This window comes from Procambarus clarkii, chromosome 80, assembly GCF_040958095.1.
Source record: "Procambarus clarkii isolate CNS0578487 chromosome 80, FALCON_Pclarkii_2.0, whole genome shotgun sequence".
Taxonomy (NCBI): Eukaryota; Metazoa; Arthropoda; class Malacostraca; order Decapoda; family Cambaridae; genus Procambarus; species Procambarus clarkii.
The window spans coordinates 10,435,934-10,508,022 of NC_091229.1; the positions used below are offsets into that span (position 1 = coordinate 10,435,934).

The 72,089-nt window shown below is 40.5% G+C and overlaps 2 protein-coding genes and 1 non-coding gene across 3 annotated transcripts; all 3 read right to left on the reverse strand.

Annotated features, from left to right (window-relative positions):
* Positions 1 to 18,002: 18,002 nt before the first annotated feature.
* On the reverse strand, positions 18,003 to 19,559 carry LOC138357831 (mucin-22-like). Its single transcript, XM_069315007.1, has 3 exons — positions 19,540 to 19,559; positions 18,703 to 18,842; positions 18,003 to 18,658 (listed from the first exon to the last, which is right to left on the reverse strand). The coding sequence occupies exons 1-3, from the start codon at positions 19,557 to 19,559 to the stop codon at positions 18,003 to 18,005; spliced, it is 816 nt and encodes a 271-aa protein (XP_069171108.1).
* Positions 19,560 to 24,708: 5,149 nt separating this feature from the next.
* Positions 24,709 to 27,565, reverse strand: LOC138357832 (circumsporozoite protein-like). Its single transcript, XM_069315008.1, has 2 exons — positions 27,475 to 27,565; positions 24,709 to 25,217 (listed from the first exon to the last, which is right to left on the reverse strand). Exons 1-2 carry the CDS (start codon positions 27,563 to 27,565, stop codon positions 24,709 to 24,711), a joined length of 600 nt encoding a protein of 199 aa, XP_069171109.1.
* An 8,483-nt stretch (positions 27,566 to 36,048) lies between these two features.
* Positions 36,049 to 36,121, reverse strand: TRNAA-AGC (transfer RNA alanine (anticodon AGC)). The gene has a single exon. It is a non-coding gene; the product is annotated as a tRNA-Ala (tRNA).
* Positions 36,122 to 72,089: the final 35,968 nt, after the last annotated feature.

Here is a 72,089-nt window from a genome sequence, read left to right on the forward strand (position 1 = left end):
TAGCCCGTAAGTGGTGGCCCTTTTCAGCCATTACCAGTATCAAGAGCTGATACTTGAGATCTGTGGAGGCGCGACTGCACCCTGCGTGACGGGAGATGTCTCCCGGACCAAGTGGTGACCAGATGGTGCGTGATGAGGAAATAGATGCAGGCAATAAATAGGCACGAGAGAGGTGAGAAGCAAGGTAAGGTGTAGTAGTAGGTATAAGAACTGCAGAGGGCCTATTGGCCCATACGAGGCAGCTCCTATTATAACCACTGAACGAGAAGGAGATAGTAATAGGAATAAGAAGAGGGTAGTAAGGGAACGTAAGAGAGAACAATGAACAGAAAAAAAGAGAGAAGAGAGAAAGAAAAGGAAAGAGAAATGTCAAGACTCACAAACCTTGAAACCCATTTCGGCTAATCATCAGCCGAACCCACACCCACATACAGACTGGCTAAACGACTCAACGGGTTGCTGACTCCGTACATACCTTGTGCTTTCAGCCTGAAGTCTCCCAAGGGATTTGTTGACCTACTGCGGGGAGTGCAGACCACGGGGATAAGAGCCTCGTTGGATGTAGAGTCCCTATTTGACTCTAAAAGCAGCACTGACTGTTTCATCATGACCAGCAGCAGCACCGACTGTTTCCTCACCAGCAGCAGCAGCAGCACCGTGTGTTTCATCACCAACAGCAGCTGCACTGGGTGTTACCACCACCAGCAACTGCACCGGGTGTTTCATCATCACCAGCAGCAGCACCGGTTGCTCCATCAACAGCAGCAGCAACACCGACTGTTTCATCACCAGCAGCAGTAGCACCGGGTGTTTCATCACCATAAGCAGCAGCACCGGGTGTTTTATCACCAACAGCATCAGCACCGACTGTTTCATCACCAGCAGGCGCAGCACCGACTGTTTCATCACCAGCAGCAGCAGCACAGACTGTTTAATCACCACCACCACCAACACCGACTGTTTCATCACCAGCAGCAGCAACACCGACTGTTTCATCAACAGCGGCAGCAACACCGACTCTTTCATCAACAGCAGCAGCTGCACCGGACGTTTCATCACCAGTATCAGCAGCACCACTGGGAGTTTCATCACCAACAGCAGCAGCAGCAGCACCGGGTGTTTCATCACCACAAGCAGCAGCACCGACTGTTTCATTAACAACAGCAGTTGAACTGACTGTTTCAACACCACCAGCAGCAGCACTGGGTGTTTCAACACCACCACTACCAGCACCGGTTATTTCATCAACAGTATCAGCAGCACCGACTGTTTCATCACCACCAGCAGCAGCACCGGCTTTATCATCACCACCAGCAGCAGCACCGGGTGTTTCATCACCACCACCAGCAGCAGCAGCAGCACTGACTGTTTCTTCACCAGCAGGCGCAGCACCGGGCCCTCTCGGGTCGCAACTGTTACGGCCCTCTCAGGTCGCAACTGAGTTCATACTCTGATGTTATTAGAGGAAGTCGTATCCGGCCCCAAGCCAGTAGTGGCTTTCAAGGGATGAGATCCGTGACGCAAGTAACTTAAAGGGGAAGGGAAATAAAGTTAAGAACTTAAGATTATAATTGTTCCCATCACCAATAAATAATATAAGATTACACAGGGGGAGGGGTATTAACACTGCACAAGGGAATTATTTACACAATTGTCTTCTCCTGAAGACTCTGGATCCAAACTCTCGGTGCCAAGTCCTCGGTGCTTTCGTGGTCTCTTGACGAATCTTTCGACCAAGCTGAGTCTACCCCAAACATACCTAAATCCGGGTCTGTCTTTACCTGGACATTACCATTGCCTTTCGTTACCTCTGACTTTGCTGTTCCGGCCGACACGTCCATGACCTTGGGAAGATTGCTGCTCCAACCTGTCACCAAGTCGTTGGCTAGTACCACGTCAATCCCAGCCACAGGGAGGGTATCAACTACTGCCAACACACATGTGCCACTGAAGTAAGGCGAGTCGAGATGTACCGGCACTAAGGGGGCGATGTACCGCGTCCTTGGAAACCCAACCAGGACAACCTTTGGTCTCCCAACCACACTCACTCCTTCGGGTAACGAGTTTCTCACGATCAGGGACTGGGCTGCTCCACTATCTCTGAGCACTACAACTGATCTTCCAGTGTGATCACTCGTTACATACCCGCTTGAAGTGTGAGGGGCGAACAAACTTGGTCCTTCCTGCGTAGTCGTCGACTGGCTTCCTGCTGGTGGTGTAACACAGCTCATCATCATCACCTCCCTACGTGCGCTACCACACAATTGTCTTCTCCTGAAGACTCTGGATCCAAACTCTCGGTGCCAAGTCCTCGGTGCTTTCGTGGTCTCTTGACGAATCTTTCGACCAAGCTGAGTCTACCCCAAACATACCTAAATCCAGGTCTGTCTTTACCTGGACATTACCACTGCCTGTCGTTACCTCTGACCTTGCTGTTCCGGCCGACTCGTCCATGACCTTGGGAAGATTGCTGCTCCAACCTGTCACCAAGTCGTTGGCTAGTACCACGTCAATCCCAGCCACAGAGAGGGTATCGACTACTGCCAACACACATGTGCCACTGAAGTAAGGCGAGTCGAGATGTACCGGCACTAAGGGGGCGATGTACCGCGTCCTTGGAAACCCAACCAGGACAACCTTTGGTCTCCCAACCACACTCGAGTTGTATCCGGCCCCAAGCCACTACTGGCTTGGGGCCGGATACAACTTCCTCTAATAACATCAGAGTACGAACTCAGTTGCGACCCGAGAGGGCCGTAACATAATTGGCATCCCCAGCGGGATCCGTCCCCTTGTTAAGTATGTTTGACAGGGGTGGTGAAGTGGCGTAATCCCTGTATATAATTCCCCCTGTGTGTGACGATTGGGATGTTATACGTCCTGTGCGGTGCTCAAGAGTGACTAAGTGCGATATTGTGCAGTGCGGTGCTCAGGGGGAGGGGTACACAGGGGTACACAGCATCTCCCCTTTGATTGTTTTAGACAAACAATCCTTGAAGTCCTCTAGCAGTATAAGCTGCTCGAGGTCTTCTTTGGTCTCCACCTTCCGAGAGGCACACCACTCCTGAAAAAGTCGCTCCTTGATTGTGGCGAATTCGGTAAAAGTGTGCTCTGAGGTCTTCTTCAGGTTCCTGAACTTCTGCCTGTACGCCTCAGGTACCAATTGGTACGCCATAAGCACCACTTTCTTCACCCTGTCGTAATCGCCAGAGTCGTCAAGGGATAACGTGGAGTAGGCGATTTGGGCCTTCCCAGTCAAGACTGACTGTATCATGATGGCCCAATTCTCCCTTGGCCACTCCAAAGAGGCAGCGACTTTCTCGAAGGCTGCAATGAACTTCGAAACTTCCCTCTCGTTGAATTTTGGGACCATTTTTATGTTCCTTACCGGATCGAAACTACTGCTTTCCGTGGTTGGCCTCCGACCACCGCCTAATCGTAATACTTCTAGTTCATGTAGTCTCTGTCTTTCCTTTTCTTCTCTCTCTCGCTGTTTCTCTTCCCTTTCTCGCTCTTCTCTCTCTCTTTCTCGTTCTTCTCTTTCTTTTTCTCGTTCTTCTCTTTCCCTCTCTCGTTCTAATTCTAGACGCCTCATTGCCAATTCTTTATCTTGTAATTCTCGTTCAATTCTCAGGTAATTCTCGCCAATTATGTTACGGCCCTCTCGGGTCGCAACTGGGTTCGTACTCTGATGTTACTAGAGGAAGGGTATCCGGCCCCAAGCCAGTAGTGGCTTTCAAGGGATGAGATCCGTGACGCAAGTAAAATAAAAGGGGAAGGGAAAGAAAGGCAAAAACTTAAGATTATAATTACTACCTTCACCAATAAACAATATATAAAAGTTACACAGGGGGAGGGGTATTAACACTTATTTACACTGTAGTCTTCTTCTGAAGACTCTGGATCCTTTCGGTGCTGAGTCCTCGGTGCTCTCGTGGTCTCTTGATGAATCCTTCGATCAAGCTGAGTCTACCCGAGACACAGGCCAGCCAAAACACAGTTCCACTGGGGCACCGCCGTGGAGGCCGTCAACCTCCAGTCCAGCAGGTCTGCTGGCAGGTTCCGGATCAGCAACGCTGGTCAGGCCACTCCACGAGCGATACTAGGGTAGCGCTCTAGTCAGGAGCCTCGTGTGATACCATAAATCACTCTCCTGTCCTCAATACCCCAGTGGTCAATCGTCCCTAGCAGTCGGTCCCAGGTACGACAATCCTTCTACTGCCACTTCACTGGCAGGGTAACACCACAGTGTTCCTCCGGGAGGCGACTCACAGCTGCTGCAGCAAAGCACAAGGTATGGGGACAGCTGCCTTGGGTAGACTCAGCTTGACCGAAGGATTCGTCAAGAGACCACGAGAGCACCGAGGACTCAGCACCGAAAGGATCCAGAGTCTTCAGAAGAAGACTACAGTGTAAATAATTGTTAATACCCCTCCCCCTGTGTAACTTTTATATATTATTTATTGGTGAAGGTAGTAATTATAATCTTAAGTTTTTGCCTTTCTTTCCCTTCCCCTTTTATTTTACTTGCGTCACGGATCTTATGTTACGGCCCTCTCAGGTCGCAACGGGATTCGTACTCTGATGTCGTTAGAGGAATTTGTATCCGGCCCCAAGCCAGTAGTGGCTTTCAAGGGATGAGATCCGTGACACAAAATAAAATAAAAGGGGAAGGGAAATATAGTTAAGAACTTAAGATTATAATTGTTCCCATCACCAATAAATAATATAAGATTACACAGGGGGAGGGGTATTAGCACTGCACAAGGGAATTATTTACACAATTGTCTTCTCCTGAAGACTCTGGATCCAAACTCTTGGTGCCAAGTCCTCGGTGCTTTCGTGGTCTCTTGACAAATCTTTCGACCAAGTAGAGTCTACCCCAAACACAGGCCAGCCAAGACACAGGTCCACTGGGGGCACCGCCGTGGAGGCCGTCAACCACAAGTCCAGCAGGTCTGCTGGCAGGTTCCGGATCAGCAACGCTGGTCATGCCACTCCACGAGCGATACTAGGGTAGCGCCCTAGTCAGGAGCCTCGTGTGATACCACAAATCACTCTCCTGTCCTCAATACCCCAGTGGATAATCGTCTCCAGCAGTCGGTCCCGGGTACGACGATCCTTCACTGCCGCTTCATAGGCAGGGTAACACCACAGTGTTCATCCGGGAGGCGACTCGCAGCTGCTACAGCAAAGCACTACGTATGGGGACAGCTGCCTTGGGTAGACTCTTCTGAACAGAGAGGACTGTCTTGCCAGATTGAAATAGCTGAGCAAACCGGAACTTGTTCTAGTGAGCGCCTACCTGGAGATAAAGATCCGTGCCAGTGATTCCCGTGTGGAGATCTTGTCCACGGTTCACCGGCATTTGAAGGCAGAGAAACAGGAAGGCGAGACTCCTAGTATAAAGGAAGGTGAGGAAATAGCTTCCACTGAACAGGAAGGTAAGAACAGTGAAGTCGAAAGTGATGAGAGTGAACTAAATATAAGTGTGCTCACTGTGAAGATGCGTGAACTAGAGATCCATCGTGAAATAGAATGGAAAAAGCTAAAAATCGCTAAAGAGAGAGAAGAGGAAGCGAGAAAGAGAGAAGACAAGAAATTAGAAATGGAAAGAGAGAGATTAGGAAAGGAATTAGAGATGAGACGTTTAGAATTAGAAGAAAGGAAAGCAGAAAGAGAAAGAGAAGAGAAACGAGAAAGAGAAAGAGAAGAGCGAGAGCGAGAAAGAGAAGAACGAGAAAAAGAACGAGAAAGGGAAGAGAAACAGCGAGAGAGAGAAGAAAAGGAAAGACAGAGACAACATGAACTAGAAGTATTACGATTAGGCGGTGGTCGGAGGCCAACAACGGAAACCAGTAGTTTCGATCCGGTAAGAAACATCAAAATGGTCCCCAAATTCCATGAGAAGGAAGTGTCAAAGTTCTTTGCAGCCTTCGAGAAAGTCGCTGCCTCTTTGGAGTGGCCAAGGGAGAATTGGGCCATCATGATACAGTCAGTCTTGACTGGAAAGGCCCAAATCGCCTACTCTACGTTATCCCTTGACGACTCCGGCGATTATGACAAGGTGAAGAAGGTCGTGCTCATGGCGTACCAATTGGTACCTGAGGCTTACAGGTAGAAATTCAGGAACCTGAAAAAGACCTCAGAGCACACTTTCACCGAATTCGCCACAATCAAGGAGCGACTTTTTCAGGAATGGTGTGCCTCTCGGAAGGTGGAGACCAAAGAAGACCTCGAGCAGCTTATACTGCTAGAGGACTTCAAGGATTGTTTGTCTGGAGACTTGAAGACGTACTTAGAGGAACAGCAGGTAGAGACCTTGAGTGCGGCAGCCACAATGGCTGAGGAATACATCCTGACTCATAGGCCGTCTGCTAAGTACGTCCCAAGGCATTACCAACGCCGGTTTGACAAACCTCAGGACGAAGAAGAGACTCCCGTCCCACGAAGCGCTAAGAAGACGCCCCCAAGTAGCCCTCGAAGGAAAAGTCCTAGCAGTCCGAAACACCGGAGTCCGAGGAGGAATGTGGTGTGCTGGACCTGTGGGCAGAAAGGGCATGTAGCTGCTATGTGCCGAGGCAGAAGAGGTGGCAGCGCACGTAGGGAGGTGATGATGATGAGCTGTGTAATACCACCAGCAGGAAGCCAGTCGACGACGACGCAGGAAGAACCCAGATTGTTTTCCCCTCACACTTCAGGCGGGTATGTATCGAGTGATCATACTGGTAGATCAGTTGTAGTGCTCAGAGATAGTGGAGCAGCCCAGTCCGTGATCGTGAGAAGCTCGTTACCCGAGGGAGTAAGTGTGGACGGGAGACAACAGGTTGTCCTGGTTGGGTTTCCTAGGACGCAGTATATCGCCCCCTTAGTGCCGGTACATCTCGACTCGCCTTACTTCAGCGGCACATGTGCGTTGGCAGTAGTCGATACCCTCCCTGTGGCTGGGATTGACGTGGTACTAGCCAACGACTTGGTGACAGATTGGAGCATCAATCTTCCCAAGGTCGAGGACGAGTCAGCCAGAACAGCAAGGTCTGAGGTAACGACGGGCCGTGGTAATGTCCAGGTAAAAACAGACACGGATTTAAACATGTTTGATTGGTCCTCTCACCCGCAGATCGACAGTATTCTAGCAGAGTCTCCTGATTCTTCTCGCGACAAGGAACATGAGGTTACGATGGCAGAAGTACCTGAGCTAGAAGAGAGGCCTTGTGTGCAGGCACCCACGGATACCAACGAGTCTGGAGCGAAGGCGGATGTGTACTTGCGGTATGGCATTGTACAGCGTTCATTGAACCGGCCAGAGATTCCCCAGACGTCAGAGGTATGTGAGGTGTGTTCGAAAGGTCTAGTGCCCTCTTTGGTCCAAACTAGGCTAATGGATATAGCCGGCTATGGACATTACAGGCTCGGGAAGCTTATCCCTCAATTGACCCCATGTTTCTTAGCGATATTTTGTTTTGTTCTCGTATGTGTTCTCAGTAAGGACCGGTGGACGACCCGACAGATGATGGCTCCCATGAAAATCGCGAAAAGATCCCAGGGATTAGAGACGTGCACTGCGAGTGTTGCAGTCGACGAAGGAACCTGGAAGGTGATGGTTGATACAGGAGGTACGAGATATGATAATGTGAGTGTCTGTTTCCAACAGGTTGACACCCCCCGCGTGATTGCTGAGCCTCAATGCAGCGTTATGTGGAACGTTGGTTGACCTGACGGTGGCAGAGCGAATGCCATCTGCGACGTACAAACAGCTCTGTTGGGACTAGGTGTGGACCTAGTAGAGGAGTATGCTGTAAGTACTGTTTTACCCGCTGTCGCTGTCACTCTGAAATATCAGACCCCTGTATTCCAGGTTCCCGTCTCCCTGAAGGACTACCGGACCGGTACCAGAAATGCCGTCTGTGTCCAGCCATCATCGGTGCCACGACATAGGGAAGTGTCGAGTCGCCCCAGATCGTGTCCACACCGATCCTTACTTCAGAGATGTGAGATGATGCCCCTGCTTAACATCGCAGTGGAGATGTGGACGATTACATCAGGCAGGTCATTGCCTTCTATCTGCAAGTTCCCGTTGTGCCGGAATTGTCCAGTAGAACAGTTCTGTGAACAAGACAGCCTCATCACTCCAGTTCATAGTGTACGTGAGTCTGAGTGGAGTTGTATCCACATACTAATTTGGTTTGTGTTTTTCTTTTTAGAAACCCAAACCAAATTCCTTTTGGTGGGGAGGTGTTACGGACCCGGATCCAGCATCCGAGCATGGAGCAGTGACGACCGCGCCATCTGTGGGTCAGCTCCCGAAACCCCCTCCAAACGGACGACGACACCTGGTGAGGACGACGTGTACTGGCTACGAGGGCCAGTTTCCAGTCCTGTTCAGCACACAACACAGCCGCTGCTGACCTCTGGTGAGGTGATGCTCACACCACTGCGCCATCTATGGAGTGGATAGGTGGGCGTTTGTGTCTGAGCCTGTAAGTGAGGTGTTTTAGTGTGTCCCTGTTATTGATGACGTGTCTGCTTACAGAGTCGACCTGGGACTGCTGTGATGGAAGTTGAGTCAGTCTACCCAAGGCAGCCGTCCCCATACCTTGTGCTTTGCTATAGCAGCCGTGAGTCGCCTCCCGGATGAACACTGTGGTGTTACCCTGCCTGTGAAGCGGCAGGGAAGGATCGTCGTACCCGGGACCGACTGCTGGAGACGATTATCCACTGGGGTATTGAGGACAGGAGAGTGATTTGTGGTATCACACGAGGCTCCTGACTAGGGCGCTACCCTAGTATCGCTCGTGGAGTGGCCTGACCAGCGTTGCTGATCCAGAACCTGCCAGCAGACTTGCTGGACTTGTGGTTGACGGCCTCCACGGCGGTGCCCCCAGTGGACCTGTGTTCTGGCTGGCCTGTGTTTGGGGTAGACTCAGCTTGGTCGATAGATTCGTCAAGAGACCACGAAAGCACCGAGGACTTGGCACCGAGAGTTTGGATCCAGAGTCTTCAGGGGAAGGCAATTGTGTAAATAATTCCCTTGTGCAGTGTTAATACCCCTCCCCCTGTGTAATCTTATATTATTTATTGGTGATGGGAACAATTATAATCTTAAGTTCTTAACTATATTTCCCTTCCCCTTTTATTTTATTTGCGTCCTGGATCTCATCCCTTGAAAGCCACTACTGGCTTGGGGCCGGATACCCTTCCTCTAATAACATTAAAGTACGAACCCAGTTGCGACCCGAGAGGGCCGTACTGTAGAACGGCCTTGAGCCCACTGTCGCTGTCACTCTGAATTATCAGACCCCTGTATTCCAGGTTCCCGTCTCCCTGAAGGACTACCGGACCGGTACCAGAAATGCCGTCTGTGTCCAGCCATCATCGGTGCCACGACATAGGGAAGTGTCGAGTCGCCCCAGATTGTGTCCACACCGATCCTTACTGGAGAGATGTGAGATGAGGCCCCTGCTTGACAACGCAGTGGAGATGTGGACGATTACATCAGACAAGTCATTGCCTTCCATCTGCAAGTTCCCGTTGTGCCGGAATTGCCCAGTAGTACAGTTCCGTGGACGAGACAGCCTCATCACTCCAGTTCATAGTGTACGTGAGTCTGTGTGGAGTTGTATCCACATACTAATTTGGTTTGTGATCCTTTTAGAAACCCAAACCAAATTCTTTTTGGTGGGGAGGTGTTACGAACCCGGATCCAGCGTCCGAGCACGGAGCAGTGACGACCACGCCATCTGTGGGTCAGCTCCCGAAACCCCCTCCAAACGGACGACGACACCTGGTGAGGACGACGTGTACTGGCTACGAGGGCCAGTTTCCAGTCCTGTTCAGCACACAACACAGCCGCTGCTGACCTCTGGTGAGGTGATGCTCAGACAACTGCGCCATCTATGGAGTGGATAGGTGGGCGTTTGTGTCTGAGCCTGTAAGTGAGGTGTTTTAGTGTCCCTGTTATTGATGACGTGTCTGCTTACAGAGTCGACCTGGGACTGCTGTGATGGAAGTTGAGTCAGTCTACCCAAGGCAGCCATCTCCATATCTTGTGCTTTGCTGCAGCAGCTGTGAAGTCGTCCCCCCGGAAGAACACTGTGGTGTTACCCTGCCAGTGAAGTGGCAGTTGAAAGGATCGTCGTTCCCGGGACCGACTGCTGGAGACGATTAACCACTGGGGTTCTGAGGACAGGAGAGTGATTTGTGGTATCACACGAGGCTCCTGACTAGGGCGCTACCCTAGTATCGCTCGTGGAGTGGCCTGACCAGCGCTGCTGATCCGGAACCTGCCAGCAGACCTGCTGGACTTGTGGTTGACGGCCTCCACGGCGGTGCCCCCAGTGGAACTGTGTTTTGGCTGACCTGTGGCCAGGGTAGACTCAGCTTGTCGAAAGGATTCGTTGTAAGGCCACGAAAGCACCGAGGACTTGGCACCGAGAGTTTGGATCCAGAGTCTTCAGGAGAAGACAATTGTGTAAATAATTCCCTTGTGCAGTGTTAATACCCCTCCCCCTGTGTAATCTTATATTATTTATTGGTGATGGGAACAATTATAATCTTAAGTTCTTAACTATATTTCCCTTCCCCTTTTATTTTATTTGCGTCACGGATCTCATCCCTTGAAAGCCACTACTGGCTTGGGGTCGGATACAACTTCCTCTAACGACATCAGAGTACGAATCCCGTTGCGACCCGAGAGGGCCGTAACATAATTGGCATCCCCAGCGGGATCCGTCCCCTTGTTAAGTATGTTTGACAGGGGTGGTGAAGTGGCGTAATCCCTGTATATAATTTCCCTTGTGTGTGACGATTGGGACGTTATACGTCCTGTGCGGTGCTCAAGAGTGACTAAGTGCGATATTGTGCAGTGCGGTGCTCGCTGTGATTAAGCGATTAAGTGCAATATTGTGTAGTGCGGTGCTCGTCGTGATTCAGTGCAATATTCAGTGCAATACGTCTTCAAGTCTCCAGACAAACAATCCTTGAAGTCCTCTAGCAGTATAAGCTGCTCGAGGTCTTCTTTGGTCTCCACCTTCCGAGAGGCACACCATTCCTGGAAAAGTCGCTCCTTAATAGTGGCGAATTCGGTGAAAGTGTTCTCTGAGGTCTTCTTCAGGTTTCTGAACTTCTGCCTGTAAGCCTCAGGTACCAATTGGTACGCCATGAGCACGACCTTCTTCACCTTGTCATAATCGCCGGAGTCGTCAAGGGATAACGTGGAGTAGGCGATTTGGGCCTTTCCAGTCAAGACTGACTGTATCATGATGGCCCAATTCTCCCTTGGCCAGTCCAATGAGGCAGCGACTTTCTCGAAGGCTGCAAAAAACTTTGACACTTCCTTCTCATGGAATTTGGGGACCATTTTGATGTTTCTTACCGGATCGAAACTACTGGTTTCCGTTGTTGGCCTCCGACCACCGCCTAATCGTAATACTTCTAGTTCATGTTGTCTCTGTCTTTCCTTTTCTTCTCTCTCTCGCTGTTTCTCTTCCCTTTCTCGTTATTTTTCTCGTTCTTCTCTTTCTCGCTCTCGCTTTTCTCTTTCTCGTTTCTCTTCTCTTTCTCTTTCTGCTTTCCTTTCTTCTAATTCTAAACGTCTCATCTCTAATTCCTTTCCTAATCTCTCTCTTTCCATTTCTAATTTCTTGTCTTCTCTCTTTCTCGCTTCCTCTTCTCTCTCTTTAGCGATTTCTAGCTTTTTCCATTCTATTTCACGATGGATCTCTAGTTCACGCATCTTCACAGTGAGCACACTTATATTTAGTTCACTCTCATCACTTTCGATATCACTGCTCTTGCCTTCCTGTTCAAAATTCTAGCTCAGGTACTTCTGCCATCGTAACCTCATATTCCTTGTCGAGAGAAGAATCAGGAGGCTCTGCTAGAATACTGTCAATCTGTAGGTGAGAGGAAGGATTAAACATACCTAAATCCGGGTCTGTCTTTACCTGGACATTACCACTGCCTGTCGTTACCTCTGAATTTGCTGTTCCGGCCGACTCGTCCATGACCTTGGGAAGATTGCTGCTCCAACCTGTCACCAAGGCGTTGGCTAGTACCACGTCAATCCCAGCCACAGGGAGGGTATCGACTACTGCCAACACACATGTGCCACTGAAGTAAGGCGATTCGAGATGTACCGGCACTAAGGGGGCGATGTACCGCGTCCTTGGAAACCCAAGGACTTGAAAATTATGTTACGGCCCTCTCGGGTCGCAACTGAGTTCGTACTCTGATGTTATTAGAGGAAGTTGTATCCGGCCCCAAGCCAGTAGTGGCTTTCAAGGGATGAGATCCGTGACGCAAGTAACTTAAAGGGGAAGGGAAATAAAGTTAAGAACTTAAGATTATAATTGTTCCCATCACCAATAAATAATATAAGATTACACAGGGGGAGGGGTATTACCACTGCACAAGGGAATTATTTACACAATTGTCTTCTCCTGAAGACTCTGGATCCAAACTCTCGGTGCCAAGTCCTCGGTGCTTTCGTGGTCTCTTGACGAATCTTTCGACCAAGCTGAGTCTACCCCAAACACAGGCCAGCCAAGACACAGTTTCGCTGGGGGCACCGCCGTGGAGGCCGTCAACCACAAGTCCAGCAGGTCTGCTGGCAGGTTCCGGATCAGCAACACTGGTCAGGCCACTCCACGAGCGATACTAGGGTAGCGCCCTAGTCAGGAGCCTCGTGTGATACCACAAATCACTCTCCTGTCCTCAATACCCCAGTGGTTAATCGTCTCCAGCAGTCGGTCCCGGGTACGACGATCCTTCACTGCCGCATCACAGGCAGGGTAACACCACAGTGTTCCTCCGGGTGACGACTCACAGCTGCTGCAGCAAAGCACAAGGTATGGGGACGGCTGCCTTGGGTAGACTGACTCAACTTCCATCACAGCAGTCCCAGGTCGACTCTGTAAGCAGACACGTCATCAATAACAGGGACACTAAAACACCTCACTTACAGGCTCAGACACAAACGCCCGACATATCCACTCCATAGATGGCGTTGTTGTCTGAGCACCACCTCACCAGAGGTCAGCGGAGGCTGTGTTGTGAGCCGAACAGGACTGGAAACTGGCCCTTGTGGCCAGTACACGTCGTCCTCACCAGGTGTCGTCGTCTGTTTGGAGGGGGTTTCGGGAGCTGACCCACAGATGGCGCGGTCGTCACTGCTCCGTGCTCGGACGCTGGATCCGGGTCCATAACACCTCCCCACCAAAAAGAATTTGGTTTGGGTTTCTAAAAAGAAAAACGCAAACCAAATTAGTATGTGGATACAACTCCACAAGGACTCACAAGCTTTATAAACTGGAGCGGCGAGGCTGCCTTGTCCACAGAATTGTCCTACTGGGCAATTCCGGCATAACGGGAACTTGCAGATAGAAGACGATGATCTGTCTGAAGAAGTCTTCCACACTTCCACTGCGATGCCAAGCAGGGGCATCATCTCACATATCTCGAGTAAGGATCGGTGTAGACACGATCTGGGGCGACTCGACACTTCCCTGTGTCGTGGCACTGATGATAGCTGGCCCCAGACGGTATTTCTAGTACCGGTCCGGTGGTCCTTCAGGGAGACGGGCACCTGGAATACATGGGTCTGATAATTTAGAGTGACACCGACAGCGGGTAAAACAGTACTTACAGCATATTCCTCTACTAGGTCCACACCTAGTCCCAACAGAGCTGTTCGTACGTCGCAGATGGCATTCGCTCTGCCACCGTCAGGTCGACCAACGTTCCACATAACGCTGCATTGAGGCTCAGCAGTCACGCGGGGGGGTGTCAACCTGTCGGAAACAGTCACTCACATTATCATATCTTGTACCTCCTGTATCAACCATCACCTTCCAGGTCCCTTCTTCGACTGCACTACTCACTGTGCACGTCTCCAATCCCTGGGACCTCTTCCCGATGTTCAAGGGAGCCATCATCCTTCGGGTCGTCCACTGATCCTTACCGAGACCACACACGAGAATAAAACAAAATACTGCTAGGAAACATTTGGTCACCTGAGGGATAAGCTTCCTGAGCTTGAAATGTCCATAGCCGGCTACATCCATTAGCCTGGTTTGGACCAAAGAGGGCACTAGACCTTTCGAACACACCTCACATACCTCTGACGTCTGGGGAATCTCTGGCCGGTTCAATGAACGTTGTACCTTGCCATACCGCAAGTACACATCCGCCTTCGCTCCAGACTCGTTGGTATCCGTGGGTGCCTGCACACAAGGCCTCTCTTCTAGCTCAGGTACTTCTGCCATCGTAACCTCATTTTCCTTGTCGAGAGAAGAATCAGGAGACTCTGCTAGAATACTGTCAATCTGTAGGCGAGAGGAAGGATTAAACATACCTAAATCCGGGTCTGTCTTTACCTGGACATTACCACTGCCTGTCGTTACCTCTGACCTTGCTGTTCCGGCCGACTCGTCCATGACCTTGGGAAGATTGCTGCTCCAACCTGTCACCAAGTCGTTGGCTAGTACCACGTCAATCCCAGGCACAGGGAGGGTATCGACTACTGCCAACACACATGTGCCACTGAAGTAAGGCGAGTCGAGATGTACCGGCACTAAGGGGGCGAAATACTGCGTCCTAGGAAACCCAACCAGGACAACCTGTTGTCTCCCGTCCACACTTACTCTCTCGGGTAACGAGCTTCTCACGATCAGGGACTGGGCTGCTCCACTATCTCTGAGCACTACAACTGATCTACCAGTATGATCATTCGATACATACCCGCCTGAAGTGTGAGGGGAAAACAATCTGGGTTCTTCCTGTGTCGTCGTCGACTGGCTTCCTGCTGGTGGTATTACACAGCTCATCATCATCACCTCCCTACGTGCGCTGCCACCTCTTCTGCCTCGGCACATAGCAGCTACATGCCCTTTCTGCCCACAGGTCCAGCACACCACATTCCTCCTCGGACTCCGGTGTTTCGGACTGCTAGGACTTTTCCTTCGAGGGCTACTTGGGGGTGTCTTCTTAGCGCTTCGTGGGACGGGAGTCTCTTCTTCGTCCTGAGGTTTGTCAAACCGGCGTTGGTAATGCCTTGGGACGTACTTAGCAGACGGCCTATGAGTCAGGATGTATTCCTCAGCCATTGTGACTGCCGCACTCAAGGTCTCTACCTGCTGTTCCTCTAAGTACGTCTTCAAGTCTCCAGACAAACAATCCTTGAAGTCCTCTAGCAGTATAAGCTGCTCGAGGTCTTCTTTGGTCTCCACCTTCCGAGAGGCACACCATTCCTGAAAAAGTCGCTCTTTGATTGTGGCGAATTCGGTGAAAGTGTGCTCTGAGGTCTTTTTCAGGTTCCTGAACTTCTGCCTGTAAGCCTCAGGTACCAATTGGTACGCCATGAGCACGACCTTCTTCACCTTGTCATAATCGCCGGAGTCGTCAAGGGATAACGTGGAGTAGGCGATTTGGGCCTTTCCAGTCAAGACTGAATGTATGATGATGGCCCAATTCTCCCTTGGCCACTCCAAAGAGGCAGCGACTTTCTCGAAGGCTGCAAAGAACTTTGACACTTCCTTCTCATGGAATTTGGGGACCATTTTGATGTTTCTTACCGGATCGAAACTACTGGTTTCCGTTGTTGGCCTCCGACCACCGCCTAATCGTAATGCTTCTAGTTCATGTTGTCTCTGTCTTTCCTTTTCTTCTCTCTCTCGCTGTTTCTCTTCCCTTTCTCGTTCTTTTTCTCGTTCTTCTCTTTCTCGCTCTCGCTCTTCTCTTTCTCTTTCTCGTTTCTCTTCTCTTTCTCTTTCTGCTTTCCTTTCTTCTAATTCTAAACGTCTCATCTCTAATTCCTTTCCTAATCTCTCTCTTTCCATTTCTAATTTCTTGTCTTCTCTCTTTCTCGCTTCCTCTTCTCTTTCTTTAGCGATTTCTAGCTTTTTCCATTCTATTTCACGATGGATCTCTAGTTCACGCATCTTCACAGTGAGCACACTTATATTTAGTTCACTCTCATCACTTTCGATATCACTGCTCTTGCCTTCCTGTTCAGTGGAAGCTATTTCCTCACCTTCCTTTATACTAGGAGTCTCGCCTTCCTGTTTCTCTGCCTTCAAATGCCGGTGAACCTTGGACAAGATCTCCACACGGTAATCACTGGCACGGATCTTGATCTCCAGGTAGGCGCTCACTAGCACAAGTTCCGGTTTGCTCAGATATTTTAATCTGGCAAGACAGTCCTCTCTGTTCAGAAAAGCCTGAACCTCGTCCAGATCATCGATGGTAGCTTTTTCTGCCATTGTCACAGACGGAACACTTAATTAGCACTTAACACACCGCTTTCACGTTAGCACTTAACGCACCGAGCACTGTTCTACGCCAATATTGCACTTTATCGCACCTGGCGCCTCACTTGCCAATATTGCACGTAATTACTTCGGGCACCGCACTACCCAATATTGCACTGAATCACAGCGAACACTTCGCTCTACAATATTGCACTGAATCACGACGAGCACCGCACTGCACAATATTGCACTTAGTCACTCTTGAGCACCGCACAGGACGTATAACGTCCCAATCGTCACACACAGGGGGAATTATATACAGGGATTACGCCACTTCACCACCCCTGTCAAACATACTTAACAAGGGGACGGATCCCGCTGGGGATGCCAATTATGTTACGGCCCTCTCGGGTCGCAACTGAGTTCGTACTCTGATGTTATTAGAGGAAGTCGTATCCGGCCCCAAGCCAGTAGTGGCTTTCAAGGGATGAGATCCGTGACGCAAGTAACTTAAAGGGGAAGGGAAATAAAGTTAAGAAGTTAAGATTATAATTGTTTCCATCACCAATAAATAATATAATAATAGAGTACACAGGGGGAGGGGTATTAACACTGTACAAGGGAATTATTTACTCAATCGTCTTCTCCTGAAGACTCTGGATCCAAGCTCTCGGTGCTTTCGTGGCCTCACAACGAATCCTTTGAGAAGCTGAGTCTACCCCGGCCACAGGCCAGCCAAAACACAGTTCCACTGGGGGCACCGCTGTGGAGGCCGTCAACCACAAGTCCAGCAGGTCTGCTGGCAGGTTCTGGATCAGCAACGCTGGTCAGGCCACTCCACGAGCGATACTAGGGTAGCGCCCTAGTCAGGAGCCTCGTGTGATACCACAAATCACTCTCCTGTCCTCAATTCCCCAGTGGTTAATCGTCTCCAGCAGTCGGTCCCGGGTACGACGATCCTTCACTGCCGCTTCACAGGCAGAGTAACACCACAGTGTTCCTCCGGGGGACGACTCACAGCTGCTGCAGCAAAGCACAAGGTATGGGGACGGCTGCCTTGGGTAGACTGACTCAACTTCCATCACAGCAGTCCCAGGTCAACTCTGTAAGCAGACACGTCATCAATAACAGGGACACTAATACACCTCACTTACAGGCTCAGACACAAACGCCCGACATATCCACTCCATAGATGGCGTTGTTGTCTGAGCACCACCTCACCAGAGGTCAGCGGCGGCTGTGTTGTGAGCCGAACAGGACTGGAAACTGGCCCTTGTGGCCAGCACACGTCGTCCTCACCAGGTGTCGTCGTCCGTTTGGAGGGGGTTTCGGGAGCTGACCCACAGATGGCGCGGTCGTCACTGCTCCGTGCTCGGATGCTGGATCCGGGTTCGTAACACACAACTACCAGCAGCAGCACCGGGTGTTTCATCACCAAGCAGCAGCAGCACCGGGTGTATTATCCCAAGCAGCAGCAGTACCGGGGTGTTTCACCACTACCAGCAGCAGCAGTACTGGGGTGTTTCACAACTACCAGCTGCAACACCAGGAGTTTCATCACCAGCAGCAGCAGCATCGAGTGTATTATCCAAAGCAGCAGCAGCATCGGGTGTATTAACTACCAGCAGCAGCAGCACCGGGTGTTTCACCACTACCAGCAGCAGCATCGGGTGTATTATCCCAAGCAGCAGCAGCACCGGGTGTTTCACCACGATCAGCAGCAGCACCGGGTGTATTATCGCAAGCACCAGCAGCTCAACGTGTTTCATTACCAGCAGCAGCACTGACTGTTTCCTCGCCAGCAGCAGAAGCACCCTGAGTTTCATCCCCAACACCAGCTACACCTGATGTTTCATCAACAGCAACAGCAGCCCCGACGGTTTCCTCACCAGCAGCAGCACCGGGTGTTTCATCACCATAAGCAGCAGCACCGGATGTTTTATCACCAGCAGCAGCAGCACCGACTGTTTCATCACCAGCAGCAGCTACATGGGGTGTTTCATCACCACCAGCAGCAGCAGCAATGGGTGCTTCATCAACAGCAGCACCGACTGTTTCACAAGCAACAGCAGCAGAACCGGGTGTTTTATCATCACCAGCAGCAGTAGCACCTGGTGTTTCATCACCAGCAGCAGCAGCAGCAGCACCGGGTGTTTCATCACCAGCAGCAGTAGCACCAGGTGTTTCATCACCAGCAGCAGCAGCAGCACCGGGAGTTTCATCACCAGCAGCAGTAGCACCTGGTGTTTCATCACCAGCAGCAGCAGCACCGGGAGTTTCATCACCAGCAGGAGAGTCACTGACTGTTTCATCACCAGCAGCAGGAGCACCGACTGTTTCATCAACAGCAGCAGCAGTACTGACTGTTTCGTCGTCAACAGCAGCAGAACCGACTTTTTCATATACAGCAACTGCAGTACGACTGTTTCATCATAACCAGCAGCAGAAACAGTACCGGTATTTTCATTACCAACAGAAGCAGCACCGACTGTTTCATCACCACCAGCAGCAGCCCCGACTGTTTCATCACCACCAGCAGCATCACCGGGTGTTTCATTAACAGCATCAGCAGCAGCATCTGGTGTGGGAACCGACCTGTGAGATTTATATTTATTTAATTTATATGAATTTATATAGAATTTATATATACGTTAATTTATATATTTTGATAGCAATTTGTATGATGTTCAGCGGACTGTATTTCTGCAATAATCTCCCAAATCGATCCTTACACATTAGGAGGGGGTTTATATTAAATTTATATATATGCAGCCAATCAAAAAACTGTATTAAACTATATATATTAGTTAATAAAATTGGAGGTGCCTTATCTTATTGTATGGTAGGCTTAGTCCACCAGGTATAACTTGGATGTAGACACCAAATTATCCTCGTGAGAGGCTAGCTTCCATCACCCAAGTAACTGATGTACCAAGAATAATTCTTCCTTCATCTTCTTGATCCTGTTAAAGGGCACTAGCTGTAAAGCTGGAATCCTAATACATGACACCTGTATCAGAGAAAACATTTATATATTATTAGATAAGGACCAAGGCCTAATTACCTGTATTTAGTGGCTCATTTGCATCCTAACCGGTTTGCCCTATATCTACTTAACATTAACTGGCCAGAAATGATTAGATAAACGGGTTTGGGTAAGACACTTCCCTTGTTTATGTTGACTGCGTGTTGATGATGATAGAGCTCTAATTTGATCTCCATAACACTTCGTCCAGGAGAACTATAGGAACTGAATTCGCTCCTGCTACTATGGTCTTAAACAATGGCTGACCTCCTCACCACTGACGCCATGGCTCTCATTGTCCAGATGTCAATAAATGATAGAAGGGTCACATTTACTCTATTTTGATACTAGTAGTTAATTCAAATAAGAAGTTTTTTTATGATGTAATAAGTCCAAAGACTGCTGTATTTAAGAATAATTCCCAACAGAATAGCTGGTGAACTTATAGTACTATGTGGCAATGATATCCCATTTTCTATTGACGGAAAATTCCACTACAAGCTACATTTTCTATGGGTTAACTTGTGTATACAACGGCAGAAGCAATGTTATCTGCCTACTGTATTGAATATAATTAAATAGCGTTGGGTTTTCCGACATAATTCCCCAGGAGGCTGCTCATGGGTCGCAGTCCTATTTAGAACAGACGAACACTGATACTCCTCCTTCGAATTATTAGATTAATTTGATGTTAGTAGTTAGTAGTCACACATTTGTGCGTCTGATCATACAGGACGGATGTCCTGTACTAGAGTTGCAGGGGTTAGAAGTCTAATGGGATTTCATTTCCCTGTTAACTCTTGAAAAGCTAAAATAATAGCCTAAATACATATTATTTAACCCAGAAGACTGAATGTGATCAAGTACTACAGTCAAGTATGATTCAAGGACTGCAGTGAGATCAGTGACATTAGATATAACTTAAAACTTGTTTCAGGTCACTGATATATAAACAATGAGGCCCATGGAATTCATCTTGATTAAATAATAAATGTATCAAAATCAGTCGTCAGATTTATTGGGGTTTAATTTAGTTAATTCAGAGGACTGAATAGTCCATCATTAAAGTCAAGTATGGTTCTGAGACTGCAGTGGGTTCAGTGACATTGGTCGCAGTGACTTGTAGCTGTTTAGGCTACTGTTCACTGATTTGCCACTGAGGCCTTATGAACTCATCTTCAGCTTTAAGTGATAATATTAACATCAACCTCTGTTGTTATAGTCAGCTGTAATCTCCTTAGTATAATGCTACTGGAGTAATATAATCAGCTGATAAATTTAGATTTCTGCTGGTATTATTTATCTGCAGGCATAGGTCTCCTCAGGATTAATACTGGGTCTGAGAGTAACTTGCCTCCTACAGAATTTAGCATGGTTATGCCCTGATATTTAGTAGGGCTACCAATGAATCGATGGTAGTAATCTGTACCTACAAGGATACCGAAGTCGGTGAGGTGATCAGATTTAATATTATCTGCCAATTTTATTCCTCTATTTCTCAGGAATTTGGCTGTTGGTCTCAGGCCGTGTACTTGTAGGTCTGCTGGTATTTTTTCCACCACAATGGCTTGTACTTGAAACAAGTACCTGCCTAAACGTACTGATGGTTGTACCAACTGGTAGACTTGAGGTCCTGTATCTGTTAGAAACCCTGAGATGTTGATTGTCGTCTGGGCTACAGGCCTTAATTGTAGTTCAGCTGCCAACCTTTTAGTGACATATGTTCTCTGGAACCCTTGGTAAAACAACCCACGGGTATGGACCTTGGTCCTCTTATTCTGGATAGTAATTTGGGCAGTGGGCAAAGTCGCATTCTTTTTGGACTCTGCCACTTGGACACTGATTTTCTGTCGCACCTTGCAAAACTGTACTGTGGTGGGAATGCTATCTTCCACCTTGGGTCTTGAATACATTAATTTCGTATGTTTGCACAGTGCTGCATGGTGTTTACCTCCTCTACACCTGTTACAGGTGTTGAATTGGGTCTCACAATTGTCTATGTTTTGTGACTTGAGACACCTTGATCATCTCCCTAATTCCTGGAGTCGCTTACTACGAGTGTCTCTGTCCGGATAATTAGCAAAACGGTATGTTGAATATTTCTTTTTGCAGAACATACATGTCCCCCAGCCTACTGCACGCTTGGAAGTTACCGGTTTGGGGGAACTAGTAACAGTAGGCTTTGAGGAATCTGCTGCATTACCTGATTTTCTCCAACTTGGTGTGAAAGTATTTGGTTGATGTTTATTTGGGGTAGTTGTTTTTACCCTTTAATTGACTATTATTTTCTATTTCCGAATACTCGCAAGAGGCTTTAACTTCCTCATTCGCACGTCGTTTGTTTATGATGGAATGCAAACCTTCAATGATGTCCTGTACCGTCAGGAAGGTGTTATGTAGATGTGTGTATAATTCATCTGGTATATTGCTGGACAATTTTCGTTGAAAGACTACATTGGTCATCCATTCACTAGTGGTTATGTCAACCTTAAGACTGAATGTTCTTAGTAGTGACTCGAACTCCATGCTGAAGGATTGTAATGAGTCAGTAGTCTGATCAGGTTAAGGTAAGTCCAGCAATTGTAGTACTAAATGTATGACAGTTTTCTCATTGCCAGCATTATCCCTAGGAAGCTGGACTGGGAAATTAGTGTTGTCGCTATTTTCATTTACATTTTCTACTACTGGTTCAACTTCACCATTAATTTCAGTTAGGAGGCATGTTAGCTTAGTAGCCTCCGGTATTGGTTTTTCAGAATCCACAGATACTATGGATATATTGTCTGAGAACTGTTTAATTTCTGGTGGTATAATATTGGGTGATGATGTAGTGGGTGAGGCTTTATCCTCGTTGATTAAAGGATCTAATCTGGCTTGATATTTATTCTCAAAAAGAGTTAGATCATCCATAATAGTATCTAATTTATTTGATGTACTGGCTGTACATCAAATCAATTATTTCAATTATTGATGCTGTAGTGGGTGAGGCTTATCCTAGTTGATTAAAGGATCTAATCTGGCTTGATATTTATTCTCAAAAAGAGCCAGAGCATCCATAATATTATCTACTTTATTTGATGTACTGGCAGTACATCAGAATCAATTATTCTACGCAAGTGCTCCAACCTGGCTTGAGTTTCTTCTTCATATTGTGCTAGGTCAGACAGGAATGGTTCTACGTCTTCAACTACTATGTCGTCGTCGTCGTGGACTTGATTTTGGTAAGATTTCCTATTTGCTTTCAATATATGCAATTGGGTTTGAATCTGTAATAGTGGTATTTTCAACCGACAATAATTAATTACAGGCTCATATAACATCTGTTCATATTGGTTGAGATCTCTTGACAGTTGACGTTTACGTGCTGCTAAAGCACGTTTTGCTTTTTGTGGATTATTCATGGTGACTTGTTAATTGGACACCACTGGCTCATAAATTGTGAGCAAGTACTGATGGTAGCCTAGGGTAAAATTCTGGTATCACTAGGCTATAATCCTACCTCTACTAGAGGTTAGCACTTAAAATTAATACACATTATATATATATAATCATACACACTAATGATTTGAGTAATAAACCAGTGCCACTGGAAGTACCTTTAGGTTAGCTCCTCAATTATCACCCTAGGATGGTGTAGACACTAATTAATCGCTCAAAAGGTGCTAAGATTATAAGTAAATTATTATATGTACACAGCTCAACTCGAGCTGATAGCAATTACACCCAAAGTAAGGTCTGTACCATTAATTAACGGTGCTAAGTTGTTCAATATAGCACAACTAAACTATGGTAAAAATGGGAATAGTATGAACATAAATAGTTCAACTAGTCAATGGTAATAGGGGACTAGGTTATCAATAAACACAAGTCAATGTATAGCCAACCCTGTTGTGGGTTGGCAATTAGTAAATATTGTATTGTGAACACCAGTGCAATATATATTAAATAATTCTTTATTTAAGAAATATAATATACACAATTATTGATGACAGCCTCTTAATAAGCTTCTAGAAACTTCCAATATTATCAGCAGGTGTTCAATATTATTAGTGACCTCGCGAAATTAACACAACAAAATTCGTGGATAATCTCTCGCGAAATTAACAACGCAAAATTCGTGAATAATCTTGTGAGGGCACAGCCACTAATTTGGCTGGCTTTAAAATAAGCGCTGTCACTTCACGGAATAACACTCCACCAATTGGTGGTTGACCATGAAACTGCTGAGTGAGGCTGGGCTGAGGGGTTCTTGAGCTCGCTTGAGGCTACGCTGCCGGTTTTTGACTGGCGATGTATTGTTATTGTATAAATCGCACTAGTACCAGTGTACTAGTGCGATATATACAATCCACTGGTTACTCTGGTTAACCAGTGGATCGTATTAACATTAACCAATGAATGAATCCTCTGGTTCATCCCATACAAAGATGACCAAATAATCTGTCATCCGGTTCGAAGATGACAATATAATGTCGGAATCGACCTGTGAGATTTATATTTATTTAATTTATTTGAATTTCTATATAATTTATATTTACGTTAATTTATATATTTCAGATAGCAATTTGTATGATGTTTAGCAGATTGTATTTCTGCAATAATCTCTCAAACCGATCCTTACACATCAGGGGGGTTTATATTAAATTTATATTTATGCAGCCAATCAAACTACATATATTATTTAATAAAATTGGAGGTGCCTTATCTTATTGTATGGTAGGCTTAGTCCACCAGCTATAACTTGGATGTAGAAACCAAATTATCCTCGTGAAAGGCTAGCTTCCATCACCCAAGTAACTCATGTACCAAGATTAATTCTTTCTTCCTCTTCTTGTTCCTGTCAAAGGGCACTAGCTGTAAAGCCGGAATCCTAAAATATGACAGCTATATCAGAGAAAACATTTATATATTATTTGATAAGGATCAAGGCCGAATTACCTGTATTTAGAGGCTCGTTTCGTCCTAACCGGTTCGCCCTATATCTACTTAACATTAACTGACCAGAAATGATTAGATAAACGGGTTTGGGTCAGACACTTCCCTTGTTTATGCTGACTGCGTGTTGATGGTAGAGCTCTAATTTGATCTCCATAACACTTCGTCCAAGAGAATTATAGGAGCTGAATTTGCTCCTGCTAATATGGTCTTAAACAATGGCTGATCTCCTCACCACTGACGCTTTGGCTCTCCTTGTCCAGATATGATAGAAGGGTCACATTTACTCTATTTTGATACTAATAATTAAGTTAATTCAAATGAGAAGTTTTTTTGATGTAGTAAGTCCAAAGACTACTGTATTTAAGAATAATTCCCAACAGAATAGCTGGTGAATTTATAGTACTGTGGCAATGATATCCCGTTTTCTATTGACGGAAAATTCCACTACAAGCTAAATTTTCTATGGGTTAACTTGTGTATACAACGGCAGCAGCAATATTATCCGCCTATTGTATTGACATCTGGTGCTCCATCACCACCATCAATAGCAGCTTCGTTTGTTTCATCACCACCAGCAGCTGCACCACCGGATGTGTTATCACCAGCAGCTGCACCACCGGATGTGTTATCACCAGCAGCAACTGCAGCACGGGATGTGTTATCACCAGCAGCAACTGCAGCACCTGGTGTTTCATCATCATCAGCAGTACAGGGTGTTTCCTCACTCCCAGCAGCAGTAGCACCGACTGTTTCATCAACAGCAGCACCGACTGTTTCATCACCACCAGCAGCTGCAGCACTGGATGTGTTATCACCAGCAGCAACTGCAGCACGGGATGTGTTATCACCAGCAGCAGCTGCAGCACCTGGTGTTTCATCATCAGCAGCAGTACAGGGTGTTTCCTCACTCCCAACAGCAGTAGCACCAACTGTTTCATCACCAGCAGCAGCAGCACAGACTGTTTCATCACCAGCAGCAGCACTAGGTGTTTTATCACCATATGCAGCTGCACCGGGTGTTATCACCAGTAAACAAAAATAAAATAGAACAAAATTGAATGCTTTAATATACTGATAAGGACGTTCATATATTTAATACATACATAAAAGGAATATGATTTTATTTATTATGTATATGAAAGGAATATACTTTTATTTACTTTAATATTGCTTAATGTCTCCAGTTTTTCACTCATCTGATTCGTGGGAAGAGTACGTCTCGGTGGGAACACCACCTTCACGGAAATGCCACTACTCAGTTGCCGATTTCCTTCACGACACTACACCAAGAACCTCCAATGATAGCACCACAATGACAACACGACGTCAGACCACCAAAACCGACCAGCATAAGACGAAGACCAAACATCAGTTTGCTGCGATCTTCAAGAAAAAAGGAGACCATTGACGAAATGAACTAACATCAATACCGGCTATCAACCTTCAACTGCCAGCTGCTTAGGAGCCCAGTCCCCTGTGTGTACTGCAAATGACGTCCCACTCAACTGTACTTCACTCTATTCAAGATCAAATCCGCGGTGATTGTGAAACCGATCTTTCATCTCCCCTCATCACCTCGTCTCCAGTTCCTCGCTCAAGATTTCTGCATCCTCGCCCTGTTCTTCCAACCTCTGCTTGCCAGCTCTATGGACATTTTGAAGTTTCAAGTTTGCATATTGAAAACAAGTAATTTGAATGTCATTAAAAATCAATTCACTGAAGTCTGAAATGAAGACAAATAACATCAAGAATTTTTTTAAACACGTTTAGAGGAAAATATTTGAAACAAACTTATACATATTATAAAATCATTTTCCATCCATCTGTTGTTTGAGGCTTTCAACACTTGAGGCCAACTAAAAGAAAAAGAAAATTCTAATCTATACAGCAAATACATTGATATTCGTTTTTTTCTCTCATTCGTTCATTAAAACACAAATCATAAAGATGGGATTTCCACCATGCTATCATTGTAAAAAATAAAACTTGAAATGTATTAAATCAGCTTCAAGTCTCAGTAATATTTTAGCTTTAAAGATGAAACACTGATTATTAAGGTGAACTAGGTGAACACATGGAAGTTAACAGGTCTAGGTGAACACTTCGAGGTGAAATCTAGACGTGAACACATTGGGTGAACACACAAGGGGAACACATTTGAGGTGACAATCTTGACTATAAACCAAATACTCAAAAATTTTTTAATTTATTTTATAAATGCAGCGTTCAAAACAGCGTTGATATAACTTAAAGAATTAGTGAAAACGTTATTGTTACGGTTACTATGGGTCGCAACCGGGTTCTTTGCTGGAGGAACCAAAGTACTAGTATCCGACCCCAAGTCGGTAGTGGCTTTCAAGGAGTAGGCTTGGTAATGCAAGTAAAAAAACAAGGGGGGTGTTGAAAGGAATACGACACTACATCCTTTATCAATATATTCACATATTATCACTTTCCCATCACCTTAAATAGAATCATAAACGAAGTATTACTGCACTGATATATACACGTGTCGCTCTCATAGGATGCTAAGCGCTCCTCGATGCTCATGCAATGCAGCCTTGTCAACTTCCGTGTTGACAAGGCTGTTGTACTGGGAAACACCAACAAGTCTACTCCTAGCCATGGGCAGCCTATCTACAGTCTCACTAGGTGCTCCTTGTGAACGCCTACAATCACTCTCCAGCCTGGTGCTGGCAGAGAACATCAGCCTCGCGCTGCTGGGCCTCTACACGAACAAATACAAGGGTAGCGAACCCCTGTCAAGAGTTTCTTGCAACTAGCTAGTTACACTCCTTTCTAGCACCTCACTGTGGGTCGTCTCTTCCTCTAGCCAGTCCCAGGATACGCCAAACTTAGTCACTGTTACTTCACAGGCACACAGCATATACTACTTAGTTCCTCTTCGGCGGCGGTTCACTGCTCACGTAAAGCAGAATGGAGTAGAGAGATAACAGGCTGCCCTGGGTAGATTGACTGTCTCTATACCCCTGCGACCGTACGTCGCCTCTCTGGATACAGACACGTTATCAGTAAACTGGCCGGTACATGTGGAACTTGGACATGCCACTTACGGACTCTGACATTGACATACAACTTCTATCACGATAGATAGCGCTGATTTCCAGGCGCCACCTCACCTGAGGTCAGCTACAGCGACTCTTCGGGCTGACCAGGGCAGAAATCTAGCGTCTCTTGCAGGTATCATACTGCCACCACCAGATGGCGTCGTCCATTTAGTGGGGGTTTAGGGAGCAGACTCACAGATGGCATTGACGCTGCTACTCCATTCTCCAACGATGGAGTCGTAACAGTTATACAATCCAATTTGCTTTAATTTCTTTAGATCTATCATGTTAACAAAACAAATTTTGATTAGATCACCCGATGGTCGAAGTGGTTGGACACCGCTCCCTCAACTCATCCTCATATATCCCAGCTCATTCTAATATCTCTTCCAAGAGCTATATAATCATTCTCGAGTAGTACTTTCACCTTATTATTACCTAACCTTATCTCACTTTTGCACTAAGAGGTTTTATCCTTACTGATTTTTGTTTTCATCATGCCTCATATGTCACTTGATGATGTATGATGAGGTGCATGAATGTTTAAGCTCTCACCTAGACTGCGTGAGCGAAGTCACCACAGCTCAAGAGGCGGGTACCGGACGAGATCCATCCCAGGCACGAGGGAACCTCGCACGAGGACCTCAATCCAGCACCATCGGCCATGCGGTAGAGCTGCTCCCGCCATGCCCAACAGAGCTCAGCTCTGTTGGCTACCGGCTCACCCGCAATCGAGGCCGGGCCAATCCACCAACGCATCTTATCTTAGATAGCCGGTAGCAGGGGCGCTGCCCGGGCCGTTGGGTCAGCCGACTCCAACAGATTGCTGAAACGCTTGATCTTATGTAGCCGGATTGACGAGGCAAATTCGGGCATCCCAAGACCACCGACCTTCCAGTCAGTGTAGAAGAATGCATTCGGGGTGTCATGCAGTAGACGGGGCCAACTACGAATAGCCTGCCTCATCCTCTGGTCGAAACTTGCTAGCTGAGTCCTAAACACCACACCCAGAATCAGGCGGTGGTTCATTTTAGGAATGAGGTGGTGCTTCAGCACGTATAACCTCTGTTGGGGTTTGAAGGGGGCCTGTGTGATATTAATAATCCCCCTCTTCAAACATAAAGCCATAGGAGAGACCCCTGCCACTGGCACCAACCAAAATACTCAGGTACTTGTACTTGTCAGTGATGCCAATAGAATCCATGACAGCGCCCTCGACGTGGAACTTCGTTTGCGAGGCGAGATACTACTTCTTGCATTTTCCATTGATCTGCAAGCTCAATGATCGGCACTTTCTCGCGTTGACCTTCAAGCCAGCGTCACTCAACGTGTAACATATAATATCTATAAATGTCTGAAGGCCAGCCGGCGTCTCCGTCGCCACGACCAAATTGTCAGCAAACGTTAGTACTGACACCTTTTCCTCCCCCAGACGAATCCCCAGCTCCAGTTTCTTCGCATTGGTGATTGCCTCATCAATCACTAAATTGAAAAGAAATGGGGACAAGGGATCTCTCTGTTTAACTCCCCTAGTCACAAGGATTACCCTCGATTTCTCCTTCAGGTTGGTTACAACAGTCGAGGCGCCATCATAGCCCGACATAATATAATCCCTAAGAGGCTTAGGGATTCCCTTGCGCTCCATGGCCGCATGAGAGACGGTATCAAAGGCCTTTTTCATGTCCAGGAACGCAAGGTGCGCCGGATGTTTCAGCGCTCGGGCCTCAGCCAGAAGGGAATCTAAGATCGCCAGGTTTTCAGCTCATCCATCCACAGGGATGAACGCCTTTTGCCTCCTGTTGATCCTGATAGCTTGAGAAACTCGGCTGTACTATAAAAACTAGTACTATATAATAACTATAAATAAAATAACTAATACTATAATATTACCACAATTACCTTATCTATTGCTATATTATTACATAATTTAGTGAAAATACGTAATATGTATGCCTTTGAGAATCTATTCACAATAGTCTTCATTGTTGAGAAATAATGTCAAGAAAATCCTTGACAAAGTTCAGTGCAAGAATTTAAAACTTGTAAGTTTGTACATCCCATTCTCCTGTTTAGATACTAGTTTTTCTAACATAGTACAAAGATTTACATACTAAGCAATCAGATGGTAGAATTTTGTAATATTTACTTTATAGACTCCGAAAAAATTGATGCAAAAAAATATATATTCCTAGGCCTTGTATAGCACTATAATAGGCTTCATGGAGATATCGTGTATTAGGCCTAGGGAGGGTAGGTTAGGTTAGTTTAGTTTGTCTTTGCAACACAAATAGAAAATCTATTTCCGGTTTGTCCAATTTCAATAGCACCGATTTCATCTTTTTAATTGTGTTTTACGTCAGTATAAGTACTATTGTCGTCATCAAGTACTATTGTCGTCATCGTTACTATAAGTACTACCAAAGCATGGGAATAGGCTTGTATAAAACTAAAGTCATGTTCCATCGATCTGGGATTTTTTTCTGGGTTTTAAACACTTGAGACCATCAAAAAGAGAAATCCTAATCTGATCTATAGGTCAAATATACTGAAAAATCTCATTTTCTTTCTAATAATTCAATTGGGATTCCTTCCATGTAATCATTATTAAAACAAACATGATCAGTACAAAATCAGCTTAACCCTTAAACCGCTATGGGTCTAAATGGAATTAACACCCACACAAGCAACAAAAAAAAAAGTCAAATTTTTTTTTCTTTTTAATCTCTTTATTTGTGTTCCCTGAGCACAGGAAAAATAATAAAAAATTTAATTACACTTACCGTGGACGTAAATGACCCGAGAAGATCGTCGATGACGTCACGCCTGATCTTTGCTGGACCGCTGTGCGCCCGGGGTGAGTCAGGCGCGACGGAGGAGTGCGAGTTGCCGCGAATTTATTTTCACGTTATTATTTACAGTATCTATGGCGTATTTTACACCCATTTTTTTCACTGGTGTGGTTCAATATGTTCTCACAAGATGATTTATAAACATAAAAATGTTGTCAATGTATATTATATCCACATATTAGTGTCACAAGTATTTGCACAAAAATATCTTATTTCACAATAAAATATACTATTTCTTATGATTTATTTCCACTATATACATTCACTCATTCTGTATTTACATGTTTTGGCACCAGTCTTGGACATTTAGAAGTCATCAAGATTGTGATACTCGTTGAAACATCGGACATGGCACAGAGGGACCTGACACGCTGTGCACCAAGTCATCACCATTTTTCTTTTCTGTTCCCTCTTGGTTGTTGACCAGCATACTACACATGCACGCTGGCCTACTGCACGCTTTCCAGTTGGTGGTAAAAACCTGTGATTGTGTGTCAAAAAGGCATCCCTGTAAGCTAGCCTGGGTGTTGGAGCATGGTGCAATACCGGGTTCAGAATGGGCCTCTGTACACCAGGAATTACTTTGCCAAACTTCTGTAGTAATTGTGTTACTACAGTAAAATTGAATGCACGGAAATTATGTTTACCACCTGTTTTGACAAGATACATATTGTAACTGTTCAGCATTGTTACGTCAACGAGGTGGAAAAACATTTTCTTGGTACACTTCACTGTTTTTCGTACACACTCCACTGCCCCCACCATCATATCACATTTATCCATCAAACGCATATTGATGTTATAGTCCAAGACACAATCTGGCTTATAGATTATTTTTCTGGTGGTTCTGTTCACCTTGCCACTGTCCAGCATTGTTCCAGCATTAATGGTGGTCAACATGTTCACTTCACGCCTGTCTTTCCACCGCACTGAAAGTATTCCACCTGTTTTTCTGAGCTCGCAATCACCAACCTGCATAGCACCTGGAAACACTGGCATTTTCCTTCGTTTTGCCTTCACTGTGCCACACACTCCAGTTCTATTATCAAGCAAGAACCTAGTTAGCAAGGAACTGGTATAATAGTTATCTGTGTATAATGTGTGGCCCTTGTTCAGATATGGTGCAAGCAGTGACTTCACAACACTACCTGAGAAGCCATGTTGGTCATTAGCAGGAATGTCTACATTTGTACCCGTATACATGATCATATGTAACTCAATTCCTGTTTCACAGTCACAGAATACAAAGAATTTCAATCCAAATCGGTGGCGTTTGGAGGGAATATACTGCTTGAAGGCAAGACGTCCTTTGAAAAGCCCAAGGGATTCGTCAATCACAAGCTTCTGAGCTGGTACGTAGAAATCCCTGTACTTTCCGATAAGTTCATTCAGTACGTTCCTTACCTTCCAAAGCCTATCATCATCATTCCTGTCTTCATCATTTGCAAAGTGAAGACACCTGAGGATTATCGCAAATCGGTCTCGAGACATATATTTGCCGAACATTTGTGTTGGAACAGTATGGTCTTTGCTCCAGTAATGGTCGATTACGTGTTTGACACAATGTTTCATCAACATACACAGTGCCAAAAACACATACATTTCACCTACAGTCGTATCTTTCCATCGCTGCAAACGTGAAATACCGGATAACTCCTCCTCATCAATGAGATCACTCGCATATTTATTCGTCTCATGAACAAGATGTTCCATTAGCGGCTTATCAAAATATGCAGTAAAATAGTCCATTTCACACATATCTGCACCTTTATCAGGGAAAATGTCTGTAATTCCAACCTCCGAATTATCAAAAACAGGAATTTACGAAACAAAATCTGTCCCATCAGTAGTAGTAGTAGGCATCCTTCAGTCTCGGGAGACTATGGAGTTTCGCCCTAGTTGTCAATCCTGGTGCAGCGTCTGGTGTGACTGATGAGGCCAATCCGAGAGTGGCAGTCCATCCCACACCGAGCACAAACGAAGTCCGATTCTGGTCTGTCTTCCTGGTTACCGGCTTTCCTTCTCTGTCTCTTTGCCTCCGATTCCTTGGCAAGTGACTCCTCGAACTTGGAGAGACCTCGTTGAACAGACTGCCTCCAGGCTGAACGGTCTGCAGCCAGTGTCTCCCATATAGCGAGATCGACGTCCATGGCTTTCAGGTCCCTTTTGCATACGTCTTTGTACCGTAGCTGGGGCTTGCCTACTGGACGCTTTCCCTGCCTCAGCTCTCCATACAGGAGATCCTTGGGGATCCTGCCGTCGCCCATTCGCACAACGTGCCCGAGCCAGCGCATTCGTCTCTGTTTCAGCATTGTGTACATGCTGGTGATTCTTGCTCTCCCCAAGACGTTGTTGTTTGTCACCTTGTCCTGCCAGGTGATGTCCAAGATGTGTCTAAGGCAGCGCATGTGGTAGGCATTCAGCCGTCTTTCCTGACGGGCGCGGAGTGTCCAAGACTCACTGCCATAAAGGAGAGTGCTCAGGACACAGGATCTGTAAACCTGAATCTTAGTATACTCAGTTAGCCTATTGTTGGCCCACACTCTCTTTGTCAGTTTGGACATGGTAGTAGATGCCTTACCGATGCGTTTGTTTAGCTCCGTATCAAGAGAGAGGGAGTCAGAGATTGTGGAGCCCAGGTACACGAAGTCGTGAACAACTTCCAGTTTGGAATCAGAGATGCCGATGTCAGGTGGGGAGTCCACTCCTTGTCCCATGACTTGTGTTTTCTTCAGACTGATGGTGAGTCCGAAAGCCTGAGAGGCCTCGCTGAAGCGGGTTATGAGCCGTTGGAGGTCTTCAGCTGAGTGGGCAGTGACTGCTGCGTCGTCGGCAAAGAGGAAGTCGCGCAGACACCTCAGCCGAACCTTTGTCTTGGCTCTCAGCCTGGCGAGGTTAAAGAGCTTCCCATCCGACCTGGTCCGGAGGTAAATGCCTTCCGTGACAGATCCGAAGGCGTGCCGCAGCATAACTGCGAAGAAAATCCCGAATAGGGTTGGAGCCAGTACGCAGCCCTGCTTTACTCCACTTCGGATGTCAAAGGCGCCTGATGTTAGGCCATCAAAGACCACGGTGCCCCTCATGTTCTCATGGAAAGATCTGATGATGCTGAGGAGCCTGGGTGGGCATCCGATCTTGGGGAGGATCTTGAACAGGCCATCCCTGCTGACGAGGTCGAAGGCCTTCGTCAGGTCTATGAAGGCTACAAAGAGTGGCTGCTTCTGTTCCCTGCATTTCTCCTGCAGTTGTCTGAGGGAAAAGACCATGTCGATGGTGGACCTGCCAGCTCTGAATCCACATTGTGATTCTGGATAAACTCTCTCTGCAAGTACTTGGAGCCTCTTCAATGCGACTCGAGCAAACAGCTTTCCGACAATACTGAGGAGGGAGATTCCACGGTAGTTGTTGCAGTCGCCCCTGTCACCTTTATTCTTATACAGTGTGACGATGTTGGCATCCCTCATGTCCTGTGGCACCTCTCCTTCTTCCCAGCAGAGGCAGAGAATTTCGTGCAGCTCCATGAGCAGGCTACCTCTGCAGCACTTCAAGGTCTCAGCAGGAATGCCATCTTTGCCAGGAGCTTTACCAGAAGCAAGGGAGTCTAGGGCATCGCTGAGTTCTTCCAGGGTCGGTTCACTGTCGAGCTCCATTAACACAGGCAGACACTCAATGGCGCTCAGGGCATCTTCGGTGACCACATTGTCCCTGGCGTATAGCTCAGAGTAGTGCTCGACCCAGCGCTTCAGCTGCAGTGTCTGGTCCTGAATCACCTCGCCAGTGGCAGATTTCAGAGGAGCGGTCTTCCTCTGGATTGGGCCAAGGGCCTGCTTGATGCCGTCATACATTCCCCTTACATTGCCTGTATCCGCTGCAGTCTGTATCTGGGAGCAGAGCTGGAGCCAATAGTTGTTGGCACATCGCCTGGCGCTCTGCTGCACTTTGCAGCGGACGGCCCGAAGGATCTGTAAGTTGCGCCGACTTGGGCAGGCTTTGTAGGCTGCCAAGGCGTTTCTCTTCTCTTCGATTACAGGTGTCATCTCTTCCGAGTGAGCCTCGAACCAGTCTGCCGACCTGCTGGTCTTCTTGCCAAAGGTGGAAATGGCAGCGTTGAACACAGCGTCTCTGAAGTGCTCCCATCTTTTACAGGCAGTGACCCCAGCTGGGCCAGGAAGAGCTTCCTCGAGCACGTGTGCAAAATCTTCCACCTTGTCCTGGTTGCGGGTCTTGGTGGTGTCGATGCGAGGTCTGCCCGCCTTTTTCGAGTGATGAATCTTCTTTGGTTGCATCTTGACCCTGCTACATACCAGGGAGTGGTCGGTGTCACAGACAGCACTCTGGTAGCTACGCGTAATCTTGACGCTGGGTAGACTTGCACGCCTGGTAAGAATCAGGTCAAGCTGGTGCCAGTGCTTGGATCTGGGGTGTCTCCAAGATACTCGGTGTTGAGGCTTTGTGCCGAAGAACGTGTTGGTGACACAAAGACCATGAAGGCAGCAGAGTTCTAGCAGACGTTGCCCGTTCTCATTCATCCTTCCTATGCCGAATTGACCCAGGCAAGTGGGCCAAATGTTGTGCTCGGCACCCACTCTGGCGTTGAAGTCGCCGAGGATGAACAGTGGCTCCTTTACAGGGATTCTCGCTATGACTCTGTTGAGGTCATCGTAGAATTTTTCCTTTGCCTCTGCTGGAGAAGTCAGGGTTGGTGCATATGCACTAATTACATTGACTGGTCCTGTTTGGGAGTACAGTTGCAGAGACAGAATTCGTTCGGTTTCCCCCATCGGTGGCATAATGTGTCCCAACAGTGCATTCCTGACGGCAAATCCCACACCATGTTCTCTGGTCTCATCTGGAGGTTTTCCTTGCCAGAAGAAAGAGAAGGTCCTCTCTCTCACAGATCCTGATCCTGGGAGCCTGGTCTCTTGGAGAGCAACAATATCCATCTGCAGCTTGCTCAGCTCCCTATCGATGATTGCTGTTTTTCGGGCGTCATTGATTTCTTGCAGGTCGTCAGAGAAACCTGGTGTCAGTGTCCTGACGTTCCATGTGCCCAGCTTTAGGGCAGTTGATATTTTCTTCTTTGGTTTGGTATTGCTTGGTGCAAATTTGTCGGGCCGCTTGTCAGTTTTCACCCTAAACCCCGCGCACCCAGTGAGGTTAACGGACCGTGGCGAGGCAACACCTTATTGGCTGGGGTTTGCCCAGCTTGAGGCGGGCGGTAGCTGCCCAGTGGGGCGCGATGACCCCTCCCACCGTCGGAAGCAACCCCTGGCGGCACACTCTTCGCCAATCGAGCAGAAGACTTAAAACCGGTAGACTGTCGCTTCCCGTGTTGGTTCGACGCTGTGAGGCGAAGCTGGAGTGTCCTCTCCAGGGCGCAAAGCCTGGGTAGGTAGATATGGAGGAGAAGCTGTTACCCATGCAGCAGGTCCCCCCTCTCCACGTTGCTGAAATTATCCAATAGAGAGGCAAATGCCAATACGCATGGTTCCAGCAACGTCGCAGGAGCTGCCAGAACGAGGTCGACGTCAACAACGAACTGCCTTAGGGGCTCCAACTCCGGATTTTTCCTCGAGGTTGACTCCTGAAGCCTTCCCAAAACAAGGGTATGGCCGCAAGGCAGCGGAGGTTTAAAATCAGGGTTTTCCTTCCCCTAGATGGGCTGCCTTCCCAGGCTATCGAGTCCCATCTACCCGGAGCAGCTGGTTTTAAGGCGCCAGAGGCACGCCCTCGCCCCTTCTCCTGTCGGTAAAAGCAGTTCCGCCGGACTTAGACTAAGCCACCCGTGCAGGCCAGGAGTTGGACTTGGTTGTCAGAGGCTATTTGAGACGCATGCCGTATAGGAGCATTTTATAGGTCATGGGAGCTCGTCCCCCATTACCACCCCCTGGCTATGACAACCCCTTGGAACCTAAGAGTACTGGAGATGCGGGGTATCGATCCCCGTACCTCTCACATGCTAAGCGAGCGCTCTACCATTTGAGCTACACCCCCTACACTCTGTCCCATCACTCCACACAAAAACACCGGATGTCTTTCTAGAGCCAATAGCGGCACCACGGCGAGGAAACCGTGTACTAGGAGCTGAAGCAGGTGTAGGAACAGTAGGGGCGGGCAGGGATGGTGATGGAAAATTCCTCAATGTTGAGGGTCTTTGTTCATGTGGTGCCATGCGGTGCCGCATGGCTTGGCCAGATGCTGCTGACGCGACAAATTGTCGCTTGGCAACACCACACACTCCTCCACTGGCACTAGCAAAACTATTTTCTGATTCTAAGTCACTAAAACCAGAAAATGATTCACCTTCTTCAGAATCGTCGAGCAGCAAAACATCAATATCTTTCAAGGGAGCACATGAACTGGGTGGTCTTGCACAAATTGGGGTGGAGTGAGGGCGAGGAGGCATGGGCCAGATGCTAGGCCTAGCCCTGGTGGAGCCAGCATGTTCACACTCGTCGTCGGTCGTATCCACCTCTGAGGGCTGTGTGTAGTCATGATCAAAGTCTGAGTCGTCTATATCAGACTCATCACCATCTGGGAACAAATTACGAGTAATTTCGTCCTCGGTCAGAGGTCGCGAGGAACGTCTCGCTGAGCGGGGTCGGTCGTTGGAACGTGATGCTCTCGCCATGGTGTCCGCTGGGTAACTGAACTCTGTACACAAAGGGGACCCACGCTGGATTTTTTTCCCAGGCGGGGTTTGTTTATGTTCGGTCGAGGCTCGCGAATGACTACCCCTATCCCACGCAGGACGTTTAAATTATAGCGCTAGACACAAAATCATATATAAATGATGTGCGCTGTTTCGGTTTTGTCACTGATATCATTTATATATGATATGCGCGGTTTGAGGGTTAAGGGGTCAGTAATACATCTAGGTGAGTACATCTAGGTGAACATCATCATGGTGGCAATAATAAACCTGTGCACAAATAACTAATTTATTAGATAAATACCAAGTAAAATAACGAATTATATTCCTTAAAGAACTGGCGAGAACCACTGTGTACATTTCACTTTGCTTAAATTTATTAGATCTGTGTTGCTTATGAAATACGTTTATGTTTGATCCCCAATGGTCCAAGTGATTGGACACCATTACGCCACTCTGTCCTCTGGCTTCTTGCAGATTCCGCGTTCGATCCCTAATGTTCCAAGTGGTAGCTTTCCATTCCTTCACTTCGTCCTTATATATTACAGATGATCTTCATATCTTTTCCAAGTACTTTAAAATCATATTGTCCTAGTACTTTCACCTCATAACTAACTTACCTTGCCTTGCTTCATCACAGAGATTCTTTTCCTTCCTGATTTTGTCTTGCCAGGCCTCGAAGGTCAATTGATGATGTATGATGAAGTGGATGAATGCATGACTGCTGAGTTCTTCAATAAATAGGAAGCGTCGTGATTTGACTAGGAGGTCGGACCCGGTGTTCACGCGGTCACCAGTTCGAGCTCTTTGTTGAGCGGTAGAGCATCCTTTTTTCAATATATTGGCAACAAAATACTCTAGTATTAATTTAAGACTATTTTTCATCTATTTAATAAATTTGTACATGTTCAATCACGTTATATTTAAAATTTATGTAAGTTTTATATTTTCTCTTTTATCACATTACCTTTATTTGTTGAGTCATCATTTATTTGTTAATCCAATCACCCTTTTCTAGATATTTAATCATGTATATTTTTCTTGTTTTATGCCTTTATTAATTATTCAATCGCATATTATTATTTTTTGTCCCCAGCTCGAACTCTCTCAGTGCATCTTTTTTTTTTATTTAGTAAATAAATAATAGATCATTTTTAATTATTCAATTGCAGTTTTCATCTAATAAATCACATTTTAAATGTTCAATCACTTTTAAATGGTCATTTACAAACACTTTAATATATCTATTTGCATCTTTTATCATACAATGTTATAAAATGCTATAAATGTAAGCATCATGATTGCTTACATCAGAAGTGTAAAGAATCACCCGTTTTTAGATATTTAGTCACCTATATTGCACTAGTTAATCACCTTTATTAACTGTCCAATTTAATATAATTTGTTTCTTCAGACATGTTTTAGTTATTCATTTATTTTCTATTCGTCTATTAAATCACTTGTTAGTTATATTATCTATCACCTTTCGTTAATTTATTCATTTGATAATTTGTTGAATTAACATATTAGCGATAAAACATTAATATCGGGCAAGAATACAATGTTAAACGCTTGATGGGAATACGAGTTGTGAGTGTTGCAACACATAATTTGCACGGTGAGAGTTGCAATAATAAAACCCTATAATTCCGTGATCTGAGTGTTGCAACACAGCAATGACATGTTGTGAGTTGTGTTGCAAGACAATAATGCATTGTGTGTTACAATATAAATAATGTGTTGTGAATGTTCCAATACTTATATATATATGTTTTGAGTGTTTACACAGTGAAATAACGTGTTATATGTTTCAACATACGAATAACGTGTTGTGTTGCAACCAATGCATAATGTGTTGTGTATTTTGAAACGTTGTAACACAGTAATAAAACGTTGCAACCCTCACAATATGTTATTTATGTGCTGCAACCCTGGGTATGTATTTTATTGTTGCAACACTCACAACAAGTTCTGTTTTGCAACACCTCCTTCTTGTGTTCCAATACTTCTAACTTCTCATTTCAGTGTTACAAGACTCCCGAATCCTTATTCAAATATGCACCACTCACAACACTTTATACCTGTGTTGCAACGTCCAAAACATGCTATTTCTGAGTGTTGCAACACATAATGTTGCACAACACTCACAACACACAACAACATGTGTGTGAATTCGTTTTAAGTCTGTGTATTTTTGGATATGAATATGACAAATTTTAACTGAAGTCAGGTTTTCATTAATAAAACTTTCCTCTCTTGGCTCAATAAAGTTATGTAATCAAACACATTTTAATTGTCGCAAGATATAGACAACAATATGATAATTACCTTCTGGAATACTATAATATTACCGTAATTACCTTAACTATTACAATGATATTACCATAATTATTTGTATACATATAAACAACCAATGAAAACTAATTATTTGTTGATTAAACAAATTCTAAGAAGAATATCTCCCAGATATACCTTAATAAATTGGAGAAAATAACTTCGAATATATCGCTCTGTTTAACTTTATTGAGATCTATGATGTCTATATAATATGTTTTCTGGAATTGGATCCCCGATTGTCCAAGTAATTGGGCAAAGTTTTTCCACTTCCTACCTTTGCTATTTGAAAGGTCTGCGTTCGATGCTGGATGGTGCAAGTAGTAGAGCACCGTTCCTTCACTCCGGCCTCACATCCCAACCCATCCTAATGTCCCTTCCAAGTGTTCATACTGACCTGGCGCTTTCATCTCATCATTACCCTACCCTACCTTACATCCTCTTCTCGTAAAGATCCATTTTTTCTTTCCGATTTTCTTTTTCAAACGCCTCAATTGTCAGTTGAAGATGTATCGTAAAGTGGATAAATGTATGACTGCTGAGTTCTTCATTAACCAGGAAGAGTCGTGGCCAGACAGGGAGGTCGGACCCTGAGTTCACGCGGTCACCAGTTCGACCTCGTCGTCCTTTACTTCCTTTTTTCATATATAGCCCAAATAATACTTTAGTTGGAATTATTGAATCATATTTTTATATCTATTTAATCCCGTTTATTATTTACTCACTTTTTATAGCTCTATTCCAGCACATTTTACATATCTATTTATCACATTAACATTAGTTCTTTAATCATCATGTATTTATTAATCCATTCACATTTTTAGATACGTAAACACTTGTATTTATACACTTAACCATCTTTAATAACAATTAATTTGTATATAACATATTTATTCTTTCCCGTTTTATTTGTTTAACTAATTTCTATTTATCTATTTACAACGTAGTTATTTTCCATCACCTTTTATCTGTCTTTATCTTTTATCAACTTTTATTTATCAATCTCTTATCATTTTTAATTTACATATTAGGAATGATCAAATTATATCGTGCATGATAACAACGTTTGATGGGAAAACGAGTTGAATATTACATCACATTGCTAACGTCTTAATGAGTGTTGAAACACAGCAATAACATGTTGTGAGTGATGCAACGATGCAACAAAGTAGTAAAATGTTGGAAATGTTACAACACATAAATGCAATTTTGTGAGTAGTGCAACACAGAAATGACGTTTTATAAGTATTGCACCCATAAATTATAGATTGTGAGTGTTGTGTTATATCATTACAACAAAAGACTGTCGTGTTGTGAGAATTGCACTGCACAGTTAACCCATTTTGCATGTTGCAACACAGGACTAACATATTGTGAGTTTTGCACTTCAGAACAAAAGTGCTGTGAATAATGCAACGCAGAAATAAAGTAATTTGAAGATGCAACACAGTAATAATGCGTTGTGAGTGTTGCAACATTGCAATACAGGAATAACTTGATGTGAATGTTGCTGCGGACAGGAATACATTGTAGTGAATGTCGCGTGCAACTGACAGGTATAACGTGTTGCAAGTGTTGCAACACAGAAATAATGTGGTTTGAGTGATGCAACACAGGGATACTATTTGGTGAGTGTTGTATTATTGGCACAAAGAAATATCGATATGCAACACTCACAGTATATTATTTATATATTGCAACATTCATAACAAATATATTAGTCTTGTGTTGCAACACTCACAATACATTTTTTGTGTTGCAACAATAACACCTCATTCTTGTGTTTCAACACTCTTAACAACTCATTCCTGTATTGCAACGCTCATAACACGCAATTCCATTGTGTTGCAAAGCTAACAACATGTGTGAATGCATTTGTGTTTATCTGAATATTTTTTGTTTATGTCCAAGTAGATTTTAGTTCATGGCTAGGTTCTCATCCTGGATTCCTAAATTCCTCTCTGGCATCAATATAGAAATATAATGAATAGTATAATGAATCCCGTAACATATTGATAGGAATTAACAAATATTTCCTCTGTATATAGAAGGAATATTCATGTATTTACTAAAATATTACCATTATGCCTTAACTATTACTATAATATTAACATAATTACGGTAGCTATTATTATAAATTTATATAAGTTGGTGGAAACACTCAATTTCTCAATCATAGGATTCTATTCATTGAAGTCTTCAGTGTAGAAAAATAGCTTGAAGGACATTTTTGTTTAAGGTGAACGGCAAATATTTGAATCGTATGAGTTTAAACACACTATAAAGTCAAGTTCTATCGATCTGTTGGTTCTTTCTTTCATTACTCGAGGCGAACTAAAGTAAAATGAAAATAAACATATATTCGCTGAATAATCTCTTATTAATTTCTTTCTAATCATACAGATAAAATTCCTGCCATGTGATCATTACTAGAAAACTAATACAAAAGAAAAAATCGATTTTAGTTCCCGGTAATACTTTTCGCTGATAACTAGGGTGAGCTCTTTTAGGAGAACATAGTTAGGTGAACATATCTAGGTGAGCACATCTAGGTGAGCACATCTAGTCGTGCATATATACATGAACATCATTATCGAGGCTATAAACAGCCTGTGACAAAATTAGATAAATACCAAGTTCATTAATAAATTTATATACCTTAAAGAACTGATGAGAACAACCGTGTACACTTCAGTTTGCTTAAAGTTTTTAGATATGTGCTGCTTTAAAATACGTTTGTGTTTGATCCCCGATGGTCCAAGTGGAAGCTTTCAATTCCTTCACTATGCCCTTATATATCCAAGCTGCTCTTAATATTCCTTCCAAGTGCTGTATAATCATACTGGCCTAGTACTTTCACCTCATATTTACCTTACCTTACCTCGCTCCCTCACAGAAATTCTTTTCCGTCCTGATTTTTTCTCTTAAAAGTCAATTGATTGATGTAGAGAAAAAGTGGATAACTGAATAAGTGATGAGTTCTTCATTAAGCAGGAAGCGTCTTGATCAGACTGGGAGGTCGGACCCGGTGTAACGCGGTCACCAGTTCGAATTCTTATTCAGACACTTCAGCTTCCTTTTTTCCATATATTAACCGGATAACCATGCTTTAGTTTGAATCAAACACTATTTTTCATTTGTTTAACCAAATTTTTAATATCCAATCACTTTTTATTTATAAATTCTAGCAAGTTTTATCTTTTCATTTTTTATCACATTATATTTATTTGTTCAAATTATTATTTATTAATCCAATCATCTATTTCTAGATATTTAATCACGTATATTTTATCTGTTTAATCACCTTCATTAATTACTCAACCGCTTTTGATATATTTATTAAACTACGTTTTATTTGTTTAATCACTTTCTGTTCATCTATTTAAGAACTTTTTAGTTATATTTTTAATATTATTTTATCGATTTGTTACTCCAGATTTTTCTTATTTACATGTTAGCAATGAAATATTTATATCGTGAAAGGATTCAACGTTAAACACTTCATGAAAATAATAGTTGTGAGAGATGTATCTTTGCAACACATGAATACCATGTGAGTGTTTCAAGACATAAGTATCATTCTGTGAGTGATGCAACAGAAAAATGACGTGTCGTGAGTATTAAAAGCAGGTATAATGTGCGCTGTTTTGTGTGTTCTAATACACAACAATTTTGTTTCATACAAAACATTTTTATGTTCTAACAACCACAGCACGTTATTCCAGTGCTGCAACACTCACCTCACAACACCTCATTCATGTGTTGCAACACGAAAAAAATCCTCGTTTATATGTTGTAACACTCTCAACATGTGTTATGTCTGAGTATTATTATTTTTCTTTGAATGTAAATGAAAGGAAACTATTTGAAACATCACTTAAAACGCATTATAAAATAATTTTCCATCCATTTGGTGTTTCTGAATTTCAACACTTGAGGCCAACTAAAAGAAAAATAAATATATGATCTATACGTCATATACACTGATATTTTCTTTATTTTCTCTCATTCGTTCATTACTAAAAACATAAATCATGAAGATAAAATTTGAATCATGTTATTATTTTGGAAAAAAAACTCCTTGATATATACAAAATCAGCTTTAGGTTTTAGAATGTTGTTAAAGATTCGCTAGGTGGAAAAAATTCCAAGTAGCACGAGCTATGGTGAACCCGTCGGAGGTTTTAGTAATATTTTTTATTTAAACTAGAAGAAACACTTAATATTAAGGTGAACACTAGGTGAAAACATATAAGTAAACACGTCCAGGTGAATACATATGGTGAACATCTTACCAATAAAACATCTATGCAAAAAAATGACCAATTGGAGAAAAAAAAAGGTCAAAACCTTGTTTGATATAGTATAAATAATTGGTGAGAGTTTTATATACTAATATATTTATATATTCATTTTGCCTATATTTATTTAGATCCATGCTGCATATAAAATAAATTTTTGTTCGATCCTCGATGGTCGAAGAGGTTGAGAACCGCTCCTTCAATCCTTCCTTATATATCCCAGCTCATCCTAATATAATTAACATGTTTATATAATCAAATTAGAGCAGTACTTTCACCTCATTGTTGCCTTACCTTACTTCACATCTTCACAGATATATTTTGCCCTACTGATTTTCTCTCATAATGCCTCATATGTCACTTGATGATGTATGATGAAGTTTATGAATGTATGATTGCTGAGATCTTCATTAAGCAGGAAACGTCGGGGTCAGATTGGGAGGTCGAGCCCGGTGTTCACGTGGTCACCAGTTCGAACTCTGTTGTCCGAGCTTCCTTTTTCCATATATTGGCCACAAAATACGTTATTGTTAATTCAATACTATTTTTCATTTAATTAATTATATTTAAAAATTTCAATCACATTTTATTTTCGAACTCTAGAAACTTTTATATATTATATAATTTATTAATAATATAGTTTTACGAAACAGTAATAACGTGTTGTGAGTGTTGTAACACAACAACAAAGAATTGTGAGTGTTGCAAAATATAAATAACGTTTTGAGGGCCTTGCAACTCAGGAATAATGTGGTGTGAGCATTTCTGGACAGTAATAACGTATTGTGAGCACTGCAACATATTAATACCATGTTGTAGGCGTTGCAACGTTGCAACACAGGAAATACGTAATGTGAGTGTTTCACCGGTCAGCAATAACTTATTGCAACACATAATTACCGTGTTAAGAGTGACTATTCCAACATGTTTTTTTCTGTCTTTCAACCATTACAACATGGGCCTGACGGCTGAGTGGACACCGCTTGATATTCGTAGTGCTAAGTTTCCGGGTTCGTTCCCCGGCGGAGGTGGAAACAAACGGGCAGAGTTTCTCTCACCCTGATGCTCTTGTTCACCTAGCAGTATACAGGTACCTAAGAGTTAGATAGCTGCAACGGGCTGCTTCATGGAAAAGTGTAATAAAAAAGGAGGCCTGGTTGACAACTGGGCCGTAGGGACACTAAGCAACGAAATCATCTTAAAATAATTTCACGATAATACATAATTCCTGTGAAGTAACACTCACAGCACCTCATTCCTGTGTTGCAACACTCAGAAAATTGTATTCCTATACGTTGCAAAACACACAACATGTGTGTATGTATTTGTGATATGTCTGTGTATTTTTGTTCCGCTATCTGTAGACAATTATTTACAGTAAGTTTGTATACGAAAATTATTTTTTCTCTATAATCAATAAAGAATTATAATAAAAACTAAGTTGAAATGAAATTTGCAATAATTTACAAGAATTTGAAACTTTTAAGTTCAAACACATTATAAAGTCATGTTCTATCGATCTGTTTTTGTTTTGGGTTCTAAACACTTGTTACCAACTAAAAGGAAAATCTTAATTAAATCTATTCGTCATATATACTAATGTATCCCTTTTTTCCAATCATTCAACTGGGATTCCTACCTTGCGATCATTACTAAAACAAACATGAACATTATCAAATCAGCTTAATGTGTCAGTAATACTTAAGCTTTAAATAAGGTGAAATACTGATTATTAGAGTGAGAACATCTATGTGATCACGTCTAGGTGAGTACATCTAGGTGAACACCTATGCCTATAAACAGCCTGTTGAAAAAGCTAATATTTTATTATAGGAATACCAAGGTCAGTAACTAATTTATATACCTTAAACAACTGGTGAAAACAACTGTGTACACTTCAGTTTGCCTAAATTCATAAGATCTGAGCTGCTTATAAAATACGTTTGTGCTCGATCCCCGATGGTCCAAGTGCTTGGTAACCGTTACTCCAATCCATCCTCTCGCATCTTGCAGAGTCCGCGTTCGATCCCCGATGGCCCAAGTGCTTGGACACCGTTACTCCACTTCGTCCTCTCGCTTCATGCAGAGTCAGCGTTCGATCCCCGATGGTCTAAATGGTAGCATCCATTCCTCCACTTAATCCTTATATATCCCAGATGATCTTAATATCCCTCCCAAGTGCTATATAATCATACTGGCCTAGTTCTTTCACCTCATAATTACATTAACTTACCTTACCTTGCTTCCTCACAGAGATTCTTTTCCTTCCAGATTTTTTCCTCAAATGTCAATTGATGATGTATGATGAAGTGAATGAATACATGAGTGATGAGTTCTTCATTAAGCAGGAATCGTCGTAGTCATACTGGGAGGTGTTCTCGCGGTCACCAGTTCGAACTCTCTGCTACCACTCGGCTTCCTTTTTTCCATATATTGGCTACAAAACACTTTAGTTATAATTTAATAATATGTTTCATCTATTTAGTCATATTTTATATATATTTAATCGCGTTTTATATGTCGATTCTACCAATTTCTATATTTTATAATATGTATTATTATTATTAATATTATTATTATATTATTACACAACAGTAATAACGTGTTCAGAGTGTTGCAATACAGCAAATAACATATTGTGAGTGTTGTAAAATATAACTAACTCGTTGGCAGAATTGCAACTAAAAAAATGTATAGCAATTATTTCAGGACATTAATAACGTGTTGCAAGTGTTGCAACACAGAAGAAGCACGTTGCAGCCCTCACTCACAACACGGTAATTATGTTACAAAAAATTATTCCTGACCGATACAACACTCACAACACATTATTCCTTTGTTGCACTGTTACAACACTTACAGCATGTTATTAGTGTATTGAAGTATTCACAACATGTTATCCTGGGTTATAACACTCACAATGCGTTATTTTCTGTGTTGTAAAATTACTTTATTTCTGCATTTGAACAATCAAAATATGTTATTTCTGTGTTGCATCACTCACAACACGTTATTACTGTTCTGAAAAACTTAAACTTACTATACATTAGTTCTGAGTTGCACTGCTAAGATCTATAACTAATTATACACCTTAAAGAACTAGTGAGGACAACTGTATACAACTGACTTTGCTAAAATTTATTAGATCTGTGCTGCTTATAAAAAACGTTTGTGTTCGATCCCCAATACTCCAAGTGCTTAGTCACCGTTAATCCACACCATCCTCTCGCTTCTTGCAGAGTCCGCGCTCGATTCCCGATGGTCCAAGTGGTAGCTTTCCATTCCTTCTCTTCGTCCTTATATATCCCAGATGATCTTAATATCACTTCCAAGGACTATATAGTCATGCTGGCCTAGTACTTTCTCCTCAATGACCTTACCTTTCCTTAGCTCGCTTCCTCAGATTCTTTTTCCTAACTGATTTGGCCTTCACGTGTCTCAAATGTCAATTGATGATGTATGATGAAGTGGATAAATTTATGACTGAGTTCTTCATTAAGCAGTAAGAGTCGTAGTCAGACTGCGAGGTCGGACCTGATATTCACGCGGTCACCAGTTCGAATTCTTAATTAGAAACTTCAGGTTCATATTATCCATATATTACCCACACAATACTTTAGTTTGAATCTAAAGAATCTACCTTCATTTAATAAATTTTAAATATTCAAATTACTTTTTATTTATAAATTCTAGCAAGTTTTATCCTTTTACTTTATCACACATTTATTTGTTCAATCATTATTTATTAATCCAATTGCCGATTTCTATATATCTAATCACGTATATGTATCTGTTTAATCACCTTTTAAATTATTCAACTGCTTTTGATTGATTTATTAAATTAAGTTTTATTTGTTTAATCACTTTCTGTTCACATACTTGATAACTTTTTAGTTATATTTTTAATAATCTTTTATCGATGAATGTATCAATGTTGTTTTTTTATTTACATGTTAGCAATGAAATATTTATATCGTGAAATTATTCAACGTTAAACACAATGAAAATAATAGTTGTGAGAGTTATAACTTTGTAACACAGGCATATCATGTTAGTATTTCAACAAATAAATATCATGTTGTGAATGATGCAACAGAGAAATATCGTGTTTTGAGTGTTGAAACCCAGGAATAGTGTGTTGTGTGTGTTGGAATGGTGACGAGAATCTTTAACAGTGCAGTAACTATTCTGGCAGATGTTGTGCAAATCGCACATTATTAAAAAAAACTAAGAAACAAATGCTTGAAACCTCTACTGTGTGAGAGTGGCGGGTAAAACTAAAAGAGAATAAAAATTGAAACATTTAATATAACAAAATATGACTTAATTTAACTCAACTGACAAATAACAATTAATAAAAACAAAACCCCTTATCCACTTGGCTTAAACACAATCAAAAAAATTATATACATGTGAAATTTACATTAATAACAAGAAGCAGGCGATACTTTAAACAAAGTTGCTGTGTGCATCTACCGTCACTCGAGGGCAACAGTAGATGTTACAGCTGCGAGCACTCAGAGGGTAGTATGTTGTGCTGGACGCTGGCACAGCAGACTACCTGTGACGTCACATATGGGGTGTGACGTCATATGTGGAGCGAATACTGGAGTTGGAGACTAGAAGGAAATGACCGGAAAGATAGTTAGCTGGAGACGTCTGGTCAACCGGCGAGACAGTAGGTGCAGGTGTCTCGGGTACTGGAGGGTGGAGAGGGAGAGGTGTGCTGTCTAGACATCAATGCTTTTGAGCACGTATTGTTGTTGTCGTTGATGTTGAAGCATGCAGAACCATTGTTGGTACAGAACAGGCAGAATCTACAGCTGTGCACGAGATAACTGTAACTACAATACAGAGAAAATGTTGTCTGTTTTTTATATACAAAACCTTCCTGTGTTCCAATAACCAAACCACGTTATTCCAGAGCTGCAACACTCACCTCGCAACACCTCATTCCTGTGTTGCAACTCTCAAAACACCTCATTTCTCTGTTGAAACAATCTCATCACGCTTTTTGTGTTGCAACACTTACAAGATAATATTTCTGTGTTGAAACACTCACATCATGTGTATGCATTCGTGTTATGTCTGTGTATTATTGTTTCTCTTTGAATGTAGATGAAGCGAAATTATTTAAAACATAAATTAAAACGCATTATAAAATAATTTTCCAGCCATCTTGTGTTTCTGGCTTTCAATACTTGAGGCCAACTATACGAAAAATCAATATCTGATTTATACGTCATATACACTGATATTGTCTTTATTTGTTTTTATTCGTTCATTACTAAAAATACAAATTATACAGATTGCAGTAAAATATTTATACCATGAAAAGATTCAACGTTAAACTCTTCATGAAAATAATAGTTGTGGGAGTTGTAACTTTGCAACACAGGAATACCATGTGAGTGTTTCAACACATAAATATCGTATTGTGAGTGATGTAACAGAGACATAACATGTTTTGAGTGTTGAAACAAAGGAATAATGTGTTTTGTGTGTGTTGCAATACACAGCAATTTTTGTCTGTTTTTAAATACAAAACATTCCTGTTTTCCAACAACCACAACACGTTATTCCCTTACAGCAACACTCATCTCATTCTTGTGTTGCAACACTCAAAACACTTTATTTCTGTATTGAAACACTCTCATCACCGTTTTTGTGTTTCATCACATACAAGACATTATTGCTGTGTTGCAACCAATACAAGACATTATTGCTGTGTTGCAACCAATACAAGACATTATTGCTGTGTTGCAACACTCACAACACGTGTATGCAGTACTTTCCCCTCATTATTACCTTACCTTACCTCGCATCCTCACAGAGATTTTTTCCCGTCTGTTTTGCTCTCATCATGTCTTATATGTCCCCGCCCCCCCTGATAGTGTATGATGAAGTAGATAAATGCATCACTGCTGAGTTCTTTATTAAGCAGGATGCGACGTGGTCAGACAGCGAGGTCGGACCCGGTGTTCAAGCGAATACCAGTTTGAATTCCCCTTTGGTAGTCAAAACTTCCTTTTTTCCATATATTGGCAATAAAATACTTTAGTTTTAACTCAATAATATTTTTTCATCTAATTAATCATATTTAAATATATTCAATCACGTTTTATTTATCGAGTCTAGCAACTTTCCTATATTACATTATTTATTATTATTATATTATTACAAAACATTAATATCGTGTTGTGAGTGTTGCAATACAACAATAACACTGTGGGCGTTGTAAAATTTAAATAACGCGTTTTCAGCATTGCAACACAGAAATAATGTATAATAAGTATTTAAAGGCAGAAATAACGTTGTGGGTGTCGAAACACATGCAAAACATATTGCAACATTCACTTACAACACAGTAATTATGTGTTACAATATTTTATCCCTGCCCGGTGAGAAATTCAAAACACGGTATTCCTGAGTTGCAACGTTGCAACACATACAGCATTTTATTACTGTATTGCAGTACTCACAAAACGTTATTCTTGGTTATAACACTCACAATACGTTATTTTCTGTTTTGCAAAACTAAAACACTTTATTTCAGCATTTGAACAATCACAATATTGTATTTTTGTGTTGCATCACTCACAACATGTTATTTATATTTTTCATCACTCACAATTTGTTACTGATGTGTTGCAACACTCACAACACTTCATTCTTGTGATGTGACACTCGTAAAACGGTATTCATATACGTTGCAACACTCACATATGCATTTGTGTTATGCCGTGCCATTTTATTTCTCTATATATATCGACTTTCATTTACAGCAAAGTTGTCATTAAGAATTATTACCTCTCTAACATCAGTAAAGAATTATAACGAAAAAGATGTTCAATGTCGTAATTTTTTAAAGGAATTGACCACAATGACCTTAACTATAACTTTAATATTACCATAATTACCTTTAGTATAACTTTAATATTACCATAATTACCTTAACCATTACCATAATATTATTATAATTACCTTAACTATTGAAATAATATTACCTTAACCATCACCTGATATTATCATAATTACTTTAACTAATGTAATAATATACCATAATTACCTTAACAAGTACTATAATATTACCATAATTACCGTAACTGTTGCTATAGTATTACATACTTTAATGAAAATACGTAATTTGTATGCCATTGAGAATCTATTTATTAAAGTCTTCATTCCAGAGATATAACTTCAAGAAAATCATTGACAAAGTGTAGTGCAAGAATTTGAAACTTGTAAGTTTAAGCAACCCATCTTCCTGTTTAGATAGTGGTTATTGTAACAATGTGTAGCATAGTATATAGATTGACGTAATAAGCATTTAAATAGTAGAATTTTGTACTATTTACTAAATTTATAGAATACGAAAAAAGAGGCATAAATTTAACAAATATTCCGAGGCCTAGTATAGCGCACATATGTACTATATTAGGCCTTATGCAAATATCGTGTATTAGGGCTGAGAAGGTTAAGTTAGGTTAGTTTTATTTGTCTTTGCAACATAAATCTAAAATCTTTTCCGATTTGCTCAATTTCAATAGTAGCGATATCAACGTACAAATTGCGTTGTAGGTCGGCATGTGTACTAATGTCCTCGTCGTTACTATAACTACTACCAAAACAGGAGGATATGCTGGTATAACCAAATTATAAAGTTATGTTCCATCGATCTGTTTTTTCTGTGTTTTAAACACTTGTGACCACATAAAAGAAAAATCTTATTCTGATCTATACGTCCTATATACTGATGAATCCCTATTTTCTATAATAATTCAATTCGGATTCCTACCATGCAATCATTATTAAAATAAACATGAACAGTACACAATCAGCATAAAGCATCAGTAATACTTAAGCTTTAAACAAGATGAAAGACTGATTATTAGAGTGAGAACACCTAAGTGAGCACATCCATTGTGGTGTTTTGGGTAGTCCAATATACAGCAATTTTTCTTTTTAGTACAAAACGTTCCTGTGTTCCAACAACCACAACACGTTATTCCAGTGATGCAACACTCACCTCGCAACACCTCAATCATGTGTTGCAATACTCAAAACACCTCATTTATGTGTAGTAACATTCTGAAATCGCTTTTTGTGTTGCAACTCTTACACGACATTATTCATGTGTGATGCATCACTCACAACATGTGTATGCATTCGTGTTATGTCTGAGTACTATTGTTTCTCTTTGAATGTAGATGAAGGGAAAATATTTGAAACGTTAATTATAACGCATTATAAAATAATTTTCCATCCATCTAGTGCTTCTGGCTTTCAACACTTGAGGCCAACAGAAAGAAAAATCGATATCTGATCTGTACGTCAAATTACACTGATATTGTCTTTATTTTCTCTCATTCGTTTATATGTAAAAACACAAATCATACAGGTAGAATTTCTATTATGCAATCTTTGTAAAAAAAACTTCTTAAAATGTACAAAATCAGCTTTAGCTCTTAGTAATTATTTAGCTTTAAATAAGAAGAAACACTTATTATTAGGATGAACACTAGGTGAACACAAACAATTAAACGTGTCTAGGTGGATCCACTGGGTGAACACATATGGTGAGCATCTTACCTATATACAACCTATGCACAAAATTATTAATTGGATAAATACAAAGTTCAAAACATCGATGATATAACCTAAATAATTGGCGAGAACTTAATATACCTAATTTTGCTTAAATTTATTTAGATCAATGCTGGATATAAAATAAAATTTTGTTCGATCCCCGATGGTCGAAGTGGTTAGGCACCGCTTCTTCAATCCGTCCTTATATATCCCAGCTCATCATACTATCCTTAACAAGTGCTCTATAATCTAATTAGAGCAGTACTTTCTCCTCATTATTACCTTACCTTACCTGACCTTACCTTACCTGACCTTACCTTACCTTACCCGACCTTACCTTACCTTACCTTATCTTGCTTCCTACCAGAGATTTTTTTATCCTATTGATTTTCTCTCATCGTTCCTCATGTCACTTGATAATGTATGAAGTGGACGAATGCATCACTGCTGAGTTCTTCATTCAACAGGAAGCGTCGTGGTCAGACTAGGATGTTAAACCCGGTGTTCACACGGTCACCAGTTCGAACTCTGGTCATTTCCTGAGCTTCCTTTATTTCATTTATTGACTAAAAAATACTTTAGTTTGAATCCAATACTTTTTCATCTATTTATTCAAATTTTAAATATTCAAGCACGTTTATTGATCTATTATAGCAACATTTATATTTTCTCTTTTGATCAAATTTTATTTATTTGTTCAGTCATCATTTACTTAAGATCCCAATCACTCCTTTCTAGATATTTAATCACGTATATCTACAGAGGGCGAGGGTCGTTCTTGCCCTTGCTGGGATGGTTCTTCTCCGGCCCCGACCACGGCGGTCTCCGGGTTTGGAGTCTCTGTGCCTTCTTTTACCAACGTCGAGGTAAACACTGCAGCTGGAGCCCTTAGAGCAGTTCGTTGTTGCCTTTAACCTCGTGCTGACAGTTTTTGCGTCGGTGCTGGAACCAATCATATTGGCGTTTGCCTTTCCATTGGAGACTTTCGGCGCCGTGAAGAGGGGGAACCTGCTGCATGGGTAACAGTTTCTCCCCTGTATCAACCTACACTGGCTTTATGCCTTGAAGAGGCCACTCCAGACCGACTACCAGAGTGCAACTCCGTACTCTCCTGAGACTAATGGATGCCTACTAATCACGTATATTTAAATGTTTAATAACCTTTATTAAATATTAAATCGCAAAATATTTTTCATTAAATTACGTTTGATTTGTTTATTCACTTTGTCTTCAACTATTTAGGATGTTTTTTAGTTATCTTTTTAATCATATTTTATCGATCTATGCAATCGAATATGATTTTATATTTGCATACCAGCAATGAAATACTAAAATCGTGAAAGAATTCAGAGATAAACTTTTTATGAAAAGAAGATATGTGAGCGTTGCAGATCATAAAAACCTGTTGTGATGGTTGTAATGCTGCAACACAGGAACTTATGCGAGTGTTGTACCACATGAATAATGTGTTTTGTGTGTTGCAACTATCACAATAAGTTTTGTCTGTTTTTAAATTGCCACACCTCATTCCTGTGTTGCAACAAACATAATACGTTATTCCTGTGCTTAAACGCTCAACTTGCAATATCACAATCCTGTCTTGCAGCGCTCACCCTGCAACATCACAATCCTATGCTTCAACACTCACGTCACCTACTTCCTGTGTGCAAAACACTCTCAAAGCGTTATTTATATGTTGCAACACTCACAACATGATTTTAATGTGTTGTAACACTTACAACATACAATTACATGTTGCAACACCCACAACAAGGTATTTCATATATCACGCTATTGTGATTTCTGTGTGTATCGTAGAGCGTAGAGGTAAAACCTTTGGTTGACAGAGCCCGAATGCATGGGGGAATTGTGTGAAACCTCGGTTGTGCTTCAGAGAAGCTTTGGGATTCTAGAGAAGGCAGTAGCACTCCAGGTTGCAAATCTTTTAACTATGTCGTAATACAGTTGACCAAGGCGCTTCTGGGAACATCCCGTGCGAAGATTCGAACCCTCATCACGGCCCTTGTGGATTTATAAAAAAAAGAATATACATGTTTGTATTATGTACATGAAAGTAATATACTGTTTTTACTATAATATTGCATATTGAAAACGTGTAATTTGATTGGCATTAAGAATCTAGTCACTGAAGCCTGAAATGTTGACACATAACATCAACAGTGTTGTTGAAAAAGTTTAGTGGAAAATATTTGTAACATAAACTTATACATATTATAAAATAATTTTCCGTCCATCTGTTGCTTGTGGCTTTCAACACTTGAGGCCAACTAAAAGAAAAAGAAAAAATTTGATCTATAACTCAAATACACTGATATTGGTTTTTTTCTATTACATTCCTTCATTACTAAAAACACAAATCATACAGATGGGATTTCTACCATGCAATCATTGTAAAAAAAACTTGAAATTTACAAAATCAGCTTCAAGTCTCAGTATTATTTTAGCTTTAAAGATGAAACAAAGATGAATATTATTGTGAACACTAGGTTAAAACATATAAATGAACAGGTCCAGGTGAACACATGTAAGTGAACAGGTCTAGGTGAACACGCCTTGGGGAACACATCTATGTGAACACGACTTGGGGAACACATCTATGTGAACACGCCTTGGGAAACACATCTTTGTGAACACGCCTTGGGGAATACATCTATGTGAACACGCCTTGGGGAATACATCTATGTAAGCACTAGATGTGAACACACTAAGTGAACACTAGATGTGAACAAACTAGATGAACACTAGATGTGAACACACTATGTGAACACACTAGATGAAAACTAGATGTGAACACTATATGTGAACACACTAGGTTAATACTAGATGTGAACACACTATGTGAACACTATATGTGAGCACACTAGGTGAACACTAGATGTCAACAGACTTGGGGAACACATATGTGGTGACAATCTAGACTAAACAACATATTCAAAAAAATGTATTATTTATTATATAAATGCAACGTTCAAAACCGCGTTGATATACCTTAAAGAATTGGTGAGAACTTTATACACTTCAATTAGCTAAAATTTATTTAGATCTATGCTGTTTAAAAAATAAATATGTGTTCGATCACCCGATGGTCGAAATGGTTGGGCACCGTTCCTTATATTTATACTTATACATACCAGCTCATTTTAATGTTCCTTCCACTTGCTATATAATCATACTCGAGCCGTACTTTCACCTCATTATTACCTTACCTTACATCCCTTCTTCACAGTGATGTTTTATCTTTACTTATTTTTTTTCTCCTCATGCCTCGTGAGTTGCTTGATGATGTATGAGGAAGTGGATGAATGTATGACTGCTGAATTCTTCAAAAAGCAGGAAGCGTCGTGGTCAGACTGGGAGGTCGGAGTCGGTGTTCACACGGTCACCAGTTCGACCGCAATCATCACGGCTTCTTTATTTTCATATATTGGCCACAAAATACTTTAGTTATAATTCGTTCCTATTTTTCATCTATTTAATCATATTTTAAATATTCAATCACGTTTTATTTACCAATTCTAGAAATTTTAGTTTTAGTTTCGACATGTTTTTTTTGTGCGTGTTTCAACACACACAATACGGTAATCCTTTACGTTGCAACACACACATGTGCATTCGTGTTATGTCCGTGTATTTGTCTTTATATATAAGGCCTTTCATTTACAGCAAGGTTGTCATTCAGGATTCTTTCCTTTCTAGCATCACTAAAGAAATATAATGAAAAAAATGTTCAATGCCATAACATATTAAAAGATATTGACCATAATTACCTTAACTATAACTTTAATATTAAAATAACTATCTTAACTACTACTATAATATTACCATAATTACCTCAACCAATACTTTAACATTACCATAACTACCTGACCTATTGCTTTAATATTACATCATTTAGTGAAAATTCATAATTTGTAAGTCATTGAGAATCTATTAACTAAATCTTCATTATAAAGAGATAACTTTAAGAAAATCCTTAACAAAGTTTAGTGCAAAAATTTGAGACTTGTAAGTTTCTACAAACCCATCCTCCTGTTTAGATAGTAGCTATTGTAACACTGTGCACCATAGTACAAAGATTTACATTCTTAGCATTCAGATGGTTGAATTTTGTATTATTCACTTCAAAGAGTCCGAAAAAAATGAGGCAAAAAAACAAACATAAATATTCCTAGGCCTAGTATAGCACACATATGTACTATATTAGGCCTCATACAGATATCGTGTATTAGGTCTAGGAAGGTTAGGTTAGGTTAGTTTAATTTGTCTTTGCAACATATGTATAAAATCTTTTCCGATTTTTCCCATTTCAATAAACCCGATATCAACTTTCTAATTGCGTTTTAAGTCGAAATACGTATTAATGTCCTCATCGTAACTATAAGTACTACCAAAACAGGAGGATAGGCTGGTATAAACACACAATAGAGTCATGTTCCATCGATCCGTTGTTTTTTTCTAGGTTAAGCACTTGTGACCAACTAAAAGAAAAATCTTAATCTGATCTATGTGTCAGATATACTGATGAATCCCTTTTTTCTCTAATAATTAAACTGGGATTTCTACCATGCAATCATTAATAAAACAACCAAGAACAGTACAAAATCATCTTAAATTGTCAGTAATACTTAAGATTTAAATACAAAGACATAAATGTGTCCACATTTATGTGATCACCTGGATGTGCTCACGTAGATGGTCTCACTCAAATAATCAGTCTTTCATCTTAAGATTTAAATAAGATGAAAGACTGATTATTTGAGTGAGACCATCTACGTGAGCACATCCAGGTAATCACATAAATGTGGACATATTTATGTTAATGCAAAATTATTAATTGATTAGATAAAGAACAAGTTCAGTAAGTAATTGATAAACCTTAAAGAACGGGTGAGAACAACTGTGTACACTTCCGTTTGCTTAAATATATTAGATCCGGGCTACTTATAAAATTCGTTTCTGTTCGATCCCCCGTTGGTCCAAGTGCTTGGGCAACGTTACTCCACTCCTTCCTCTCGTTTCTTGCAGAGTCCTCGCTCGATCCCCGAAGCCCCAAGTTGTAGCTTTCCATTCCTTCACTTCGTCCTTATATATCACAGCAGATCTCAAAATCCCTTGCAAGTGTAAAATAATTATACTGGCCTAGTACTTTCACCTCATGCTTTCATTACCTTACCTTACATCGCTTCCTCGCAGACATTCTTTTCCTTCATGATTTTGTCTTCTCATGCCGAAAATGTCAATTGATGATGTATGATGAAGTGGATGAATGTATGAGTGTTGAGTTCTTTATGAAGCAGAAAGCGTCGTGGTCAGACTGAGAGGTCGGACCTGGTGCTCACGCGGTCACCAGTTCGAACTTACGGTTTAGTCTTCCTTTTTTCCATATATTGGATACAAAGCACTTTTGTTGTAATTCAATAATATATTTTTATCTATTTATTCCTATTTTAAACATCCATTCACGTTTTATATATCGATTTTAGCAACTTGCATAAATTATATTTTTATTATTATTATATTATTACAAAACAGTAATAACGTGCTGTCAGTATTGCAATACAGCAATAACATTGTGAGTGTTTCAAAATAAAAAAAAACGTCATGTCAACATTACAACTCAGAAATAATGTATTGCAAGTATTTCCGGACAGAAATAACGTGTTGTGAGTTTTGCAACTCAGAAAAAAATATGATGTAACTCTCACTCACAACACGGTAATTATGTGTTACCATAAATTATCTCTTACCGGTGCAACACTCAAAATACATTATACCGGTGATGCAACGTTGCGAAACATACAGCATGTTATTATTGTATTACAGTACTCACAACATGTTACTCTGGGTTATAACACACACAGTATGTTAATTTTTTGTTGCAATACAAAGACATTTTATTTCTACATTGGAACAATCAAAATATGTTATTTCTGTATTGCATCACTCATAACACGTTATTTATGTTTTGCAACACTCACAATTTGTTATTTCCTTGTTGCAACACTTCATTTCTGTGACGTAACACTCATAATACGGTATTCATATACGTTGCAACAATCTCATATGCATTCGTGTTATGTCTGTGTATTTTTCTTTCTCTATATATGGACTTTCATTTGCATTGAGGTATATATTTACTTTCATTTACATTCAGGATTCTTTCCTGTCTAGCATCAGTAAAGAAATGTAATGAAAAATATGTTCAATGCCTAGCATAGTGGTTAGGCACCGCTTCTTCAATCCGTCCTTATATATCCCAGCTCATCCTACTATCCTTAACAAGTGCTCTATAATCAAATTAGAGCAGTACTTTCTCCTCATTATTACCTTACCTTACCTTAACTTACCTGACCTTACCTTACCTTACCCGACCTTACCTTACCTTACCTTACCTTACCTTAACTTACCTGATCTTACCTGACCTTACCTTACCTTACCTTACCTTACCCGACCTTACCTTACCTTAACTTACCTTACCTTACCTTACCTTACCTTACCTTACCTTACCTTACCTTATCTTGCTTCCTCACAGAGATTTTTTATCCTATTGATTTTCTCTCATCGTTCCTCATATCACTTGATAATGTATGAAGTGGATGAATGCATCACTGCTGAGTTCTTCATTCTGCAGGAAGCGTCGTGGTCAGACTAGAAGGTTGGACCCGGTGTTCACACGGTCACCAGTTCGAACTCTCGTCATTCCCTGAGCTTCCTTTATTCCATTTATTGACTAAAAAATGCTTTAGTTTGAATCCAATACTTTTTTCATCTATTTATTCAAATTTTAAATATTCAAGCACGTTTATTGATCTATTATAGCAACATTTATATTTTCTCTTTTGATCAAATTTTATTTATTTGTTCAGTCATCATTTACTTAAGATCCCAATCACCCCTTTCTAGATATTTAATGACGTATATCTACTGAGGGCGAGGGTCGTTCTTGCCCTTGCTGGGATGGTTCTTCTCTGGCCCCGACCACGGCGGTCTCCGGGTTTGGAGTCTCTGTGCCTTCTTTTATCAACGTCGAGGTAAACACTGCAGCTGGAGCCCTTAGAGCAGTTCGTTGTTGCCGTTAACCTCGTTCTGACAGTTTTTGCGTCGGTGCTGGAACCAATCGTATTGGCGTTTGCCTTTCCATTGGAGACTTTCGGCGCCGTGAAGAGGGGAAACCTGCTGCATGGGTAACAGTTTCTCCCCTGTATCAACCTACACTGGCTTTACGCCTTGAAGAGGCCACTCCAGACCGACAACCAGAGTGCAACTCCGTACTCTCCTGAGACTAATGGATGCCTACTAATCACGTATATTTAAATGTTTAATGACCTTTATTAAATATTAAATTGCAAAATATTTTTCATTAAATTACGTTTGATATTTTTATTCACTTTCTCTTCAACTATTTAGGATGTTTATTAGTTATCTTTTTAATCATAATTTATCGGTCTATGCAATCGATTATGATTTTAAATTTGCATACCAGCAATGAAATACTAAAATCGTGAAATAATTCAGAGATAAACTTTTTATGAAAAGAAGATATGTGAGCGTTGCAGATCATAAAAACCTGTTGTGATAGTTGCAATGCTGGAACACAGGAACTTATACGAGTGTTGTACCACATGAATAATGTGTTGTGTGTGTTGCAACTATCACAATAGGTTTTGTCTATTTTTAAATTGCCACACCTCATACCTGTGTTGCAACAAACATAATACGTTATTCCTGTGCTTAAACGCTCAACTTGCAATATCACAATCCTGTCTTGCAGCGCTCACCCTGCAACATCACAATCCTATGCTTCAACACTCACGTCACCTACTTCCTATGTTGCAACACTCTCAAAACGTTATTTATATGTTGCAACGCTCACAACATGATCTTAATGTGTTGTAACACTCACAGCATGCAATTACATGTTGCAACACCCACAACAAGGTATTTCATATATCACGCTATTGTGAATTCTGTATGTATCGTAGAGCGTAGAGTTAAAACCTTTAGTTGACAGAGCCCGAATGCATGGAGGAATTGTGTGATAGCTCGGTTGTGCTTCAGAGAAGCTTTGGGATTCTAGAGAAGGCAGTAGCACTCAAGGTTGCAAATATTTTAACCATGTTGTAATACAGTTGACCAAGGCGCTTCTGGGAACATCCAGTGCGTAGATTTGAACCCTGATCACGGCCCTTGTGGATTTATAAAAAAAGAATATACATGTTTTTATTATGTACATGAAAGTAATATACTGTTTTTACTATAATATTGCATATTGAAAAGTGTAACTTGAATGTCATTAAGAATCTAGTCACTGAAGCCTGAAATGTTGATAAATAACATCAACAATTTTGTAGAAAAAGTTTAAAAAATATTAATAAAATAATAATAAAAAAGTTTGAAAATATTTGAAACATAAACTTATACATATTATAAAATCATTTTCCGTCCATCTGTTGTTTGTGGCTTTCAACACTTGAGGCCAACTAAAAGAAAAAGAAAAAATTTGATCTATAACTCATATACACTGATATTCGTTTTTTTCTATTACATTCGTTCATTACTAAAAACACAAATCATACACATAAGATTTCTAACATGCAATCATTGTAAAAAAAACTTGAAATTTACAAAATCAGCTTCTAGTCTCTGTATTATTTTAGCCTTAAAGATGAAACAAAGATAAATATTTTTCTGAACACTAGGTTACCACATATAAATGAACAGGTCCAGATGAACACGTGTAAGCGAACAGGTCTAGGTGAACACGCCTTGGGGAACACATATATGTGAACACTCCTTGGGAACACATCTATGTGAACACGCCTTGGGGAACACATCTATGTGAACACGCCTTGGGGAACACATCTATGTGAACACGCCTTGGGGAACACATCTATGTGAACACGCCTTGGGGAACACATCTATGTGAACACGCCTTGGGGAACACATCTATGTGAACACGCCTTGGGGCACACATCTATGTGAACACGTCTTGGGGAACACATCTATGTGAACACGCCTTGGGGAACACATCTATGTGAACACGCCTTGGGGAACACATCTATGTGAACACGCCTTGGGGAACACATCTATGTGAACACGCTTTGGGGAACACATCTATGTGAACACGCTTTGGGAAACACATCTATGTGAACACGCCTTGGGGAATACATCTATGTAAACACTAGATCTGAACACACTAAGTGAACACTAGATGTGAACACACTGTGAACACACTATGTGAACACACTAGGTGTAAACTAGATGTGAACACACTATGTGAACACTATATGTGAACACACTAGGTGAATACTAGATGTGAACACACTATGTGAACACTATATGTTAGCACACTAGGTGAACACTAGATGTCAACAGACTTGGTGAACACATATGTGGTGACAATGTAGACTGAACAACATATTCAAAAAATTTGTTATTTATTGTATAAATGCAACGTTCAAAACCGCGTTGATATACCTTAAAGAATTGGCGAGAACTTTATACACTTCAATTTGCTAAAATTTATTTAGATCTATGCTGTTTAAAAAATAAATTTGTGTTCGATCACCCGATGGTCGAAATGGTTGGGCACCGTTCCTTATATTTATCCTTATACATACCAGCTCATTTTAATGTTCCTTCCACTTGCTATATAATCATACTCGAGCCGTACTTTCACCTCATTATTACCTTACCTTACATCCCTTCTTCACAGTGATGTTTATCCTTACTGATTTTTTTCTCCTCATGCCTCGTGAGTTGCTTGATGATGTATGAGGAAGTGGATGAATGTATGACTGCTGAATTCTTCAAAAAGCAGGAAGCGTCGTGGTCAGACTGTGAGGTCGGAGTCGGTGTTCACACGGTCACCAGTTCGACCGCAATCGTCACTGCTTCTTTATTTCCATATATTGGCCACAAAATACTTTAGTTATAATTCGTTACTATTTTTCATCTATTTAATCATATTTTAAATATTCAATCAAGTTTTATTTACCAATTCTATAAATTTTTGTTTTAGTTTCGACATGTTTTTTTTTTTGTGTTTCAACACTCACAATACGGTATTCCTTTACGTTGCAACACACACATGTGCATTCTTGTTATGTCCGTGTATTTGTCTTTATATATAAGGACTTTCATTTACAGCAAGGTTGTCATTCAGGATTCTTTCCTTTCTAGCATCACTAAGGAAATATAATGAAAACAATGTTCAATGCTGTAACATATTTAGAGATATTGACCATAATTACCTTAACTATAACTTTAATATTAAAATAACTACTTTAACTACTACTATAATATTACCATAATTACCTCAACCAATACTTTATCATTACCATAACTACCTTACCTATTGCTTTAATATTACATCATTTAGTGAAAATTCATAATTTGTAAATCATTGAGAATCTATTAACTAAATCTTCATTATAGAGAGATAACTTTAAGAAAATCCTTAACAAAGTTTAGTGCAAAAATTTGAGACTTGTAAGTTTCTACAAACCCATCCTCCCGTTTAGATAGTAGTTTCTGTAACACTGTGCACCATAGTACAAAGATTTACATACTAAACATTCACTTGGTTGAATTTTATATTATTCACTTTACAGAGTCCGAAAAAATGAGGCAAAAATAAAAACATAAATATTCCTAGGCCTAGTATAGCACACATATCTACTATATTAAGCCTCATACAGATATCGTGTATTAGGTCTAGGAAGGTTAGGTTAAGTTAATTTAATTTGTCTTTGCAATATATATATATAATCTTTTCCGGTTTGTCCTACTTCAATAGTACCGATTTCAACTTTCTAATTGAGTTTTAAGTCGAAATACGTATTAATGTCCTCATCGTAACTATAAGTATTACGAAAACAGGAGGATAGGCTGGTATAAACACACTATAGAGTCATGTTCCATAGATCTGTTGTTTCTAGGTTAAGCACTTGTGACCAACTAAAAGAAAAATCTTAATCTGATCTATACGTCAGATATACTGATGAATCCCTTTTTTTCTCTGATAATTCAACTGGGATTCCTACCATGCAATCATTAATAAAATAAACATGGACATTACATAATCAGCTTAAGGTGTCAGTAATACTTAAGATTTAAACATGACGAAAGACTGAGTATTTGAGAGAGAACATCTAGGTGAGCACATAAATGTGGACACATTTATGTTAAGACATTTAGGTGAACATCATCATCGTAGCAATAAACAGCCTGTGCAAAATTATTAATTTATTTGATAAAGAACAAGTTCAGTAACTAATTGATAAACCTTAAAAACTGGTGAGAACAACTGTGTACACTTTCGTTTGCTTAAATTTATTAGATCTGGGCTGCTTATAAAATACGTTTCTGTTCGAACCCCCGTTGGTCCTAGTGCTTGGGCACCGTTACTCCACTCTTTCCTCTCGTTTCTTGCAGAGTCCGCGCTCGATCCCCGAAGCCCCAAGTGGTAGTTTTCCATTCCTTCACTTTGTCCTTATATATCCCAGCTGATCTCAATATCCCTTGCAAGTGCTAATTGATTATACTGGCCTAGTACTTTCTATTAATGCTTATATTACCATACCTTACCCCCACTTCATCGCAGACATTCTTTTCCTTCATGATTTTGTCTTCTCATGCCGAAAATGTCAATTGATGATGTATGATGAAGTGGATGAATGTATGAGTGTTGAGTTCTTTCTTAAGCAGGAAGCGTCGTGGTCAGACTGAGAGGTCTGACCCGGTGTTCACGCGGTCACCAGTTCGAACTTACGGTTTAGTCTTCATTTTTTCCATATATTCGATACAAAGCACTTTTGCTTTAATTCAATAATATTTGTTATGCATAATCTCATATGCATTCGTGTTATGTCTGTGTATTTTTCTTTCTCTATATATGGACTTTCATTTACAGTGAGGTATATATTTACTTTCATTTACATTCAGGATTCTTTCCTGTCTAGCATCAGTAAAGAAATATAATGAAAAATATGTTCAATGCCTAACATATTGAAAGGAATTGACCACAATTATCTTAACTATAACTTTAATAACAGTCCCCGTAGCGTATTGGTTGTTTTTGCCACTAAATATGTTTTTTGTTGCAAAACTCAAAACAAGTTCTGTTTTGCAACACTCGCAACACCTCCTTCTTGAGTTCCAACACTTATACCTTCTCACTTCAGTGTTTTCAGACTAACAAGACCTTATTGAAATTTCCAACACTCACAGCACTTTATTCCTCTGTTGCAACACCCCAAAAAATGCTATTCCCGTGCGTGGCAACACTTACATGTCTGTGTGCATTCGTTTTAAATCTGTTTTTTTATATGAATATGACAAGTTTTAACTTACTTCCGGTTTTCATTCTCGATTCTTTCCTATCTTGACTCAATAAAGTTATGCAATAAAAAACATTTTAACTGCGATAATATATTGGAAGCAATAGGATAATTTCCTTCACGAATACTATAATTCTTTCATAATTACCTGAACAATTACTACGATGTTACCATAATTATCTTATGCCCATGAACAGCCTGTGCAAACTACTTATTTTTTTGTTAAATAAATACTAAGTAGAATATCTCCCAGATATACCTTAAAAAATTGGAGAAAATATCTTCGGATAGTTCGCTTTGTTTAATTTTAATGAGATCTATATAATATGTTTTCTGTTCGATCCGTGATAGTCCAAGTAGTTGACCACCGTTCCTTCACTACGTCCTCACATCCCTTTTAAGCTTTAAACAGGATGAATGACTGAGTATTAGAGTGAGAACATCTTAGTAAGCACATAAAGGTGAGCACATCTATGTGATCACGTCCAGGTGAGTACTTCTTGGTGAACATTTATGCCTTTAAACTGTCTGTTCAAAAATTAATATTTTACTGGATAAATTCCAAGTTCAATAACAAATTTAAATGCCATAAAGAACTGATGAGAACAAATGAGTACACTTCAGTTTGCTTAAATTTATTAGATCTGTGCTTCTTATAAAATACGTTTGTGTTTGATCCTCGATGGTCCAAGTGCTTGGGAACCTTTATTCCACTCCGTCTTCTTGCTTCTTGCAGAGTCAACGTTCGATCGCTGATAGCCCAAGTAGAAGCTTTCCATTCCTACACTTCGTCCTTATATATCCCAGATGATCTTAATATCCCTTCCAAGTGTTATATAATCATACAGGCCAAGTACTTTCACCTCATAATTACCTTATCCTACCTTACTCTCTCTACTTCGCAATTTTTTTCCCCGCTGATTTTTTTCTTCTCATGCCTCAAATGTCAATTGATGATGTATGATAAGGTGGATGAATGTATGAGTGATGAGTTCATTAAGCAAGAAACGTCGTGGACAGATTGGGAGGTCGAACCCTGTGCTCACGCGATCACCAGTTCGAACTCTTTGCATTAGCTATAGCTTTATTTTTTCCATATATTGGTTACTAAATATTTTAGTTTTAATCCAATGCTTTTTTCATCTATTTAATCAAATTTTATATGTTCAATCACGTTCTATTAATTAATTTAAGCAAGTTTTATATTTTATCTTTTTATTACAATATCTTTATTTGTTCAGTCATCATTTTTAATTAATCCAATCATCCTTTTGTAGACATTTATTCATGAACATTTATCTGTTTAATCACCTTTATTAATTATTCAATCGCATATTTTTTTATCCCAAATTCGAACTCTCTATTTTCATCTTCCTTTTTTTCATTTAGGTAATCAAAAAAGTTATTTTTTTAATAATTAAATCGCAATTTTCATCAATTTAATCCCATTTTATATGTACAATCACGTTCAATTTGTCGACCACATCAACTTTAATATATCTATATATATCATTTTATCTATTTGTTAGAGCATCGTTTACCCATACAATCTCTCGTTTTTAGATATTTAATCGCCTATATTTCTCTAGTTAATCACTAGTTACTAGCTGTTCAATTTAATATGATTTGTTTCTTCAGTTACGTTTTTTTATTAATTATTTTGTATTCGTCTATTTAATCACTTGTTAGTTATATTTTCTATCACCTTTTGTTTTTTTATTCAATCGCCAACATTTTCAAATTTACATGTTGTATCGCGGTCCTAACGTGAGTGCTGCAATACAGACTTTGCACGGTGAAAGTTAAACAATTGCAACACTGTAGTACTGAAATGTGGGTGTTACAACACAGCAATGACGTGTTGAGAGATGTGTTGCATGACAATAACGCTTTGTGTGTTACAACCTAAATAATGTGTTGTGAATGTTGCAATACTTATATTTATGTTTTGAGTGTTGTAACATTGAAATAACTTGTCTGTTGCAACACAGAAATAAGGTGTTGTGTTGCAACCCATGCGTAATGTTTTGTGTGTTTTGAAGCGCTGTATCACAGTAATACCATGTTGAACCCTCACAGTATGTTATTTATGTGTTGCAACTCTGGTTATGTAATTTTATATTGCAACACTCACAACAAGTTCTGTTTTGCAACCCCTCTTTCTTGTGTTCTAACAATTAATACTTTTCAATTCAGTGTTACAAGTCTCACTCCACCTTATTCAATTTTGCAACAATCACAATACCTTATTTCTGTGTTGCAACGTCCGGAACATGCTATTCCTGAGCGTTGTAACACTAACAACATCTTGAGATTATCTTGAGACGATTTCGGGGCTTTTTTTTTAGTGTCCCCGCGGCCCGATCCTCGACCAGGCCTCCACCCCCAGGAAGCAGCCCGTGACAACTGACTAACACCCAGGTACCTATTTTACTACTAGGTAACAGGGGCATAGGGTGAAAGAAACTATGCCCATTGTTTCTCGCCGGCGCCTGGGATCGAACCCAGGACCACAGGATCACAAGTCCAGCGTGCTGTCCGCTCGGCCGACCGGCTCCCTGTGGACATTCGGTTTAAGTCTGTATACTTTTTGGATATGAGTATGACAAATTTTAACTAAAGTCAGATTTTCACTCACGATTCTTTCCTTTCCTGGGTCAATGAAGTTATGTAATCAAAAACATTTTAACTGTTGTTAGATATTGAAAGCAGTAGGATAATTATATTCACGAACACTGTAATACTACAATAATTACTTGAACTATTACAATGATATTAGCATAATTATTTACATCCCCATAAACAACCAATGCTTACAAATTATTAGTCGATTAAATAAAAACTAAGTAGAATATCTCCTAGATATACCTTAATATATTTGAGAAAATAATTTCGCTTAACTTTAAGTTTAACTTTATTGAGATCTATGATGTCTATAAAATATGTTTTCTGTTCAATCTCCGAAGGTCCAAGTGGTTGGGCCCCGTTTTTCCACTCTATACGTTCGCATCTTGCAGGGTCGGCGTTCCATTGCAGATGTTCCATGTGGTTGACCACCGTTCCTTCTCTTCGTCCTTACATCCCAGCTCACGCTAATGTCTCTTCCAAGTGTTATATTTACATTCATTCTGGCCTGGCGCTTTCACCTCATCATTTCCTTACCATACTTTACATCCTCTTCTCATAGAGATTCATTTTCCTTCCAAACATTCTCCTTCACACGCCTCAATTGTCAGATGAACATGTATGGTGAAGTGAATGAATGTATGACTGCTGAGTTCTTCATTAAGCAGGAAGTGTCGGAGCTTGGCAGGGAGGTCAGACCCGGTGTTCACGCGGTCAACAGTTCGACCCACGTTACCCTTTCTTCTTTTTTTCATATATTGCCCAAATAATACTTTAGTTGGAATCATTGAATGCAATTTTTACATCTGTTTAATCCCCCTTTAATGTTTATTCACTTTTTAAAGATATATTCCAACGCAATTTACTTGTCTATTTATCACATTTAAATAACTGTTTTATTTATCATGTATTTATTAATCCATTCACACTTTTTCGATACTTATTCACCTGTATTTATACCCTTAACCATCTTTAACACCTATTCATTTCCGTATAATTTATTTATTCTCTCCCGTTTTATTTGTTTATATAATTGTTTTATAGTTATCTATTTATAACTTTCAATTTAAGAAATTATAATGTATCTATTTATATAATTTTATCGATTTGTTCAAGCATCATTTATAAATACAATCACCCGTTTTTTAGATATTTAATCATCTATATTTCTCTTGTTAATCACTTTATTAGCAGTTCAATCTAATATACTTTGTTTCTTCAGTTACGTTTTATTTATTCATTTATTTTTCTCTTCTATTTAATCACTTGTTAGTTATATTTTCTATCACCTTTTGTTTATTTATTCAATTGCGAACGTTTTAAAAAAATTCTTATTATCAATAAGACATTAAAATCGTACAAGAATACAACGTTAAGCGCTTCATGGGAATGCGAGTTGTGTGTATTGCATCACGGTCCTAACGTGAATGTTGCAACAGAGAAATTGCACAGTGAGAGTTGCAAAATCGCAACACTGTAATACCGTGAAATGAGTATTACAACACAGCAATGACGTGATGTGAGTCTTGGAAGACAATAGCGCATTGTGAATGTTACAACATAAATAATGTGTTGTGAATGTTTCAATACTTATAAATATGTTTTGGGTGTTGCAACCTTTAAATAACTTGTTGTGTGTTGCAATGCAGAAGTAACGTGTAACCCTCACAGTATGTTATATATGTATTGCTGTCCAGGAAACGAAATTTTTTGTTGCAATACAGAAATAACGTGTTGTGTTGAAAATCAGTCATAACGTGTTGTATGTGTTGAAACTTTGCAATACAATTATAACATGTTAAAACAGCATGTTATATATGTTTTGCCACCAATACATATAATGTATTGGGAATGTAATTGCCAATTACATCCCCAATGTAATTGTGAATGTAATTTTTTGTTGCAACGCTCACAACAAATTTTGTTATGCAACACCTCATTCTTGTGTTCCAACACTTATAACTTCTCATTTTAATGTTGCAACACTCACAACACCTTATTCAAATTTGCAACACTCACAAAACCTTATTCCGGTGTTGCCACACCCCAAACACGCTATCCCTGTTCGTTGCAACACTTACAACTCGTGTGTGTGAATTCGTGTTAAGTCTGCTTATTTCTGGATATGAATATGTTTTAACAAGTTTTAACTAAAATCAGGTTTTCATTCACGCTTTTTTCTCTCTTGGGTCAATAAAGTTATGTAATAAAAAATATGTTAACTGCCGTAATATATTGAAAGGAATATAGGAAAATTGCCATAACGAAAACTATAATATTACCAAACTTACATAAACTATTTATATGATATTACCATAATTACTTTAATTATTACTTTATTTTAAGATAACCTTAATTATCACAATAATATTACGATAATTATCATTATTATTTTGATTATGCCATATTTACTTAAACCAGTACTATAATATTACATACGAAACCTAATACGAAATTTGTATGTCATTAAGTACCTTTTCACTTCAGTCCTTATTAATATAGAAAAATAACGTCAAGAAATTTTCATTTAAGCTTCGGGCAAACATTTGAAACCTAAGATGAGAAAAATTTTATTCTAATCTATTCGTCAAATACACTTAATATTCACTTTTTTCTCTGTCTTGCGTTCATTACTTAAACAAGATAAAATGTACAAATCAGCTTTAGGTGTCAATAATACCTAAGCGTTAAGCAAGATGAACCACTGTTTATTAGGGCATTTAAGCTGTTAATGTATGTCCATAAACAACCTATTCAAGCAAATTATTTATATAATAAATAAATTCTAAGTGGAATAACTCAAATATACCTTAATAAATTGGAGAGAATAACTTCGAGTAGTTCGCTTTGTTTAATTTTACTGAGATCTATGATGTCTATAAAATGTTTTCTGTTCAATCACCGAATGTCCAAGTGATTGGCACCGTTTTCCACTACATACTTCCGCTTCTTGCAGGGTCGGCGTTCGATCCCCGATGGTGCAAGTGGTTGAGCACCGTTCCTTCACTCCGTCCATACATCCCAGCCCATCCTAATGTCCCTTACGAGTGTAATATATTCATACTGGCCTGGCACTTCCACCTCATTATTTCCTCAACTTGCCTTACATCATCTACTCATAAAGATTAGTTTTCCTTTCCGACTTTCTTCTTCAGACGCGTCAATTGTCAGTTGAAGATGTATGATGAAGTGGAGAATGTAAGACTGCTGAGTTCTTCATTAAGCAGGAAGCGTCGTGGTCAGACAGTGAGGTCGGACCCGGTGTTCACGCGGTCACCAGTTCGACCTTATTTTACCTATCTTTCTTTTTCATATATTGCCCAAATAATACTTTAGTTAGAGGTATTGAATCCTATTTTTACATCTATTTAATCCCCTATAATAAATATTCCCTTTTTATGTATTTATTCCAGCATCTATTAAAATATCTATTCATCACATTTAAATTATTTATTTAATCAATTTCTTTAAATTAATTCATAAACACTTCACAGATACTTAATCCCCTGAATTTGTATACATAATAATCTTTAATAACTGTTCAATTATATATAATTTATTTACAATTTTCCGTTTTATTTATTTATTTAATTATGTTATATATGTCTTGTTATAACCTAGTTTTTTTCAACACCTTTTATCTATAATTATATTTATCTATGTATGTATATACATATATATATATATATATATATATATATATATATATATATATATATATATATATATATATATATATATATATATATATATATATATATATATATATATATATATATATATATACATATATATATATATATATACATATATATATATATATATATATATATATATATATATATATATATATATATATATATATATATATATATATATATATATATATATATATATATATATATATATATATATATATATATATATATATATATATATATATATATATATATATATATATATTGGTGTATACTGGCAGCAGGTTTTCTTTCAAACATGTTTCATTGAATATGACCGCATATTCTGTATTTATTATTTTCTGGTTTAGGGCTTCTATCCCTCTAACTATTTTCTTAGCATCAGGACTTAATTGAAATAGGAGTTCTCCAAAACTCATTTTCGTACTTTTAAGGTGAAGAAAAGAAGTGATTTACTATAGAGTGTATTACACTTATTTGTATAATTTGCACGACGTTTCGAACCTCCATGGTTCATTCTCAAGTGAACAGATCTTACAATACTAGTTGATTTTATACCCGCATTAGGTCAGGTGATAATACAATGAAGGTGAAAACATGGGGGGATACATAAGGGATAAACATAGGGGCTGCAGAAGGCTTATTGGCCCATACGAGGCATCTCCTATCTAAACACAAAGATTAATCCAGTGTAATTGGCCTGTTATGTTGGACATTGTCTTCTGTGTTGGCATCGATATGTTCTTGTCTTGTCCTTACTCTCATCATATATATATATATATATATATATATATATATATATATATATATATATATATATATATATATATATATATATATATATATATATATATATATAAATTTATGTCTCATTGAATATGACCGCATATTCTGTATTTACTATTTTCTGATTTAGGGCTTCTATCCCTCTAACTATTTTCTTAGTATCAGGGCTTAGCTGAAATAGGAGTTCTCCAAAAGTCATTTTCGTAATTTTAAGGTGAAGAAAAGAAGTGAATTACTATAGAATGTATTACACTTATTTATACAATTTGCACAACGTTTCGAACCTCCATGGTTCATTTTCAAGTGAAAGGAATTTTCAGGTTTGGTTGATTTTATAACTGCACTGGGTCAGGTGATAAGACAATAAAAGTGAAAACATAAGGGGATACATAAGGGAAAAATGGGGGGTGAAACATAAGAATAGAGGTAATATAGCATCAGTAAAGAAATATAATTAAAAATGTTTTCAATTCCGTAACATAATGAAAGGAATTTATCATAATTACCTTAACTATAACTGTAATATTACCATAATTACCTTAACTGTAACTTTAATATTATCATAATTACCTTAATTATAACTTTAATATCACCATAATTACCTTAACTAAAATT

What these genes read in the sequence shown, in the direction of transcription:
- LOC138357832 (XM_069315008.1), bottom strand. Translation starts at nt 27,565, where the DNA reads ATGATAGATCTAAAGAAATTAAAGCAAATTGGATTGTATAACTGTTAC. An exon ending in TAGCAGCGTCAATGCCATCT is followed by an intron (nt 25,218 to 27,474) that starts GTGAGTCTGCTC and finishes CACCCGGTGCAG; the next exon opens with CTGCATATGGTGATAAAACA.
- LOC138357831 (XM_069315007.1), bottom strand. Translation starts at nt 19,559, where the DNA reads ATGGCGTCAGTGGTGAGGAG. An exon ending in ATGGCGTCAGTGGTGAGGAG is followed by an intron (nt 18,843 to 19,539) that starts GTCAGCCATTGT and finishes TAAATCTCACAG; the next exon opens with GTCGGTTCCCACACCAGATG. An exon ending in TGTTGGTAATGAAAATACCG is followed by an intron (nt 18,659 to 18,702) that starts GTACTGTTTCTG and finishes GTCGTACTGCAG; the next exon opens with TTGCTGTATATGAAAAAGTC.